Raw genomic sequence first — 71780 nt, 5'->3', positions numbered from 1 at the left:
TTTGTGCTGGTGCTGAGCCACACCCAAACCCCAGCATTTATTCTTAAATAATATTTATTTGTTTGTTTGGCATGGGGCACACATGGCACACCATGTGTGTGGAGGTCTGAAGACAACAAATGGGTGTCAGTTATCTCCTTCCGTAAGGTGGGTCCCAGGGATTGAATTTAGGTCATCAGGCTCAGCAGCAAGTGCCTTTACCTGCTGAGCCATCCTGTGGGCCACAGCATCTATTCTCATACAGTGTCTTCCACACCCTAGCCAAGGAGACTCCCTGAAAGCTCGAGGGGGAAAATCACACTAACTTGAATTCTGTGCCCTCCACTCGGGGATACAAGAAGCTGATTGCAAGACCCCTACAAGGTATGATGAATGAAATCAATGCTTCCAAATTCAAAACACAGATCAGAATAGAGAGATATGGAGTGCCCTGAGCTAAATTGGGTGCTGTTACCTGAAGCTGAGTGAGTGGATGCTTGGTGCTACCTCTTCCCCATAGGAGTATTTGCCTTGTCTCCTTTGCAAAACATTCTTCAACTTGTGTCTGTCAAGGGAACCAGGGATTCAGCATCAAACATTGCATTGACTACCAGGGCTGGCTTAGTTAATCTTGGACCCCCTTTCCTATAGCCAGCATCTCCTTGTATTACACTATTTTTTCTTACAGCAGGACAGCTACCCTTCTACAACAGTATTTAATGTTCAATTGAACTTGTGTTGGCAGAAATCCACCTCCCAGAACCTGTCATGGATCCAATCAAAAATGAAGTCACTCCATAATTCAGCCCACATACGTTCCTCTAGGGGAAAAAAGATATTCTAAACAAACAAAAACTAGCCAATATATCCATAGACATAAAGACCTGGCTGCAATCTGTGTGGGTGCCCTATGTCCTCAGAGCAACATGGCTATCAAAAAAAAAAAAAAAATAGAGGGAAACAGGTTTGCTCAAGCTGCCTTTAAGAACACAGTGTTCTTTGTTCACAGTGGTTTAAATCACAGTCTTAAAATTTATCAGGCTTGCTGGGCATGTTAGAGAAGTCGAGGCAAGAAGATCCGTAGTTCAAAGTCAGCATCAATGCATGGTGGTTTTGAGGCCGGCCTGGGCTATATGAGACCCTGTCTCAAAAAACAGTGATAATGACTAGAAGAAATGTCAGCCTAGGTGACTGGGGATATGGTCAAGTCAGAAAAGTGGCTGTCATGGACACATGAAGACTTGGGTTTGGATCCCTAGCATCTATGAAAGATATACACATGACAGTATACATCCGCAACTCCAGCACTGGAGAGGTGGACACAGGTGGGTGTCCTTGACTGTGTCTCTGGTGTATGATAAACACTATAATCAGAGCTGACTTGGAAAACAAAAGGGTTTATTACACCTTACAAGTTAGAGTCCATCATGGAGGGAAGCCAGAAAAGGAGCTCAAGCACCTGGATGCAGTAGCAGAAACAAGAGAGCACAGAGAACAATGTTTGTGATCTTGCTCTCCAGCTTCACATTCAGCCTGCATTCTTATACCGCCCAAGACCGCCTGCCTACAGTGGAATGGGCCCTCTCATATCCATTATTAAACAAGAAAGTATCCCTGTGGTTGTTTGAAAGAAAATGACCCCCATAAGAATGGCACTACTAGGAGGTGTGGCCTTGTTGGAGGAGGTGTGGCCTTGTTGGAGAAAATGTATCGCTTAGGCCCAGCTTTGAGGTCTCATGAAGCTCCAGCCAGGCTTAGAGGTTCAGTCTCTTCCTGCTACCTGTGCATCAAGATGTAGAACTCCCAGCTCCTTCTCTAGCACTGTGTCTGCCTGCACACTGCCATGCTTCCCACCATGGCAATAAAAGACTAATACCTCTAAACTGTAAGCCACCCTCAATTAAATTTTTTCTTTTATAAGCATGGCCATGGTGTCTATTCACAGCAACAAAACCCAAACTAAGACACCTCCACAGGCTTTCCTAGAGGCCAATCGGATGGAGGCATTTTCTCAATTGAGGTTCCCACTTCCCAGAAGACGCTAGCTTGCAACAGGTTGACAAAAAAAGAAACCAGCACAGTAGGGTGATGGGAGATGTCCTTCTGTATGCTGTGAATACATGTTTCTCTTATTGGTTGATAAATAAAGCCATTTCAGCCAATGGACAGGCAGAACATAGCCAGGCAGGAAGTATAGTTGGGGTTACCAGACTAGGAGAATGCTAGGAAGAAGAACACAGGGAGTGAGTCTCGAGAGAGACACCAAGTAGCTGCTAAGGAAGAAAGAAACCCAGGCTTCAACAGTAAGTCAAGGCCACATGGAGATACATAGATTAATAGAAATGGTTAATATTTAAGAGAGATATAGCCAATAAGAAGCCTGAGCCATCAGCCAAATAGTTTATAATTAATATAATAAACCTTTGTGTGTTTATTTGGTACTGAAGGGTTGTGGGACCAGGCTGGACAGAATCTTCTATCTACAATGGGGAATTCCTAAAGGTGGCTGACTAGCCAGTGAACTCAATCAGTAAACTCCAGGTTCAGTGAGAGACCTTGTTTCAAAAATAGGATGAAGAGTGATGTCAATCTCTGGCTTCCATACACATGTGTACACATGTGCACCTGCATGATCACAACACAGACACACACAGACTCACTTACACACACACACACACACACACACACACACACACACACACACACACCCCTGTCAATCTGCCATCATGTCACAAAAGAAGTGTCAGTTGTACAAAGATGATCACAGCAACCCAGGCCCACAGGGAGCTCATTCTATCAACATCTACAACATAGCCTGGCCAGAGGAGAAGTCCTCTCAATTAACACACGTTGGGTTGAACCATATGAAATGGCTATCAACCATTTTCCACCTGAAGGTGCTAAAACAGCAGTTTTCAAAGACCCTTTTGAAAGGAATAAAAAGTCAGAATTTACTTTCATAACAATACCAGAAAATTGTATGTCTTTTTCATCAAGTTAATAGTTGTATTCAAAGTGCAAAAGCAAGGGGCTGGAGAGATGGCTCAGTGGTTAAGAGCACTGGCTACTCTTCCAGTGGTCCTGAGTTCAATTCCCAGAAACTACATGGTGGCTCACAACCATCTGTAATGAGATCTGGTGCCCTCTCCTGGTGTGCAAGTATACAAGCAGGCAGAACATTGTATATATAATAAATAAATAAATAAATAAATCTTTAAAAACAAAAAAGTGCAAAAGCAGAGCTGGAAAGATGATTCAGTCAATGAAGACACTTGACACCAAGTCTAATAACTAGAGTTTGGTCCCCAGAACTCTCATGGTGGAAGGAGAGAACATTTTCCTGCAAGTTGTTCATGCATGCATATACACATAATACATACACACAATAAATCAAAGAACAACTACATAAATGAATAAATAAGTACAATTTTTAAACAAAGTACAAAAGCAATGGTAAGTTTCCTAGGTCATTTTCTGTCACTATTACACAGTTCTAGACCAGGCTCAAGGAGCTGCAACTGGCCTTCTTGCTGCTGGCTGAGTCCCAAGGTGATCCAGGGTGTTGCAGCAAAGAAAGAGACAGGCCCTGTGTGTCCAGATATTAAGGTCTCTCTCCTGTTTGTTTGCCTGCTTGCTCGTGAAACACTAATATCCCAGGCTGGCCTCAAACTCATGTTCTTTTTGCCTCAGCTCCTGGGTGTCAGGATCACAGGGATACGCCACCAAGTCCAGCCCTTTCTCCATCTCATGAAACCAGCAGTACTCAATCACAGGGCTCCACCCTGATGACTTAGTGCTAATCATCTCCCAAAGGCCCCACCTCTAAATGCCATGGGTTGGGTTAAGAAGTTGGAACAGCATCCTGCCCACATCTCACAATGAAAGTTCAATCCAGTGTGAGTTTCAGATGTGACAGGTCATCTTTTGTTTGTTTGTTTGTTTGAAAGAGGGTTTCACTCTGCAACAGCCTTGGCTATCCTGTAACTAGCTCTGTAGACCCACCTGGCCTGGAATTCACAGAGATCCGCCTGCCTCTGCCCTCCCCCCCACCCCCGCGTCGTCGTCGTCACCCCCCCCTCTCCCCCACCCCCCCCTTCCCCCCCCTCCGTGCTGGGATTAAAGGTGTGTGCCACTATGTCTGTCAGGACAGGCCATCTTTACAGCATGCCAAGCAGTCATGTTATTTGAAGCTGGGATTCCTTCATTGCCTTCCACTGAAACAACTTGGGGCAACAGACAGGATGAGGAAGCACACAGTCCAAGGTCCTGTTAGGAAGTCAGGCATCAAAGAGATTCAAAGAAGTGCTAACAGGTTTCTACAAGTTTTTGTTCCAGAAAGATGTGTTTTGCAAAAGCATTTTACTTATGTTGAGGCATAAGGGATTTATGACTGTGCAATGACTTTGGAAATATTTTATTCTGTAAGGGTTTGTGGTGTGTGTGTGTGTGTGTGTGTGTGTGTGTGTGTGTGTGTGTGTGTGTGCGTGTGCTCATGCTAGTGTGCTTGACTGGGTGTACATGTCTGGAAATCAGAAGTAGACTTCAGGTGTCTATTTCATGTATTTCCCTGTGTCATTCACCACCTCCTTTTTTGAGACAGGGTCTTTTATTGAATCGGGTACTTGGTGTTTTGTTTGGACTGGCTGGCCAGGGAATCCCCAGGATCCACCTGTCACCTGCCATGCCTCCCCAGTACAGAGATTACGGGCACATGCCACCATACCACTTACATGGGTGCTGGGTACCTGAACTCAGTTCCTCATGATTGCACACAAAGCACTTTACCCCCCCCCAGAGCCATATCACCTTTTTTGTTTGTTTGTTTGTTTGTTTGTTGTTTGTTTTGAAAAGGTCTTACTGTGCAGCTAAAGCGGGACTCATCCTCAACATGTAGCCCAGACTAACCTCAGACTCTGGGTCTACTGCATCTCCTCCCAAGTGCTAAGATTGCCATGTGCCATCAACCCTGTTGTGTGTTCTTTTTCATCTAGAAAGGAAAAAACAGCCATGGGTATAACCTTTTGTTCTGCTTAGTTTGTTGTCAACACAAGCTAGGGTCTTCTAGGAAGAGGGCATCTCAAACAAGAAAATGTCTCCATCAGATTGCCCTGTAGGCAAGTCTGTGGGCATTCTTGAGTAATAACTGCTGTGGGAGAACCCAGCCCACTGTGGGAGCTACCACTCCAGGCAGGTGGTCCTGGGTTATATAAGAGAGCAGGCTGAGCAAGCCATGGAGTACAAGCTAGTAAGCAATGTTTCTCCATGGTCTCTGCTTCAGTTCTTGCTTCCAGATTCCTGCCTTGGCTTCCTTTGTGATGGACTGGAATGTGTAAAACAAAATAAACCTTTCATTGCCCAAGTTGGTTTTGATGATGGTATTTATCACAGCAATAGAAAGCAAACTAAAACACCAGTGCAAATATAAACTCTGGGGTCTTAATAGTTTTTATAAGTACAATAGGTACCTGTGATGCAAGAACTCCTATATCAGGAGCATCGTTGGAAAGATACACAGGAAATTAAACAGTACAGTTTCTGGAGAGAAAGGAGCTGAACAGACACAAGGGTGACTTTGACCTGAGGAGAGGAGACGACAGAACAAAGGGAAGGCAGTGAAGAGGCCAGGAGACAGATGTCTTTAGTCCACTCGCTGTTGTAAATACCACAGTACCAGGGAAGTTTAAAAGAAAAGTTTGTTTTGGCTTCCAGCTCTGGACCAAGGTCACTAGGTCCTGCACCTGGTGATGTCCTCCTTGTTGGCAGAGTCTCAGAGCAGTGTTGGAAGTTGGGTGCTCCTGGGCGACCTGATCAAACTGGATACAAAGGTACACACAGTCCAGAGATGACCATTAGCCCATTGACCAAGTGGATGAGTCCATCTGTTAAGCGAGTAGATAGATGGGCTATCCCACTCCTCAGAACGGTCTCCAAATCGCCTCGTACAGTGCCACCTCTTTTACTCTCAAAATGGAGGTTCAACTTCAACTTGGAAGGGGCAAACCATTTTCAGTTTAGGAACTGGAGAAACAAGGACTACTTGAGGCTAGACTACAAACGAGGTGGGCTCTGGGAAGGAACCAGAGACCCAAACCTCCAGGTGGTCTGTCTGTCCCATCTACCACAGAGGTGGAGGCTATATCCCATGACCAGACAGGAACAAGAATGTTCTGGGAAAACCAACAGCGGGAGCTTTTCTGAAACCCCCGATTTGTGCAGGGAAATCTCAGCACCAGTAGAACAGGGCTGCATCAAATGACTTATCGCCATGGGTGTGACGCACTCCCCCTAGGTGAGTGCGACAGATCCAGGAGTAGGGCAGGATGGAGGGTGTGTGTGTGTGTGTGTGTGTGGCACATGCGGGTTACAGAACGGGAATACACGGAGGAAGGGATTTCTGCACCTGGGTAGAGTATGGTGTGTAGGAATGGGAGGTGAGAAGTGGCCTGTGGGGACTACTGGGGATGCGGGCCTGGAGCCTGTAAAGTGGACCGGGTGGCCCGGGAGCCTGACGGTGCAGCTGGCCAGGCTAACCCAGGTAGGCCGGCTCCACCCGCGGGCGCTCCCGAGCGGTCCCCGCCCTCCGCGCGCTCTCTCTCCGCCTACAGAGTCCGGGCTCTACAGGTGACCCAACGCCACAGCCACTCCGACGCCACCACCTTAGCTGCCACCACCGCAGACTCCAGCCGCAGCCTAAGCAGGTATGACAGCAACACCACCCCCATCCCCGCGCGCGCACCCGGGTAGGGACCGCCGTCCGGCCCCGACAGTGGCAGAGAACCTGCCATCCAGCCTCAGTTTCCCACCGGAGGGCGTTGGGGTGTCTGGCCGCCACCAAACTCGCCACTGAGGAGACGGTAGGACTGGACCCGCTGGGGATGCGAGGAGGATAGGAGGAAGATTCGCTCAGCGAATCGCAGAGAGAGGGTCGTGAGCTTGACACAGCTAAAAGGAAGGGCTGTGGTCAAGTCCTCACGCGGAATGGGCGGGGCGAGCTGTAGTTCAAGAGGTGACAACAGCAAAACTAGAGCGCATCACACATCGCTACCAAGCAACCCGGCCAGGTGGGCTCTCCTCTTTCACAAAGAGGAAACTGAGGTTGGGGAGGGGGAGAGGGGAGGGGACCGGGCGCGCTCTCCTACAAGGATCCTAGAGACAAGGTGCTGCATGCGGATCTGAGCCAGGCCACCCAACTTTTGGGGACACCGATGTAAGAGGCAGTGCTGGGGAGGAACCCAGATCCAGGTCACAACCTATGCTCTTTCCACCGTTCTGGGATTTTTAGCACAAAGTTAATGTCTAGAGAATGTCACATAGCATAGATGTGCCGAACACAGGACATGAAGGACAGAGAACATTCCAAAGAGGGGGAAACCGAGGCACAAGGTTTAGAGAGGAATCCGCAGTTGTTCCCACTCACAAGAAATCTTCCTCAGAGAGGGTCTTGGATGGCTCAGTCTGGTGTGATCCCTGAGTGAGGCTCTAAAGAGTTCCCTGATGGGACATCTGCCAGCAAGCCAATGGACAAGGGTCCATCCTCCTTCCTCTCAAACTTTCCAAGTCCTGCTCTCCCTGATCCCTAAAGGTAACCACTGTCTTCAAATGGAGTATTTCTTCTAGACCTTTCTCAATACCTACACAGTCATATATACAAGCCCATAGGAAATATGTAAAATAGTAAGGTTGGTGGGCATATATGTAATGTTAATTGTATAAAATCCATCCACACCATTGGGCAATGGTGACTTAATCTCAACCCCACATATTCCTTCTCGAATCATCTATGTTACTGCATAGACATGGAGCTAACATAAATTACCATTTGGGGGTCAAGTTTGTATTCTTGTTCTTTGTTCTCCACTAATTTCTTTTTTCCCAAGAGATTATTTTTTATTAGTTCAAATTATAAACAAGGCTGCTTCACGTGTCAATCCCTTCTCCCTCTCCCTCTCCCTCTCCCTCCCCTTCCCCCAAACCCCCATTAGTTCCCCACATCATGCCCCCCTGCTCCCCAGGGAGGGTAAGGCCCTCCATGGGGGTTCCCCCAAAGTCTGTCATATCATCCTGGGTGTTCTCCACTAATTTCACAGGGTATGAATTTGGGGGACAAGGTCCCTTCTTTTTTTTCCATTTCATACACAGAAGCCATGTTTGCATACATGTATGGACAGCCATGTGAATACAAGTACACATTGACATAAGACAGTCTCCAAAGCACACAGACATATGGACAGGCAAGCCCACCTCTGCTAGCTATCTGTGGTCAAGGACAAACCCATCTCCCCCTACCTGCAGCTTCCACTGAGTAAAGAGCCAGTCCTCAAGCTCTGCCTGTCTGGTGCCCTGTGGGCAGAGATGACACCATAGAGGGTCTCTCTCCAACTGCTGCCAGTGTCATTCTCACTCTCCAATAGGAGGCAAAATGATTAAAAACTGGGAGACTCAGCAGTTGGTAGTGTTTGCTGCTCTTCCAGAGGACCCAAGTTCAGTTCCCAGCACTGGTGTCAAGCAATTCACAACCGCATGTAGCTAGCTTTAAAACAATCTGCCACCCTCTGCCTGCCTCTGAGAATACTCAGACACAGGGCACAAACACAAAGAGACACATAAATTTAAGAACTATGAGTTCATAAGTCCAGTGCCCAGTCTGGTCCTGTGCCCCACACTTTCTGGATCTAGATAATAGCGTAAGAAAATTATGTCTATCCTCAAAGGTATGATAAAATCATCAAAAGATCAAAAGTTTGCTGGAGCATGGGGTGGTGGTACACACCAGTAATCCCAGTGCTTAAGAGGCGAAAGTGAACTGCAGGTTCAAGCCAGCCTTGGCTGCATAGCAAATGCTAAGTCAGCCAGGGTTTCATAGCATGATTGTCTCAAAAGACCAAAATAAATGAACAAGCAAACAAACAAGGAAACAAACAAACCATTTGTTAGAATGTTTGATATCAGCCAGGCTAGCAAAATCCTAAAAGCAGAAATACTTGAGTTTCAATTACAGCTTTGCTACTTCTCAGGTCAGGCAAGTCCAGTCCTGTCTCTGAGCCACAGTTTTAACATCTGTCAAATGGGCTTAATGATAATAGTCTTTCAACTGTTGAGTGTTCAGTAGAATGCAAATAAAATTCAGAAAGTCTTGTTTTGGGCAAGGGAGACCCTAAGATGGTCCTGTGTTGGAGGCAGCATTGAGCTACCACTTAGGATCTCTTCCACATCTCAAGGGCAGCCAGAGTCCTGAGCACTGGATAGGAGATAAGAGGGATATTCCTGTCAGTGAGTGCCAAGCCCAGCTCACGTCAGAGTGGTGGCTCACAACCATCAGTAACTCCAGTTCCAGGGGATCCAATGTCCTCTTCTGGTCTCTGTGGACACCAAGCACACATGCAGGCAAACACCCATACACATAAAATTAAATACACGAATCTTTTATTAAAAATTTTAAAAGAAAGTCTTTGGGCAGGCTTTATGAGGCACACACACCGACAAGCGTGTGTGTGTGTGTGTGTGTGTGTGTGTGTGTGTGTCTGTGTGTGTCTGTGTGTGTCTGTGTGTGTCTGTGTGTGTGTGTGTGTCTGTGTGTCTGTGTGTCTGTGTGTCTGTGTGTCTGTGTGTCTGTGTGTCTGTGTGTCTGTTCACTTGCTCCTGTGTGATCATGCAAGCCTATGTGTTTGTGCATGGAGTTAGTGCCTCAAATATGGTGTCTTCCTCCAGCCTGTCCACCTATTTTACTGAGGCAGGATCTCTCACTGAACCTCTCACTGTCGCTAATCCGGCCAGTCTAGATAATGAGCTTGCCCCAGGATTCTGCCCCTTCCCTTGAGCACTGGGGTGTCCCCCATACCCTCTATTATGCAGGCTCTGGGATTGTAACCTCTGGTCTACACAGCAAGCACTTTATCCACTGAGCCATCTTCCCATCCTTTTAAAGGTGTGAGTTAGCTTGGTCTGGAGCGATGGCTTTGCTATTAAGAGCATGTATTGCTGCTCTTGCCAAGGGCCTGACTTCGGTTGCCAGCACCATGTCAGGTGGCTCATACCACTTGTAGCTCCATCTCCAGGGCATCTGACACCTCCGGTCTCCTTGGGCACCAGTACTCACATGCACTCACCCACACACAGACACACATAATTTTAAAAAATAAATCTTCAAAATTGTAGGTTAGTCCTGAGATTTTAAGCAGTGAGAGCTAGTCCATTTCCCTTTAGACCAGGAGGAAACCTCTAAGATCCCACAGTCCCCTGGAGGCCACCCCCTATTCTCCAAGAATAGCACAATGAAAAGTAACAACAGGACTCCAAAGCCATTTCTGTCTCACAGGTGATTTAGATAAACTGTGTCACGTTAGGTCTCTAATTTGGCTCTTTTGTGACTATTTCCTTGTGGGGAAAACAGCAGTGATTAAGGGTTGTTTTAGGTATTACATGAATCAATATGCTTAAACCACTCCATTACTGCCTGGATTATGGTAAATACGACCTCGGTATCCTGATAATGGAGGTGTTAACTCTGTGACAACATTTCAAGGAAAAGAACAAAGAAGAGGGAAATATCTAAGGTGGGTTTTGAAGGATGTACGGGAGTTCTTTTGGGGACAGAGTGAGAAGGAAGTCCACACATAGGAAACAGACTTAGGCAGCAAGGCGGTGGTAGTGCACAGCTTTAATCTCAGCAGAGGCAGGTAGATCTCTGTGAGTCCCAGACCAGGCCATCTACAGAGCAAGTTCCAGGACAGCCAAAGCTGTTACACAGAGAAGAGCCCTGTCTGGAACACTCTTTAATTAAATCCTAGCACTCAGGAGGCAGAGGCAGGTGAATCTCTGAGTTGGAGGCCAGCCTGGCCTACAGAGTAAATTCCAGGACATCCAGGATTACACAGAGAAATCCTGTCTTGAAAAACCAAGAGCAAACAAGCAAACAATCAGCCAGGAGGCAAACATAGCTCATGCCTTTAACCCCAGCTCTCAGGAAACAGAGGCAGGAGGATCTCTGAGTTTGAGGCCAGCCTGGTCTAATTATTGAGCTCCAGGCCAGCTTTTCACATGGATGCTGGGAATCTGAACACAGATCCTCATGCTTGTGCAGGAAGCATTTAATCCACTGAGCCGCCTCCCCAGGCCCAAATATTAGCTCTTAAATGAGAATTTGATTTTTAAAGCAGAGGCCGTGATGACAAAAGAGCAAACACTATACAAGCCCGCATATACAAGGTCCTCAAGGAGAGGACCGGTGAGGGATGTGGGCTGTTTCTTGGTGCAGAGTCCCTCATGTTAGTGGTGATGAAGACTCTGGGAATGGACAGCAAGTGGCAGCAGCGCAATGGCAGAGTGTGCTTAGGCACACAAGCTGTGCACTTTAAAATGGTTTATGGTTTATATTTTATAACAAAAAAAGAAATGCACTTAGGGAAGGAACTGGCTATATGTAACCCCATGGTAGAACACTTGCCTCGAAAGTGCAAGACCCTAGGTTTGATCCTCAGACACACACACACACACACACACACACACACACACACACACACACACACACAGAAACAACAAAATAAGAGCATCAACTTCAGCTCTCCCGGGTTCCAGCCTTGGTTCTGTCACTTGTGGACCCAATTAAGTGACTCTCTCTCCACACTTCATTTTCCCACCTGCAAAATGGGGCAATCAAAGTGCTGGCCTCGTAGGCCCTGTACAAACATTAAGTCATTTTGTGTTCACACAGGACTCTGCTGCCTGGGGCCATCACAGGTTAGGCTCAGGGGAAGAGGGTGACTGAAACCAGCAAATGGAGTCGGATCCTAAGACTTCAGGTTTAAGTTCTACACAATGAAGAGAACCCATGTGAAAAAGATGAGGGTGGTGGCACACACTTGTAATCCAGCCCTGGGGAAGTCGAGACAGGATGATCCCTTGATCCCTTGAGCTCACTGACCAATGTATGAGCCTAATCAGCAATCCCCAACCAGAAACCCCATCTCAGAAAACAACAAAGTGGCCCACTCCGAAGAAATGCCACACAAACTTGACTCTGGCCTAGAAACACACACACACACACACACACACACACACACACACACACACACACACACACACACGAATCAGACATGGTGGAGGGAGGGATCGAGTATATTTTCTATTATCACTGACTTTAAACAGATTAGAAATTATGATTTTATATGCAAAGTACAAAATGTTGAGTCAGATAAGCTCTTGCTGGCTGGTAAGAAACACAAGTGGCTATGATTCTCGGCGTTGGCTTATTATTTTATCCTACAGATCGCAGAGATTTGAATCTATCGAATTTAGGGACTATGTAACCCAGGCAAACCCCATAACCTCTGTGTGCCTCAGGTTTCTCATCATGAACTGGAAATAAAGATTCTCCCTTCAAGATGGACACTCTGAGGGTTAAAGGGCGAAGCACTTACCACAGTGCTTGACCCACAGTAAATCCTGAATACATGGCTGCTAAGTAACTAGATTTGAAAAGACCTGAAAGCCTTACAAGTTGTGTTTTGAGAGATGTTAATGTTTGTTTCCAATTATTACAGTTATGTTTTTATTTTGTCAGTGTGTGTAGGTACAAACATGCCACCACAGGTTATGGAGGTCAGAGGACAACTTGTAGGAGTCAGTTCTCTCCTTCTGTTGTGTGTGAATCCTGGGGTTGGAACTCAGGATTTGGCAGCAAGCTCCTTTCCCACTGAGCCATCTTGCAGGCCCCTGTTTGTTTTAGTTTGTAAAGCAGGCTATGTTACTCAAGCTAGTCTGAGCCCTGAGATTAGAGGTGAAAGCTACCTCAAAGGGGTTATTTATTTATTTATTTATTTATTTATTTATTTATTTATTTATTTATTTATTTGACACTAAAGATCCTTATCCTAGCCATGGCTCTGAGTTGTCTAAAAGGTCATTTGTGACCGACAGTGTGCAGGACCTCAGAAGCTCTGAGAAGTTCCCAAACTGCCCAAGGCCACACAGTAAAAACAACCTCAGTTCAACTCTCTCCCTCCCTCACCCTAACACCCATTGACTGGGAGAATCTTAGGAGTGGAGAGGTGTGTTTGAAAACCCCTGGGCAAGCCTTGCTGTTCCCTTCCCTGCTGGCCTTGGGATGCAGACCTCAAGGACAAAGCCAAGCTGGGTTTCTTGCTTTCCCTCCATGTGTGGGGAGCTCATTTGCAGGTGAGGGCTGTGTCCTTTCTGGAACTACTGATCAGGTTCTTAGCACTTCCGGCAAAGATGGATGCTCTGCAAACAAGCTCTCATTGCTTGGGATTGCTGGCATTTCTAGACTGGTGAGTTTGTCGACACATATTTGTGCGTGTGTGTGTGTGTGTGTGTGTGTGTGTGTGTGTGTGTGTGAGAGAGAGAGAGAGAGAGAAAGAGAGAGAGAGAGAGAGAGAGAGAGCATTGTGTACGTGTGTGTGTGGTAAAGACTGTGTGTATGTGTGCTTGTGTGAGTGTGTGTGTACATGTGTGTAGGTTGTAGCTCTTCCTTCTTTGAATCCTGGTGACAACACCCTCACACACAGAGCGGATCACCTCTGCCCTCTACTCACACCACAGTGAGAGGCAGTTGACCTTGGCCTTGATGAATTGTGTTAGAGAAAGAAACTACAAAAACTGGTGTCGGAGGCCATGGGTTTAAGGACAACCTTTGAAGGACTGTTTAGAGAGTAGGGGGTAGCAAGTGTCAGATAGCAAAAGAGGGAAGGACAGAGAAGGCAAGCGATAAAGAGGAAGGGGAGGAGGCAGAGGGGAAGGGAGCCCTGAGCCCGCTGGAACAGAGAGACTCTCAATGTCTTTGGGCTACCTGCAGCCAAATGTAAGGTTTCAGCTTTCTGGTCAGCTGGGTGGATTAAGATCTTGGTCTCCCCTGACAAAAAGGCTGGCAAGTGTTAGCATGTGACCACCACTTTGGGCCCCTCTAATCTGGGGCACCAGCTCAGCCTCCAAACTCCAACAGTAGCAACTTCCTCTGACCTGACTGATGGATCCAAAGGGGGGGCAGGCAAAAAAGACTAACAACTGGGCCTTCCTCCCAAGGCTTCAGCCACTGGGACAGCCTGCCCCTGGAGCAAGGTGGAGAATGTATGGCCTGGACTTCATGCAGGGAAACGAGAAGCTGGACTTCAGTAGGAAGGCCACAGAGGGGGACAACAGTACTGACCTTTCTGTTTTTTCTGCAGTGCTAGGGCAGAACCCATGACTAAGCACATGCTAGGCAAGTACTGTGACATTGAGCCACACTCCCTTCTTCCTTCTTCCTCCTTCTGCCTCTGATCTCAGGTTGAAGAGGAAGGTGTCTAGTAAGCCCCTATGCAGTGGGGCCCACCCTGGAGGTTTTTATGGAGGAGCCTGTACTCTTACAGAGCAATGGCTGCAGAGCTGGTTGACAGTACACTTACAGAGCAATGGCTGCAGAGCTGGTTGACAGTACACTTACAGGGCAGTGGCTGCAGAGCTGGCCAACAGTGCCTTACAGAGCAATGGCTGCAGAGCTGGCCAACAGTGACTTACAGAGCAATGGCTGCAGAGCTGGTTGACAGTACACTTACAGAGCAATGGTTACAGAGCTGGCCAACAGTGCACTTACAGAGCAATGGCTGCAGAGCTGGTTGACAGTACACTTACAGAGCAATGGCTGCAGAGCTGTCCAACAGTGCACTTACAGAGCAATGGCTGCAGAGCTGGTTGACAGTATGCACTGTCTGCATTTACTCAGTCTGCTCGCAATAACACTACCAAGGAGACATGAGCCCCCAGCCCCCCAACATCATCATCATTACCCCTAAGCACCACTCCCATATCCATCATCATCTTCATCGTGTCCATCATCACCACCATCACCCCATCAGCAGCAGCAACATGACCCCATGACTTTTCAGACCTAAGGTCAAGGCCCAGTCTTCAGACAGACACACCCAAAAGATGTGCCGAAACTTCATTCCCTAGAAAAATAAGAAGGATTTGGGCCTCAAGAGAAAAAAAAAAAAAAAAAAGCCAATTCAATTCCTAGTTCTTCTACTTTCTAACTGTGTGGCTTCGGGGAATTGACCCAATCTCTCTGAGATCTGATCTATAAAATTGAATGGTTGCAATTCCTCCCTCTTGGGCTCCTGGGAAGGGACACTTAAGCTCATTCAGGTACAGTCCTGGCACAGGGCCTAGCTTGGATTGTAAAAGCAAAACAAATACAGGAAAACACACAGGCCAGGGGAACAGTAGTTAAGGGCATAGCTTGAGGCTCTGGCTGTGAGTCAGTTCCCATCAGCTCTGGATTTCCAGAGGCAGGTGGAGCCCAATGTAAGAACTATCCTGGAACAGGGTGGTTTGCAGGCTGCCCAGCAGAGACCACCTAAGGGCTGAGCATGGAGGGAGGGAGAAGAGGAGAGAGAGAGAGCTCCTGCCCAGATTGGGGCTGAGATTCCCACTGAAGTTGTATTCTGCCCAATTTGAGACAAGTCAGGAAGGACGCTTCTCCAGCTTGAGGCAGAAGTCCCAGGAAGAAGCAACTACTTTGTCTCCCAATCCAAGCAGTTCCCCAAAGCATCAGCACAGACCCCCTACCCCCATCATACATGGAAGCATTTCCTGCTGGGCTGTTCTCTTTTTGATGGTTTGTTTCTGAACAGCAATAAAGACAGCCCAGGGCAGCTCCTACGCCAGTGTGTCCTCAAAATCTTACCTCCAGCCTCCAGGGCTGCTGTGGAAAGCTACATGGGTTGTGTTCGATGTAGCTCCAGGATGTCATCCAACCAACTACATTATGAGTGGTCCCCCGCCCCGGAGTTATGAGGGACACAGCCTGCACAAACAGGGCAGGTCTGCTGGCCACCTCCTGAGCACTATAGAGTGATTTTATCAGTTCCCAATACAGGCTCAAAGTGGGCATTGTGACTGGGGATGGTGGCGGGTTCTAGATGGTCACTAAGATAGATGACGAGGAAGCAGTGAGGCAAAGTGATCACAAAAGCGGGCTCTGCAGTTAGCTGTGGGCTCAAGTCCCTGGGTTCAATCCCCAGCACTGCCAAAAGGAAAACTCCTCCTAGTCTGTGTGACTTGGGGCAAATCACTTGACCTCTTTGTGTCCCTTTTTCATCTAAAAATATAATATATAATAGTTCTCGTGGAGGAAAACTAGAGAATCAAAGGGGCTCATGTGGTGGTGAACCCCCCCACACACATGATCACTATGCTTGCTGTACAGAACATTCATTGCAAGGTTCAGTGATGTCCCAGACAGAAAGGCAGACTTTAGTCACCTATTGGAAGCAGGATGCTGAAGTCCTAACGGAGCAGAAGAATCAGGGCCCAGCCTTAGCACCTACGGCCCAGAACCAGCTGGAGTCAATCAATATTAGATTGTCTTTTCAACATGATTTTGTCATAATTCAGGGCAGTTATGGCAGCTGGTGTGAAATAGAGGGACCCTGTGCCAGGGAGAAGCCAGCCTGCAGGCTGGTCGGCCAGTTCCCCAGGACTGTAGCTCAGTGCCCAAGCCCGGGGATGTGTGAACAAGGGCTCTCCAGCCAAGCTGGAGCTACCCTCTAACTGTGTAACATGTGAGCTAAGCATGGCCATTACATGGTTGACATAGCATAAAGAACCTTACATGGTAGCCCATATCTGTCAGCTCAGCTCAGAAGGCTAATGCAGGAAGATGGAGTTCAAGGCCAGTTGGGCTACACAATGAGACCCAGTCTCAAAGTTTAAAAACAAAACAAAATGTTTTCAGTGCTTGCCTAGCAAAACACAAATTCCTAGGTTCAATACTTAGCATCATATACACATATAATTAACAATAATAGTAGTAGAAGTAATAATAAGAAATCTTACTGTCTGTGTTACAATTTAAAAAGCAGAGGGGGGAGAGAGAGACCATGAGACAGACCTCATGTGGAGGGGTTTTATATTAGAGGAAACAGAATGGAAAAAAGGGGGTGGGGGACTGGCCTCTGGGGCCAGGAGTAGCAGAAAAGAAATGAGAGGTGGGGGAGGAGACAGAGAGACAGACAGAGAAGCAGAGATAGAGAGAAAGGAGAGAGAGAGAGAGAGAGAGAGAGAGAGAGAGAGAGAGAGAGAGAGAGAGAGAGAGAGAGAGAGATGGAAGGTGGGCAGGGCCCTTTTAAAAGGGAACATGGTGAATGTGCACAGGTGGTGCTCTTAGTGGCTGCCGCTGAGGACGTATCTGTCAGAACTCCAAGGACAGGCCAGTACATATGCCTGAATACTAATAGTCTGGACCTTTACTAGAAGTGTGTCATCCTTATTTTAGTCCATTTTCCCAGACTTTGCTGCAGGTTACTGCTTTCTGGGGAATTCTGTCAACTCTAGGCTCACACCACACACCAGACCAAGCAAATCAGGACCTCTGAGGGCAGGGCTAGTGTCATTGTTGTTTAAGAACCTGCAGGAGACCCATCCAGGCAGATGTCTTGAGAGTTCTTTCCCTGGCTCTTTCCAGTTCTTTCTGTGTCTTTCTGCCCAGAAGCAATACCTGTTCCCACAATCAAAAGCTGTCTCAGGGCTGGGGAGGTAGCATGACCAGTGACTGTGCCTGCTGTGTAAGTGTGGGGACCTGAGTTCAATCCCCAAACCCCTGTAAGAATGCCAAGATATAGAAGGGCATGTTTGCAGTCCCAACCCTGGGGAGGCAAGGACAGAGTATTCCTAGAGGAACCCTCTAGTGGGAGAGCATATGCCTTGCATGCTCGAAGTCCTGGTTGCATCCCCAGCATGGCAGAGTTAAAAGGGTCTATAGCAATGGGTCACATCAGGTTTGGATTTTGTCTCTGTGGAGAGCTGTTAGTCATTGTCCAGGCACCACCACTGCCGTCCCTATTGTTTCTTGGGTTTCAGTTTTCTTTGTTTTTGTTTTCTAACTTGGAATCTCACTAGAATGGTTTCCGACTTACTTGAGGCCCAGGCTGGCCTTGACCTCTCCATTTCTCTGCCTCAGACTCTTTGGTGGCTGGGATTTATAGGCTCACAGTGCTACACTCTACGCTGGTGCCATCCTTTAAGTAGAGAGACTTTAAGTCAGTAGTTCTTAAGCTTGGGCATAACCTGGAACTCCAGAAGGTGGTTGAACTGGAGTTTCTGACTCAGGAGAACTAGGTAGGGCCTGAGGGTCTGCCTTGCCAACAGTGCTCCCAGGTGCTGCAGCTACAGTCAGGAGGACAACCAGACTTTGAAAAACATCTCTCTCTGTCATGCACCGGGCATTTAGCCCAGTGGTTCTCACCAAGCTGGGTTCCCCAGAGGCCCCCAGGAGACAGTGTTATTCAGTCTAAGGCACCCAGGTCTCACAGAAGCCTCAGATCTTGGTTTGCTTCTGCGGCCAAGCTGTGTATTTGACCAGACCTGAGCGGTTTCCTCAAGTTCAAAGCCACAATTTAAAGATATAATTGTTACTCAGAAACATAGTTTTTGTGGTCATACAGTCTTCTTCCCCATTCCATGGCTTTTGCTGTGTGCAGCTCACCACAGAGGGGTCTTGGAGGATAACACAATTGAGCCTGTCAAGTGCACTTTAGCTTCACCTCAGTGGGCCTCAGCTTCATGCCTGGAGCCATGGGAGGGAGGGGACAGGTGCCACCCCCTCAGAAAGCTGGAACCACCACAGCTTTGGAGACAGACTGGGCCCAGTGCCACCCTCCACAACTGCCTTGATCAAGAATGACCACCCAGCCCCCAACTGGTTTTCTAAGGCCTTGAACTTGAGAGGGTTGGCAGGTAGGCCCAAATGAGGGAGTGAGCTATTGGAAGTCAGAGAGTAGAACTAATGGTTTTTCTTCCTGGATGGGGGCACTGACTACAAGCACCAGCCCTTGGGGTGGGGGGGGTCAGGTGTATTGGAACCTTTCACTAGGTTTCTTTCATCACAGTTGGGTGGCCCTGAGTGACCTTCTGTGTAGGAGAGGTGACAGGATTAAATGAGAAGGTGTCATGTGATAGTTCCTGGTGTGTACTAGGTGCTCAGCAAATGTTGTTGCTATCACCACAGAAGGACAGATAGGAACTGTGATTTCATTCTGCAAACAGCCCGAACACCACTTCCCTACCCCTCCTCCCTACACCTTGACCTCACACCCCCACCCTGGCCCTCTTCATGCCTCTGTGGTCTTCTGTTCACAAGAGTTGGCTTATAATCAAAAAGCACCGACTTGTTCCCCAAAATACTCACTGCAATAGCCAACCCATATTTAAGCACTTAACCCATTGTTCACGCTCAATGCTGTCCTATATTAATATGATACAATGCACAAACATGAAACATAGAAGCAATTAAGCCTTCTGTAATGCTGAGGATGGAGCCCAAGACCTGGCACACACTAACCAAGTGCATTCCCAATGCCAGGCCTTGATTTTTGAGACATGGTCTAGCTATGGAGCCCTGGCTGGCTATGAACTCATGATCCTCCTGCCTCAGCCTACCAAGTGCTGGGATTAAAGGCATATGTCATCACACCCAGAAATATATTTTCAGTTGTGATTTAAAAAAAAAAAAACTGTAACATACAAATGGTCACCTCTTTTACTTTTGTTTCCGGGAGTGGAACCCAGGGCCTCCAGCATGCACAACACGGTTCCACATAATACTAACCCACCACCTTAAATCACTTAAATCTTAAAAAAAGAAATTGAGACGGGTCTCACTGTGTACCCCCTGGCTGGCCTCAAACTCTCAGAAGTCTACCTGCCTCTGTCTCCCGAGTACTATAATTAAAGGCATTTCCACCACACCCAGCAAACCACTTTTTAAAATTAATTTCCAAATTATGTGTTTCATTTTGAGGTGGGCCACAGAGTGTATCAGAGGACAACTCTGGAGAGCCATCCCTGTCCTTCTACCATTCTGGATCCGACAGCTTGCAAGACTTGGCAGCAAGTGCGCGTCCCTGCTGAGCCATCTTGCCTGCCCACTTTAACTCACTTTTAAGCAAACAGTTCAGTAACATGAAGTAGGCTCACACTGGTGTCCAGAACTCCTGGCGTCTTGTCTTCCATTTTCACATCATGCCTTTGGAGACCAGACTGTGTCTTATACCTGTGGCTTATCTCAGTTCCACAAGGGGCATTACCCATGCCCATTAGCTGCTGTTTGATCTGGGCTACCCAAATGGCTTGAAAGGCCCTGCTCATGGAGTGGGACTGGGAAGAAGCTGAGCGCTGTCTGCTGACCACCTTGGGAAGGTAGGCTCCAGTGGATTGAAATAGGCAATAAGGAAGCAGATCAGAGTCAGGGAGACTTGTCTGAGAAGAAGCCTTGGCGCAGAGCCCTGGGATACTGTAGGGGGATGGATTCTTCCTCCATCTTGTATTGCTGGTGGCTTTGGCAAAATCTCATTACCTCTCTGAGCCTCAGTAGATCCTTCTGCAAACGGGGCAGCAATAGGCTCTCTCTGTTTTCTTGCCTTTATTTTCACAAGGTAATGCATGCAGAGAGCCCTTGGCACTGTGCTGAGCAAATGTTGGCTTTTGCAATTACTGGAGGGAAAGGAAGACAAAAAACATGCAGCAACTGCTAAGTTTACATTCTTACCTGCAAGGTTTTATTAGAAAGGACGGCTATTGGAGACACAGATTCTCCCAGCTCTAGAAAAAAAATGGTTGGATGCTGGGTTCACTTCCCTGAGGCTAGGCTGTCAATGAATGTGCCTCTTCCTCCACATATACCCCCCAAAGCTTCCTACAGCTCCCATTGGCTGTGGAGCAAAGGCCAAACCCTTACAGGCCTTCCAGCAAATGCATGTCTTCTGTCCCATTCACTCCTCTTCAGAACTCGGGTTCAAATCCCAGCTCACCACTTGCTGGTCACCACCTTGTATAGTTTGCTTATCCTCTCTGTGCCTAGTCTTCCCACCCATAAAATGGGGTAGAAATACTGCCTTTGCCATTGAGTTTGTAGGAAAATTAGCTTCTACATGTGATGAAACACAGCATGGTATGTGGCAGAGAGGGGAGAGAGAGTGAAAGCATACTAGGGAGCTCTGAGACCCCTTGCTTGCTTCTTTCCTGGAGTGCTTCCCCTGGAAAATTCTTGACATCTGCCCAGACCATCTAACCATGCTAGTTCTTCCAGAAAGTCCCTCACAGATGACCGTTACCTTCCTTCTTCAGTGCCCATAGCCTTTCTGAGGATCAGCCTCTCCTCTTGTCACTTTATCAATCTGTCTCATAGCATGGCTATCTGGCTGCCCCATCTCTATCCTACTGGGAGAGAAGTGCTAGACTGTATACAGTAGGTATTCAGTACATGCTTGTGGGGTTCAGGGCTGGGGGACAGGTTGGCACACAGGTTTTAAGGAATATTTAGAGGTAAAGGGGTATTGTGTGATTGTGTGATTGTGTGTGTGTGTGTGTGTGTGTGTGTGTGTGTGTGTTCTTGTGCCTATGCCACATCTGAACATCAGAAGACAACTTGTGGGAGTTGGTTCTCTCCTTCCATTATGTGAGTCCCAGAGACCATACTAGATCATCAGGTTTGGTGACAAATGCTTTTAACTGCTGACCCATCTTGTTGTTCTCCCTCTCCCTTTCTCCTTTCCTCCCTTCTTCCCCTCCCTTCTATGTTTTCTTGAGACAGGATCTCTTGTAGCCCAGGTTACTTTCAAACTCACTATGTACCTGAGGATGACCTTGAACTTCTGATCTCATGCTTCCACCTCCAGAGCGCTGGGGTCACGGGTGTACACATAGCTTGAGAGGTGCCTTTTCTCTCAACATCTGCAAGTCCCCTGCACTGTGTGGGGGTGTGAGGTAACAAAGGGGATGAGACAACTATTTTTCCTCCAGCCACCTGCCACTTGAAACTGTGCTATGGGGTGAATTATGTCCCTACAATTTCCTCAGTTGAACCTCTAGTCCCCAAGATGTCTATATTTGCAATAGCACCTTTAAAATGGTGATTAAATATTAAAAAGAAGTAGTTAGAGAGCTTTCCTCCACATGAATGGTATCATTGTAAGAAGAGGAAGCATGGATACAGAACAGGGCTATCCCTCACACAGGCAGAGGACTGGCTGGAACAAAACAGTCACTTGCCAGCTGAGGAGCATACCCTCAGTAGAACAAACCTGACACCAGTGCCTTGATCTAAAACTTCGAGCCTCCAGACAATGAGGAAATGCATTCTGCTGTATGAGCCATGCAGCTTGATGCCTTGTTAGAGCAGCTCTGGCTGACTGAAGGAGGTGAGGGAGAGGGGACCAGCAGGCAGAGAGGTGTAGTGAAGGTAGGCAGAGAGAGAGCCAAAGAGCCCTCCTGACTCTGGATTAGGAAGAGAACAGAGAACCAATCCTTCATACCCAGTGGGAATGCCTTCTGCTTGGGACTGATATATTATTTTATTCCAAACAAAGGCTTCCAGAACTTTCTACAGATGCACTTTCACAGTAAGCCACCTACTTTAGGAGTCCTTTCCCGTTTCATATTTAAAGGCAAAACAGGGGTGGCCAGATGGCTCAGTGGTGCTTGCTGCCAAGACTGATGTCCTGACCTCCATCCCTGGAACCTGCACAGTGGAAAGAGAGAACCAGTTCCTGCAAGTTGTCCTCTTGTGGCATGTATACATTCCTCCCCCTCCATACAATAGTTAATTAATTAATTTTAAGAAAGTTTAAAGGAAAAATGTAGTTGGGAATGGTGGTGCACACCTATGAAGCCAGTGCTTGAAAGAAGGCAGAATCAAAAAAACTGCTATGAGTTTGAAATCCAGTCTGTACCACCCAATGAGCCCAGAGCCAGGTAGAGCTACACAGTGAAGTCTAATCTCAAAAAACCAACTGGGGCTGGTAGGATGCCTCAGTGGGTAAAGGCACTAGCTGCTAAGCCTGATGACCTGAGCTGGATCCCCTGGGCCCACATGGTGGAAGGAGAAAACCAACTCCTGCAAGTTGTCCTCTGACCTCCACAAGCATGTTATAGCATCACACACACACACACACACACACACACACACACACACACACACACACACACACACACCTTTTCCAGGCTTAGCTGATCTTATCCTCTGCACTTGCCTCCAGCCTGGACAGGGAGGGGAGGCAGCAAGCAGATAAAAGCAGCCACATTTTTCCTTTCCAGCCTGCCATAAGCACACAACACTCCTCCCACCCTGGGCAGGTGGCCACTTGAATGAGTGAGGGCAGGGCCAAGGACTTGGGTGCTTGCCATGGTGCCCCCAAGTCATCTGTCCATTGAGACAAGATGACAGGGCTCCTGGCTCTGAGCCTGGTGAAGGAGGTATTCTCCCACAGACTGGGGATTGCACAGGATAGGGTGTCTGGTGATAGGAAGAACAAACAGCTCGGAGATGAAGGACATCAGTGTGGAAGGGCCGACACAGTCACCTCCTCTGAAATCCATCTTTGGCTCACCCTGTCCTTAAGAGGCAAGGCCAGGGTCACCTCCAGAGACTGTGGGAACAAAGGTGAGCTTGCTGGAGGCCCTGTGTAGGCTCTACTAGTTGACCGAACATCGCTTCTGGTTGGTTTCTCTTTGAATTGAAAATAAATTATAAAGTTAAAAAAAACTGTAGTAAACAGGGACAAATATTAGAACATAAATTGAAGTGTATGCCCAGTCTTATGTTCTTTTGTAGACTCGTTTGGCCAAGTAATAGAAACTTGATCCCAAGAAACCCAGGTGCTCACTAGACCACTCCCCGAGCCTCTCAATTCTAGGAAGCCAACATAAAAAATAAGAGCTTTCTGGGCTTGGTAGAAGATTCCAGTAATTCTGGCAGCACTCAGGAGGCAGAAGGATTGCCTTCAGATTGAGCTAGCCTGGGCTACATAATGAGTTCCAGAACAGTCTGGGATATGTAACTAGATTTTTTTTTTAGCTTAAAAACATCATCAGCAACAATCAAACTATATTTCCTGATATCCTCCACCATTTTTCCCTAACAACGAATTTTTTTTTCAGGAACAGTTTTCTTTCCAAACACACAGGGGACTACATCCAGGACCTACATCCTCACTGTTCATTCTCTCATATAAAGTGATTCCGGGGTTCACTACTATCTCTGTACAACCCCTGCAGACCTGGTCTTCTCTAGATTACTGATCATGCCGACTGCAAAGTAGGTGTTTGCTGTATTTTGTAGGGAGTGATAATGAGAAGGTCATCCATGCCTTTTAAGGATAGATACTACTTTAAAAAATCTGATATGGCATTGCTTTGGTCCACAGATGAGTACAAGAAACCAATTGTATTTTGATTTATATTGGAGAGAGGAGGGGAAGAAGAGAGGGAAAGAGTGAGGGCCATAACATGTTCATGGTAGTCAGAGAGCAGCCTCTGGGAGCCTGTTCTCTCCTCTACTTTCTCTGAGAAAGACCTTGTACATTCTAGGCTAGGTGGCCCAAGATTCCAGGGAATTCGTTTGTCTCTGTACCTTCCATCTTGCAGTGAGGGTGCTGGGATTATGGGCTCATGTCGCACCCCTGACTATTTTCACATAGGTTCTGATCGTCAGGTTTGGGCAAGGATTTTTTTTTTATTCTTTTATTAGTTCAAATTAGGAAAAAGCTTGCTTCACATGTCAATCCCTTCTCCCACTCCCTCTCCTCCCCCCCCCAACATCCCACCTGCCCCTAGCCATCCCCCCTCCACTCCCCAGACAGGGTAAGGCCCTAAAAAGGGGCTCCCCAAAGTCTACCACATCATCCTGGGCCAGGCCTAGGCCTGGGCAAAGGGTTTTTACTCCTGAGCCATCTTGCTGGCCCTAACTTTCATAGCCCCAATTTCCCAAGTAGTAATGCTGCCTGGAGTCTTTTCCCACACTGCCACAAAACTAAGAATGTGCTTGCTTATTATATTTTTATGATATAAGCCATATATGTTCATCATGGGAAAGTTGTAAAACACAGATAAACTAAAAATACTATCCTTTAGTAACCAAAGCTCTTGCTTCTAAGAGGTAGTCACAATAAACACTCTGCTTAATACCATTCCAGATGACTTTTTTTCTATGCACGTAGATATATAATCCTACAGGTTGTTTTAATCTGGGGATGAAGGGGACTGGGTCTTAGAACTAACCAGGTGAGCTTAGAACTCTCCATCAGACTCCTGAGAACTAGGATTACAAATGCATGTCACCATGGCCTACTCTACAGGTGCGTGAGTAAGTGAGGAGTGAGGGTGTGTGTGTGTGTGTGTGTGTGTGTGTGTGTGTGTGTGTGTGTGTGTGTGCTTACATGTGTAAAACATGAATGTAGTAATAATAGGACAACCTTGACTATCATTCCTCAGGTTCCTCTACCTTTTGGTTTGAGGTGGAGTCTCTCATTGGCCTGGAGCTTTGCCAAGTAGACTTGACTAGCTGGCTATAGTGTCTAGCAATCCACCTCCCATTGCAACATCACAACTGAGATGACAAGCATCCACTGCCATGCCTGGCTTTTTATGTGAATTTGGGGATCGAGTCTGGGTCCTCACACTTACAAGGAAAGTGCTTTACCAACTAAGCCATCTTCCCAGTCCCCAGAGATTATTTTAAACAGTAATACTGAGTCATCCTTCTTAATGGCCTCCAGTGTGTCTGGACTGTGTATAGCATGCCAGACTACCTCGTGCCTATCACACATTTAACTTTTCTCTCCACGATCATCTGTATTGTTGTACAAGGTCTTGACAGAGAGGATGAACTGCCATGGGTGTGGTTACCTTTCTAGACCCAGTTGCAGAACTTAATCACCAGGTGCCCAAGGAAATGACAGATGTCTCCTTAAAAGACCATTCAAGGAAGGGCTGGGACGCTGCTCAGTGATAGAGTGCTTCCACAGCACACTGAAGTCCTTGAGTTGCCTCACAGCACCTCCAGAAAACTAAACATTTTCTAAGCTTGATACGATGACATGTGACCATAATCCTTGTACTTCAGAGTCTGAGGCACAGGAAGATGGCATATGCTAGGCCAGTGTGGGGAGGGGGGCAGGAAAAAAAGGTAATTCGAGGGCTAGGGTTACATCTCAGTGGTAAAACACACTTGTCTAGCATGACACAAGACCCTGGGTTCAAGCTTCAGCCCTGGTGGAGGCAGAGCAACCAATTAAGTCTTTCTGACAACTGTGGCCATCTAAGGTCTGGGTTGGCTGGGCACCTGTCAAACTGTTCCTGGAATTGAGGCCTATGTAATAGAGACCTAGGCTAGGTGGTAGAGAAACCTACAAAACAGGTCAGGCTAAGATCCACCAGGCATGACCACTCGGGGGGCGGGGTCAGCACATCAGGCATCTTATCTAATCTAGTGAGTTAGAGAAGTGAAGGCTCCCTGCTGAATGTGTCTGCCTGAGAGAGGGTACAGGTGGCTTTCAGAGAGTACACATGGCACTGTTTCTCATCTCATTCATAATTATTTATGTTGAGGTAGATTAGAACACATATATAATTAGTGACATCCAACCTGTGATTTAGTGAATATTGTTGCTTAGAACAAAGCTGAAGTGGGTATTTAAGCCAAACCAGGAGTGAGTCAACTGAGGGAAAGATATTAAGTAAATAACAGTATAATTGGCTCCCAAAGGCAGCCCATATCGTATCATGATGACCGGGCTCAAAGGCGTCCTTGTACATCAAGCAACCAGTCTCTAGGAACAGGAAGGCAGGATGCTGTCATTGTCAATGACACTTTGGACCACTTCTGACTACAGAGATAACCTTACGGAATTCTTCAACTGTTCTGTGAACCGAACTACAGAAGCCAGAAGATTCTAGAAATGAGCAGCCAGCACAGATGTGCTGCCCAAGCTGGTCTAGTTTTGTGAATGCAGAACTCCAGCCTCACAACATGGGGCAGATGCCTCTGAGCTGTAAGCTGAGCTTTCCCTTCGCATAGTCTGGCTCTAGTAGTTTTTTATTTGGTTGGGCTGCGGGGAGTTGTTTTTTAGAATAAGGTCTTACTATGTAGCCCAGGCTGGCTTCAGATTCAGTTCTTCTGCCTCGGCCTCCAAAGTGCTAGAATTGTAGACATATGCTGGCACCACATCCATGTTTGAAGTTAGGACTTTGGTTTGGTTTGTTTGAACTCACTATGTAGCCAAGCCTTGTGCTCCTGTCTCCATTCCCAAGTGCTGGAATCACAAGCCTTCACCTCCACATCTGTCCTTGAGGTGAGAGTTTCAAGTGGATCTACATAGTTAACATTTTTCTTTAGACTTGAACGGTCCTATGCTAATGTTCCTGGGCCTTTTTCAATAACCTTTTGGCTAGAAATGGGGAAAGTGACTCAGAAAACAGAGGGTACATGGTCACCAAAAAGGAGGGTCACTAGACCTGGGCCCCCAGGATGTCCTTACATCTGTGGAAAGTGCAGCTTGTCACTCCTGATCACTTCTCTTGTCACAACTTTCACTGTTAAGCAAAGCAAGCTTCCATTATAATTACTCTCTAATAACACTGTAATTAGGAAGGCAGCTGGCTGACACTTGTAGTGATAACCAGGGAAGGACACAGTAAAATAACATGGTGGGAGGAAATTGCTTTAAAGGGGAGGGAAGGAAGAAGAGGGGAGAGAAAGAGGAAAAAGGAAAAACAGGAAGGTAGAGCATGAGAGGGAGAAAAGGATTAGATTTGGGGATCGGACACATAGGTGTGGTGCGTGTGCATGACTTGGTAATACTTTCCCAAGAAAAGCTTAATAGATTTAAAATTTTCAGAGTCAAAAATTCAGTTTCAATCTGGTCCATGGATGAAAAATATTTATAAGAGACTGTATCAAACTTTGAAATCAGGAAAAACAACATGACTGCATTCATACCCTGTCCTTGCAGTGACTAGGACCTTGGCACAGAGGGCTGCTCCAGGCAACACTTGGACCTGGACTGTGGCTTGCACCTGTAGGTCATGCCCCACATCCTGTCAAATGCTGAAATTCCCTCTTGTCCTTAATTCAACATCATTTATCTATCACCTCTACAGAGTTACATTCCATCTGTCTCATTGCTGTGATGCTAGACATCCCCTTAACCATTGCCCATTTTTAAAATTTGTCTGTTTAGTTTGGTATTTTTGTTTTGCTTTGTTTGGGGGTTCTTTTGTTTTAGACAAAAGCTAAGTAGTAGCTCAGGCTGGTCTTCAAGTTGTCTCTAGATGAGAATGATCTTGAACCCCTGATAGTCAGCTTCCACCTAAGTGGTGGGGTTATCAGCGCAAGCCATCACACCTGGCTCCTGTGTCCACTTCAAATACTGCCCTTTTCCTTTTGTGTTTGGAAGGCAGTGGAGCCTTTCACTTGCCTAAGGCCTTGAGAGGATAAAAGCTGGTAGGAGCCGGTATGCATAGGAAGCTCTGAGTCACAAACAGATTTAAACACTTTTGGATGAAGGCCTAATATTGTCTCCACACCTCAGATAGGGAATAGAGGTACAGGGGCACCATGTAGCTTCCCAGGGTTGCACAACTTCCCTGGATTCACAACCAAAGCTTGATGGGACTCTGGAAAAGCTTTTCCTGCAAGTTCTCTTTGTCGTATTATTCTTCCTCCTGGAAATAAGGGATGAGAAGCTTTCCCATTTTAAAAATAAGGCCCCACTCATCCAGAAAGAGATGACTGTGGTTCTTGGCAGAAGCCAGCATTAGGCAGCAACATCCAGGTTCTACACGGTACCTTAGAGCAGGCATGAAAAAGTCACCCTTTTGGTGGGTGCCAGAGCTGAGGACAAACAACAGGGCCAGAAGGGTTTGTGCTGCACTTGAGATACCATCTCCTCTCTCCCCATCTTGCATCAGCATGCATCCTGTGTGGGATGGTTAGGGAGGGAAACAGGTGTAAGCACCCATCTCTGAGGGGTTAGAGCCTGTGTTCTCCTCATTCCCAGGAACATCTGTATGTATGGTGTTGACCAAGCCTTGCATAGAGAGGTGCAGGACTTTGTGGGAGCTGGAAGGAGGCCAGATGTGAAGCAATTAGACCCTGTGGCTTCTGCTTTCTGTATGGCCCTGAGTGTGAGCATGCATGTGGATCCCAGAGGTTGTCATCTGTGTGGGGCCTGAGTGTGAGCATGCATGTGATGGCCAGAGGCTGTCATCTATGTGGGGCCTGAGTGTGAGCATGTGTGTGATGGCCAGAGGTTGTTGACAGGGATTTTTGTGTGGGGCCTGAGTGTGAGCATGCTTATGGCTGCCAGAGGTTTTCACCAGGGATCATCCTCCATCAGTCTTCCATCTTATTCAATGAGGTGGAGTCTCTCAGTCAAGCCCAGAGCTCACTGATATAGTTACTCTCCGTGAACACCTTGCTCTAGGGATCTCCTGTTTCTGCCTTTCGGGCTAGAATTACACGTGGACTGCCATGCTCACTTGGCTTTTCCATAGGTTCTAGAAATCTGAACTCCAGTCCTCAAATTTACACAACTGTCACTTAAGCAGTGAGCCATCTCCCCAGACCAAGGAAGACAGTTTTGGTTTGACTGGAATGAAGGGAAAGTGCTAAGCCCTGAGTCATCTACAGGATGTTCCAGGGTTTTGAAGGGGTGCATAGAGAAGAGGGTTCAGGGTTCAGTTCCCTGACCCTCAACACATTGCAACCAGCCTTTTACAGAAACTCATAACACTGCTTTGCCAGCTGCCCTACTCTGCTGGGGCTGCTGAAGTAAATGCCACCATTTGGTGGCATATGAAGAGCAGAAGTTTACTACATTTCTGGAGTTTGGAAATCTAAGATCAACATGCTGGCACATTCTATCCGGTGAGAGTCTGCTCCGGGGTTCAGGAGCCTTCTTTTCCCCCTACTATTCTCCCATGAATGCCTTCTTCCACACCCCAGGACAAACAGCAACCACCATTCTAAATAATTCTGTTCCTAGTGTGAAATGATAATGATAATATTAATTACCACCCCTGACATCTGCCTGTCAAAGACACTGTATACACCAAGTCCCCGTGTATCAGCCCACTGAATCCTCACAACCCAGAAGGCAGAGAGACCATTATTCCCACTTGCAAAGAAAATTAAGATCAAAAGTCTGTGCTAGTACTCAGCCACTGATAAAATCCCTGAGACAATTAACAAAGGAAGAGTCTTGTTGGGCTCACTGCTTCACAGTATTCAGTCATGGTTGCTTGACCCTGCTGTTTTCTGCCTGCTATAGTCTGGTATGACAGAAAGGTATGATAGAGGAGGCCTGTTCAGTGGCCAGGAACAAAAAGAGGAAAAAAGAGGGGCTGGAGTCCTAGTATCTCTTTAATGTGACCCCAATGGCCTAACTCCCCCACACTGAAGCCCCATCTCCTCAAAGTGCTACCATTTCTCAATATGTGGCTTTGGGAGGGAGCACTCAGTAGCTAAACCCGTTTTTAGCATGGACTGTGCCCTTCTCTAATGATACAGCAGAATCACCCACAAATGTACCACCTGTGTCTGGATAGGAACAGTGGTCACAAGGTGGGATGTACATATGGTGTGGATGGAAATCTCTGGTGTCCTCTGAGGGTGCCCTCTGTCATGAAGAATGAGAGGGTGACTCTGCATTGCTGGATGAGACCATACAGCACCAATGACATGCCCCTCAGGTACAATACCACCCAGAGGCCGCCCCAAAAGACATTTTCATACCATTCCTGAGTATAGCCATTACTTCAGTACTTCCAGAGAGGAGAATGACCTGTCCATGACCTGCCACAGAGGACAAAGAAATGACATCAGTGTTAGCATTCCAGAGCTAGGATAAATATCAGTTAAATTGTTTCTGTGCCAACACTTTCTGGGCTTCTCCTCCATCACAGTATACAGAAAATGAGGTAGCAGCATCATGAGCCATAGTAACTACACCAGAAAAGTTAGGAGCAGGGCTCAGAGATACATAGCTTGCCTACCATGCCCAAGGCTCAGGGTTCCATGCCCTGTACCACAGTGAGAAAGTGAGAGTGGGAACCAAAAGAGGCAATGTATGTTGTTGGATTGAGTCCTGGGCAAAATATAAGTAAGGATAGACATAAAACATAAATAAATAAATAAATAAATAAATAAATAAATAAATAAATAAATAAAGCACAAGCCAGTAGAGGCAAGGATCAGCACCCAAAGCATCAACATGTCCTTGACTTACCTGAAGCCCAGAAGCACACTCAAAGCTCAGACAAGTGATTTCTTTTTCTTGCTTTGCTTCAAGGACCCCCTTCCTTTCCCCTCTTCCCCTTCAGGAACCATCTTGGGCGGTATGTGGATTAGTTTTAACTGTCACTAGAATCACCAGAGAAGAGAATCCTAATGAGAGATTGTCTAGGTCAGGTTGGCCTGTGGGCATGTCTTTGGGGATTGTCTTAATTGTTAATGCAAGAAGACCCAGTCCATTGTGGGCAGCACCATCCCCTAGGCAAGGTGTCCTGAGCAGTATAAGAGAGGAGAAAGCTAGCTGAGAGGAATCAAGCAAGCATGCATTTGTGGAGAGCTGCACTTTGTCGGCTCAAAAGATGGCGCCGGCCTCTGCCTCCCACCATCCCGAGGGTGAGAGGTCTTTGTCCTAGACAATTTCTTATCTGGCTAAAGCTGGGCTTCAGGCCTGCTTCCGTGTATGTGGACCCTTCTGCTTTCGCCACGTGGCAGTCTGGGGTGGGCTACCAAGGGCCTTTTAAGCAGAGGGTCGGGTTTCCTCGGGGCCCCCAGAAGAAGATTGTACAAGGCTCCTGAAATAAACTGCAGGAAGAAGAGTTCCCGGGTTGTGTCTTTCTTGCTGGTCAAGACAGGCGCAGCATGCATTGTTTATCCTCTCTCTGCTTTTTACTGGGGATGTCAAAAGCCTCGACTTCCCTGAAGTAACGGACTGTAACTAGGAATTGTGAACCAAATAAGTCCCTTTCTCCCCTAAGCTGCTTTTCATCAGGGTATTTTACCACAGAAACAAAAATGAAAGTAGCACAGGTGGTTCCAGTCAGAGGGCATCCTGTGTCACACTTAGCAATCATACACTGTGAGTACACACACATACTTGTGCACAGATCCACTTGCACACAGAGAAGTGCAAATACCTGAGTATGTATCATCTGAAAATAATGAGACTCTAGATTGTGTCGGTGTAAACCCCATTGTCATGTAAAGGAGTTCTTTTCCCTGGAGCTCAGCCAATAGTTGGTGTTATGAAACATTTTCATGACTTATGCATGGCTTCTCTGACCTAACAATGATGAGTGTAAGTTTTAAACTTTAATTACTCTTTTTCATACTTTTTGTCGCCTACGGGCACACACATGACAGAAAGACAGAGATCTGTTACTTGGTTTGAGCCCTAAGGAGTGAGTTTCCAGGGCCTAGAATAGTATTCAAGAAATAGTTGCTGAACAAAGTGCAAGAATTGATTCTGAAACGATGGGGGAGGTCCTTATGTGTATATGTTTGTCTTATTGGTTGATAAAGTACTGTTGACCAATAGGGAAACAAGATAGGTGGGACTAGAAGTTGAGGAGAATTCTGGGAAATATAAGAAAGAGAAGTCTTGTGATCCAGGCAGGAAGTGACATAGCAGGCAGACTCAGAATATAAGCATGGAAAGCAGGAAGTCATGCTCTTCCTCTTCCTCCTCCTCACTTCTCTGTGGAGCTGCCATGTGATTCCAGAAAGAGGACGCATTCAGCCATTATCCTCAATAAGATAAGTCTTATAGATTAAGAAATCCTAGTCAGCAGCACTGTAACTAATATGTCTGTGTGTTACTTGGGGCCCTAACATGGTGGAAGGTGGGGCTCGGGCAGCTTGGCGGAAAGACTTATCCTTACATGATATTCCCAAACTTTGAGAAAGGCAAAAGGAATGACTTGGGTTTTTAGTCTTTTCTCTAGGTAGTTCCCTTCCTTGAAGGTGAGTCATATTACCCCTTTCTTTTTTAACAATTTTAAAGATTTTGTTTATTTATTTTATGTATAGGAGTGCTCGATCTGCATGCATGCCTTTATTCCAGAACAGGGTACAGATCCCACTGTAGATGGTTGTGAGCCACCATGTGGTTGCAGGGAATCGAACTTAGGACCTCTGGAAAAGAAGCCAGTGCTCTTAACTGCTGAGCCATCTCATCAGACCTCCATTTTCTTAAGTAACCCCTTAAAGATAGACCACACACACTTAAACACCCCTGCTTCCTGTCCCTCCTAAATGCTGCTCTCTGTCTCTGTCTGTTGTCTTCCTAACTCTGTCTCTCACCGTCTTTGTCTCTGTCTCTCTGCACCCCCACACACACACATCAAATCCAAGGCCTCATCCATGCTAGGCAAGTACTCTGCAACTGGCCTCAAACTGGCAATCCTCCTGCCTCTGTTTATGGAACACCGGGATTACAGGTGTGCCGCTGCTGGCTGACATGCTGGCTCTCTGTATCAGTCTGTCCTTTCTTCCTCTCCCTTAACTGTACACTATACATCAGCTCAGCTGTGGCCAATGAGTCTCCCCTTCCAGAAAGCAGTGCAGGAAGCCACCTTTGCTGCTATTTCCAACTGTCAGTGCCAAGCTTGGCATATTGGGAGAACACCTAGACATTGGCACACACGGCCTTGGGTGAAGGAGGCACATACGTGCCCACAGAGGCAGCCACCCCATTGCTACATTTGTTACTTCCCCGACACCCACGGAAACAGGTGCAGGAGGTCAGGTGCCCTTCAAGCATGTCAGTGAGCGATAGCTAGTTTCTATTTCCAGATCTGCTCTGACTCACTGTGACTATGCACACACCCCTCGGCCTTCTCACTACCTTCTCTGAGAAATGGTCATAATTATGTCTGTGCTGGCATTCTTAAAATGATGGCAGAGAGACACATGAGAAAAATGCCTTGGAGGGGATCTTGTGTCCTTGGACTAGCAGATGCTTCAGCCAATGGGAAACAAGTAACTGAGGGCTGCTGGGAAGATGAGCTTAACATAGGGTCCTGGGAATTAAACCCAGAGCCTCACACATACTAGACAGGTATTCCACCACTGATCCACATGCCCAGCCCCTGTCTTTTTATTTTTTTATTTTGAGACATGTTCTTACTAAGTTGCCCAGCCTGCCCTATGTAGACCTAGGACTCACAGAGACCCACCCACCTCTGCCTCCCAGGTGCAGATATTAAAAGCATACACACAACCATGTCTAGCCAAAAGGATTTGGGGAGGTTCACAGAACGACCTCTTTTTGAATGGTTTTGAAAAGATACTCTTGGGGGATCTTGGTGCTTCAAACTTGCTATTTCACACATGTATATCCACTTAGTGTTCACAGCACCTCTCAGGCTGAGGTTGCATTGATCTCAGTGACAAAGCCCAGTTGATCTACTACTTCCTCTTTCTCAAATAATCTCACAAATGCTTCAGGGACTTAGCAGACATCATGGTGACCTATGAACGACAAATGACCCAGAAGCCATCGAACCATTTGGGGAGATAAAATCAAACTTAAAACACAGGAAACCCTTCTCTTAAAGGTTCCTTTTTATTTTCTGCAAACATGTATATATGACAACAGTGTTCTGGTGTGACTCTGAAATGTCCCACAGGCTCATGCTCTAAACACTTGCCCCCCCTGCTGAAGACACTATCTGGCAGGGGTGGAACCTTAATGAGGTAGGACCTAGTAGCACAAGCAACTCTCTGGGTTGGGTTTCAGCCAGCTGTCCCTGGTCCCAGCCTTTCTCTCTCTGCTCCTTGTTCCACCATGGTGTGAGGAACCTGAGCTACACACTCCAGCTGCCCTGTCTTAACCACCATGTTGGACTGGAACCCTCTGAAACCGTGAGCTCAAATAAATTTTTCCTTCCCAAAGGTTTAGCTGTTGTGTAACTAAAACACAGAGGAAGTGATGGCAATTTTTTATATAAAGTGTCAAATAGTTAAACTTCGAGTTTTCTGAACTATATACACCTCTATCATATATTCTTTTGCTTGTAAGATTGTAAAATTTGGATCACGCTTCGCATTGTGGTACATGCCTTTAAATCCCAGCACTGTGGGACAGAGGCAGATGGATCTCTGTGTGTTCCAGGCCAGCCAGGGCTACACAGTGATATCTTGCCTCAAAATAGAAGTGCTGGCCAGAAAAAAACATGAAGACCTGAGTTTTGATTCCCAGAGCCCATGGAAAAGCTGACCAGGGTGGTACATAGCTACAACCCCAGCTCTTAGGGGTACAGAAACATGTTGAAAGGCTCTGGGGACCTGTTGGCCAGCCAATCTAGCCCCAAACAACAAGCTTTAGGTTCAGTGAAAAAACCCTGTCTCAAAAAGCATGGTGGAAAACAATGGGGGAGGATATAGGATGTCATCTTCTGGTCTCCACAGGCACACATACGGGTGCTTGCAACCATGCACATACACCACACACACATACAAGAGTGTGGAATTCACTCTTAGCTCAAGGACATCACAAAAATAGGCCACAAAAGTAGGTTTTAAGCTGCAATTTACAGACTCTCACTGTAAGTGGGGAGTTTATGCAGTGCATTATTTACTAATGGTGTCCCCTTGACCCCATGGAATTTTAATATACAATATGTCTTGATTCAGTTCTAGTCTTTTGTTTTACATTGTAAAGGTGCCTAAGTGCCCCACCATTTCCAGGGAGAACCTTTTCCAGGCATTTTTCTGACAAACTCAGCAGACTTTGATGTTTCCCTTTCTCTCTAGTGTGATGGTAGCTCAAGACCACCTCGTATTTCCTACAACAAAGCCAGTGTCAATTGTTTGTCTAGGAAGCCCTGGTTGCTTCAGTCAGTTGTGATATAGAGACATGAAGATTCAGGCGCTAGGGTGCACACAATACTTGGACTGAAAATTCAAAGTGATGTGCCCAAAAGAGCCTGACCCCTCCCTTTAAACTCTCCTTTAAGTCAATTGTGGTGGTGCACACCTATAATCACAGCACTCAGGTGACTGGGGTGGGGAGATCCCTTGAACCCAGGAGTTCCAGACCCACCTGGGGAGCGTAATGAGATTTCACCGCTTACAAACAAAGGCCTGCCTTCAGCTTCTCTTGATTAGCATAGTCAACCCCACCCCTCATCCTGACACTGGCTGGTTCTTGAGAACAAAGCCTCAGTCATGTTCTATGGCTCCCCAGCACAGACATGACCATGGAAACTTTCTCAATAACCAGAGTCCTGTCTGTGCTCAGGTTAACCTTCAATTAAGTATCCAACTCAAGCTGCTCATACCTAGTTCCTCAAATCATCTGAGATTTTGCTACAAAAATAAATATAGGGGATTTAGATGAAAGAATTTCTGCAATTTACAGTGATCACAAAATCAGATGTTAGTGTATGCAAAGCAGCTAGTAAGGAAGATGGTACAGAGGGCTGGGTATAAAACATCCACAAATGGGGTGAGTTAAGGAGCTATTGCCATGCTGGGACAATTGCTGATTTTTTTCAAAGTTAAAAAAAATCTAGATTTTTTTTTACTTACTGCAGAATCTCATACTTGTGAAATGGCAATAGATAACATTTTGTCCAAAGTTTACTGAGCTATAGTTTAAATAAAATAAAAATACAATCTTTAGGAGCTGAAGAAATGTCTCAGAGATTAAGAGCACTTGCTGATCTTCCAGGAGACCTGGGTGCAGTCCCAGTACCCACATGGTAGCTCACAATGGTCAGTAATGCCAGTTCCAGGGGATCCAATATCTATACTCACACAGACATTCACATACACATAAATAAAATATTTTTAAATTAAAAAAACAATCTCCAGAAATATGTAGATTAATGCATCCAATTTAATCACCATCCCAGGGTCAATCTAGAACAAGTCCATCATCTCCAGAACATTGTTTTTGAAACTTTCTAGCCAGCCTTTTCAATAAGACACAGTAGTCTCTAATCTGCTTACTGCCTCAGTAAGTTAGTTCTGCTTGGCCGGGACTCTCTAAGAGGGAATCTTACAGGGTGTTCTCTTTTGTGCCGGCCTCATTTTCCTCAGCATAATGAACGTGCATAGCCATCCATGTTGTTCTGTGTGTTAATCGTTTCCTATTTATGACTGAATAGTATTCCACTGTGGATGTGAATGGCTAGAAATCTTGGCAGTTTCCCCTTTGAGACCATTGTGAATAAGGCTGCTATGAAGAGGCATGGATGCCTTTGTGCATGCACACGCTTAGGTTCTCTCAGATAAATAAAAGTGGAATTTCTGAATCACGTGAGATGTCATTCAACTTAATTTTTTAAAGGGAATTATTTATTTTAATTTTTACTGCCTTTTTAATTTTTGTTTTGGGGGCACCATGGTGTGTATGTGGGTGTCACAGGACAACTTGAAAGAGTGGGCTCTCTCCTTCTACCATGTGGGTTCTGGGGAGCAAACTCAGGTTTTCGGGTTTCACAACGGGTACCTTTATCCTCTGAACCATCTTACCGGTCCATTCTGTGCTGGCTAGTTTTATGAAAATCTGACACAAGCTAGAGTCCTCTGAGAATAAGGAATCTGAATACGGAAACGCCTCCATAAAATCTGGCCGCAGGCAAGCCCATAGGGCATTTTTTAAATTAGTGACTGATGTGGGGAGACCCAGTTGATTATGGATGTGGCCATCCCTGGACTGGTGGTCCTGAGTTCTATAGGATAACAAACTGAGCAAGCCATGAGAAAGCCAGGAAACAGCACCCCTCCATGACCTCTGCATCAGCTCCTGCCTCCAGGATTCCTGCCCTGAGTAAGTTCCTGTCCTAACTTCCTTCAGTGATGAACAGTGATGTGGAAGTGTAAGCCAAATAAACCCTTTCCTTCCCAAGTTGCTTTGGTCATGGTGTTTCATCACAGCAATAGAAACCCTGACTAAGACAGGGGACAAATGTATTCCAAAGTCACTCCATCACAGCTCCCACCCTGAATGTTGCTTCACACCCTTACCAGCCCAGAGCAATTGGTCCTCCCATGGGTGGGAAGTGGTGTCCCATTGCAGTTTGATTTGGTTTTCCCAATGAGTAAAGACACCGAGACTTTTTTCTTGTGTTCATAATCTTCTTTTATGATGTGTTTTTTTCCCCAGATCTTTTGGCATTTATGCTATATTAGTGTGTGTGTGTGTGTGTGTGTGTGTGTGTGTGTGTGTGTGTGTGTGTGTGTGTTTCTAGTGTACTTATGTATGCAGTATGTCCCTTTGTGGTCACCCATGAGGAGACCAGAGGAGGATGTCAGATGTCCTCCTATATGCCTCCTTACCTTACCTTATCCTCCTGAGTCAGGGTCTCTCACTGACTCTGGAGCTAAGGCTGGCAGACAGCAAGTGCCACCAAACCTCCTGTCTCTACCTGGCACTACACTGGATTACAAGCACCCGTGTGGTCACATCCAGCTTTTTACACAGATGCAGGGAAAAGTTCTTACACACTGAGCCATGGCCAGCCTCCTTTCCCCATTTTAAAGAGGGACATTCACGTGTGAGGACACAGGTTCAATCCCAAGAACCACCAGTCAAAGAGAGGTGGCTCTGAGGATGGTTTTTATTCTGTTCAAATAATAAAGTGAAACTGGTAGTAGTTGTGGTAAATCAGTGGTACCAACCTCATACTGGTGAATTTTGGTGTGCTGGCATTTTTAAATGTTAACTGATACAGTCACAGGCATTTTTGTGAGTGTATGAGTTTTTCATCCATGAACACAACAGATAATGATCAGATCAGGGTGACTGATGTTCCTGTCACCTCAAACATTTATCATTTCTGCTGTAACAGTCACAATCCTCTCTATGCCTATTCTGAGTATTCAATTAGTTGTTATCAACTAGTAGCCATTGTACTATAGAAAGTGAAAGTCATTCCTCCTGGTCCCTGCTAGCAGCCCCTCCTTCTCACTCTCTCCGTCATCACTGCCCTTCCCAGCCATGGGCTTTGTGTATGGGTGCTTTGTCTGGACGAACACCTGTGTGTCATGTGCATGCAGTGCCTATGGAGGCCAGAAGAGGGCATAAAATCCCTTGGAACTGGAGTTACAGGTAGATGTATGTGGGTACTGGGAACCAAATCCAGGCCCCTTGCAAAGCAGCAAGCGCTCTAAACTGCTAAGCTGGCTCTCCAACCCAGTTTACATTTTTTTTGGATGAATAATGTTCCATTGATTTTTATTTTTCCTTTTTGGTTGGAGTTTTACTTGTTTATATTTTGCTTGGTTTTGTTTTGAGGTTCACTCTTACTATGTTAGCCTTGAATTTGCAATCCTTCTGCCTTAGCCTCTCAAATCCAGGGACTACACATGTTCACTATCATGGCAGGCTACCACATTTTCTTTATCCATTCACCTGTGGTTGGCTATCTGAGCTGACTCCATGTTCTTGATTACCTTCTGATTTGTATGAGTCCCTACGTATCTGGCATCCAAGTTCTATGTCAAACTTGTATGTCACTGGTGTCTTCTCTTGCTCCTTCATTTTCTTAAAGGTGCCATTTTGCATGGGAGGGGCTGTAGTGCTGAGGATGGAAATACTAGATAAGTGACATAGTAGTAAGCTACATCTTCAATCGTTGCTTGATTGGTCCATTGATTAATGGAAATCGGGTCTTACTACATTTCCCAGGCTAGCCTTGAGCTAGTAATGTAGTCCAGACTGGCCTAAAGCTTCAGAGCCTCCTTCTTCAGCCTCAGGAACAGCTGGGATTACAGATGTGAGCCAGCACATGTCTTTTAAAAAGCAAAGACGTGTCAGGATGCTCAGCTGGCAACGCACTTGCTGCACAAGGACCAGAGTTCAGTCCCATGAACCCACATGAAAAACCATGGGTGGCAGCTCCTGTGTGTGTAATCCCAGTACCAGGGAGGCAGAGACTGCTGATGCTTGGGGCCAGAGAGGACAGCCAGCTTAGTCTGTTCAGAGAGCTCTAGGTATGGAAGCTCCTGTCTCAAAAAAACAGCATGGACAGTGCCAGAGGAACAATACACAAGGTTGCCATCAGGCTTACAGACACACACGCGTGTGCACACACACACACACACACACACACACACACACACACACACATAAATAAATAAATAAATAAATAAATAAATGTGACTTAAAAGCCAAAAGCAAGTCCAATGAGCAGTGTGTTGTCTGCATGCCTATTAATAAGTAATAATAATGAGATGGGGCTGCAGCTCAATGACAAAACACTTGCCTAGTGTGCTCTAGGTTTGATTCCCCAGCTTCATAAAAAATTTATATTAAATTAAACATAAATTACAACACAGGTATGGTGGCATACACCTGGAATCCCAGCACTACAGGAGGTTGAAGCAGAGGGATCAGGAGTTCAAGGCAATTCTCCAGTAACTAAGGTGCTCGAGGCTGGTATGACTGACAAGGTTGTCTCAGAACTTGTCTCAGAACGTAAATAAACAAACCCCTCAGTGAAAACACAAATGTTGCCTATTCTAACCGGGTGCTATGTCTAACTGTATTCTGAGCCCGAGGCCCCACTGTTGAGCTAGGAGATTATCGAGGATCAGAGGCCTGTACAGAGCTTCGACTTTCTCCTTGACTGAACCAGAAGGATTAAATGAGAATGGAAAAGATTAGGACCAGAGAAATGCCCTTTGTTTGTTTCTTTCTGCCAAAGCAGTTCATTGGAACCTAATACGCTGATTTCTGGGAGGCCTCTGGGTGCTGGAGTGTTCCAGACAGGATAGACTCATTCTCTTTCCACTCACCAGTCATAAGAATAATGGACTAGAGGAAAGTGACATCTGAAACAGTGTGTTGACACTCTTGCAGCTGCTACTGCACAAGCTAGAAGAGCAGAGGACAGGCCCACCGAGGGACACTGGTGCTGGAAAAGTCTGTGCATGCTCACCTTACAGCCACAATGGCTTGGGAGGCTGTGGAATTTGATTCCCACAGAGAACAAAGACCTTAGAGATGGCAAGGTTTGTTCCTGGTGCTCTGGTCCCTTCCTGTTACAGGAAGAAAGATGAGGATGCCACTGTATCCAGACTGGGTGTGGACACACTTGGACAGTGCAGAAAGGGAAGCCTGGAGTGCTATAGCTGGCTGCTCAGTGGAGAGCTGGGTGTAACCTGAGGAAAGCTTCTGCCTTTCCTCATCTCCTAGGGAGCTTGAGAGTTTAAGGAAGGAGCCATCCAAGTAAACAACTGTAACACGGGGTAAAGAGAGATGAATTCCTCCTAACCTTCTAAGAGCTGCAAATGACAGGCCCAATTTGAATCAGTATGCATAATTTAAAAAAAAATCAACCTCTTGGGTCCCACAGCCCTCTAATGAATGACTGGGTGGCTTCAGGCACAGCTAGATCCAGCAGCTGATTTGGGTTACTGGCCTGAGGCTCTCCTCTCCCCATATTGATTTTATCCTATTGTGTGGTGACAAAAAAAATACCATGTCAGAAGTCCTGGCTAAAAGGGAAGGTCTCTTCCTCTGTTGTTCTAGGCTACAATGGCAGGATTGAGTTTCTGTGGTGTACATGACAATGGCTACATGACAATGGCTACATTCCCTAGGGTTAAGGGTAGGGGCCAGCCTGGCCACTCTTGTCAAATCAGACTAGGAGTGGCCAGGGTTCCCCTGAACTGCTGGAGAAGGAGGAGGGATGTGGAATGGATCAGAAGGTACCAAATGTCCCACCACAGTGTCCCCAGTAGGGAGTGGCTCTCACAGGAGAGTGAGTGTCATGCCAGCTCAGAGTCCGGATAGCAGGAGATGAATAGCCTCTGCCGCTTAGAGGTGGACTCAGCTGAGACAGCAGGAACCCAGGGCTAGGGTGACTGCTGGAGGGTGAGGGGTCCCTGAGGCTCACTCATGCCAAATGTAGTGACAATTATTAGTATTCTCTGCAAGATCCCTGCCTCCTATGTCCCAGATCTAGAATGGTCTAAGAATCTTCCCTGATCCTCAGCTACCAGGCAATGCTCTAAGACCACCCCCCCATTCCAACCTGACCTATGGAGCTGCTGGAGAATTCTTTCCAAATCCAAGACTTAATGCCTCCCACCCATGCAGCCAGGCACTGAGCTTGTCCCTCTGGACTCAGTGATTAGCAAAATCAACCATCTTTCTTGCCCTCCTGGGAATTCCCAACTTATGGGAAAGTTGCATAGATAGAAAATGGGGGTGACAATCAAATCTCACTATTTTTGTTTTTTGAGACAGGGTTTCAGATAGTCAAGCTGGCTTTGAACTCCCTATGTAGCTGGAAATGACTTTGGTCCTTCTGCTGGGGTTGTAAGTGTGTATCACGCACCCAGTTTGTGTGGCGCTGGGTCTCAAACCCAGGGCTTTGTACGTGCTATGCAAGCACTCTGCCAACCAAGCTACATTTTCTTTCTTTTTTCCCCTGTTTTGTAGTGTTGGGGATGGGACCTCAAGATCCCATATTCATGTTCTCTCTCTCTCCCTCCCTCACCCTCCCTCTGCTCTCCCTCTTTCTGGCTATGGAGACTCCCACAGGCTAGATAAGTGCTTCAGTATACACTCGACCTCAAACCCTTGCTTTTTATAAGCAGGGTCTCACTCTGTAGCCCAAGCTGGCCTGGAACACAGGGCAATCCTTCTGCCTCCGCTTCCCAAATGATGGGACTACAAGAAGGCACCACAATGCCTATGCAGACAACTCGTTTTTTAACCATCACCCTCTCATGCCTTTAGGAACTCAAGGGTGTACAGTCCCAGTCTCTGTGCTGGCCCCAGTTGGAAGCTCAGCATTTCTGCCTGGTTATCTTATCAGCACCAGTCCCCCTTCATTGAGTCAGAATGCCATCAGCTAACGCCTCACTTAGGGTGGTCGAGCTTTGGACATAGCACATTTTTTAAAGATTTTATTCATTTATTATGTATACAGTGTTCTCCCTAAATGCTAGAAGAGGGCACCAGATTTCATTACAGATGGTGTGAGCCACCATGTGGTTGCTGGGATTTGAACTCAGGACCTCTGGAAGAGCAGCCGGTGCTCTTAACCTCTGAGCCATTTCTCCAGCACCCCCATTACACATTTTTTCACCTTCTCAGCAATTCTGTAAATTAGCTGTGACAGGGCTTGGTGTGGAGGTCAGTGACACAGTATTTGCTTAGCATGCACAGGGCTCCAAATTCAACTCCTCTGAAGAAAGGGAGGGAGGGAGGGAGGGAGGGAGGGAGGGAGGGAGGGAGGGAGGGACAACTTTCAGCATGTAAGGCACTTGCTACTGAACCTGATGGCCTGACTTCAACCTCCAGGACTGACATGGTAGAAGAAGAGAACAGACTCCTGAAGGTTGTCACCAGCATGCATTAGCACACTCAAACACACAAATAAAAATTCTCAGAGTTAATTTTTTAGCGAGATGAAAGAATTAGATATGTTAACATGTTATACATGGGAAACCTGAGCTGAGAAATTTAGCAACTGGTCCATTTTGCTGGGCATTCCCTGGGGCTGAAAACCCTCAGTCACTGGGATGGACATGGTGGTCCATGCCTGTAATCCCACAGTGAGCAGGTGGCAGAGACAGAGGGATAGAGGTAAGTTCAAGGCTAGCATGGGCTTGGGGGGGAGGGGGAGGGGGCAAGGCATAGACACCTTGTCTGATTTGCTCATCCCTGAATCCACAGACATTAGTTCAGTTATGCTGTAGTCACTCAATAAGCACTATCTGTTGAATGAATAGATGGGTGGAAGGATAGATGGCGGGTGACAAAAGGAAGGAAGGAGAGAAGACTGGTCTATGCAACCAGTCTCTCTGCCTGTGACCTCCTCAACAGTGCCCTGTCTGATGGCATCCCTTGTCCCAGCAGGTGCCACCATGCCAGTGAAGAAGTACCTGCTGAAGTGCCTGCACCGGTTGCAGAAGGGCCCAGGCTACACCTATAAGGAGCTGCTTGTGTGGTATTGCAACAACACCAACACGCACGGCCCCAAACGCATCATCTGCGAGGGGCCCAAAAAGAAGGCCATGTGGTTCCTGCTCACATTGCTCTTCGCCTGCCTGGTATGCTGGCAATGGGGCGTCTTCATCCAGACCTACCTGAGCTGGGAGGTCAGCGTCTCGCTCTCCATGGGCTTCAAGACCATGAACTTCCCGGCCGTCACCGTCTGCAATTCCAGCCCCTTCCAGTAGGTGGTCCCCGGAGCAAAGCCGGCTCTTCTCTTCCTCTTTTCCTTCCTTTGCTTTCCTCCCTACTTTCCCGTTTCTCCATAGTCCTTCTGTTTTGTTCCTTCGCTTTTCTTTCTTTTATTTCTCTTTTTGCTTTCACTTTTTGCAACATACAAGATTTTTAAAAGTCCCAAGCTTCCTCGGCTTAAAGAGAGCCACAATACATCTAGAACTAAGTAACTTTGGAGTGGAACAAAGGTCAACCTCCAGTGTTGTGCCTCAGGCGCTGTCCATCTTCTTTTGAAAAAGCAGTTTATTTAATATCCATAGATGTATATAATGTATTTGGATAAAATCCATCCCCCCAGTCCCTCCCCTCCAGCTCCTCCCTTATCTCCTCCACCTCTTTTTCCTCCCAACTTCTCTCTCTCTCTCTCTCTCTCTCTCTCTCTCTCTCTCTCTCTCTCTCTCATCTCTTCTCTATCTCTCTTTCAAGCCCACTGAGTCCAGTTAGTGGTGCCTGTGTATGCATGGGTACAGGACCATCTACTGCAGCAGAGTTAGCATCTATAACCCCAGCATTCAGAGGCTGAGGCAGGATGATGAATTCCAGGCCAGCCTGGACTGTACAACCAGAACCTGTCTCAAGAACAAGGCCACATATCCTGTATAAATGGCACTTCCTGCTCTCAGCAATGCTGCATCTGTATACTGCATTTGTGTTTATTGAGCCTCCACTGTGTGCCACTGTTCCACATGCAGGAAATATTAGCAACAAACAGACAAGTCCCTCCCCTCTGTATAACCTGTCAGAGGAAACAACCATTAGGATTTTTATCCATATTGGTGTTGGAGAAATGGCTCCAGCTACTTTTCCAGAAGACTCGGGTTCAAAACCAAGCAGCCAAATGACAGCTCACAATAGCCTATAATTCCAGCTCCAGGGATCCAATGCCCTCTTCTGGCCTCTTCAGGCACTAGGAATGCACATGGTGCACAGTCATAAAATGCCCATAGACACAAAGCGATTAAAAAAGGGGGAAAGATACATTGGAGGCTGGAGAAACAGCTCAGGAGTTAAAAGCACTCGTTGCTTTTCCAGAGGAACCAGGTTCATTTCCCAGCACCCACATGTAGCTCACAACAATCTATAACTCCAGTTTCAGAGACTATGACACCCTCTTCTGACTTCATGGGCACTAGCAAGTGTGCAGTGTACATACATACATGCAGGAAAAATAATTTGGACCCAGGCCTGGTCTAACACCAAAAGGCCCACTTTTTAATCAGTCTGCCATGCTGTCTCTTGCACAACCGGAAGGCTTCAGGGTGTGACTACAAATAGACCCCCCATCTAATCAGGATTGTGGGAACAGGTAGGTGGCCAGTCAGTAAAAACTGTCTCAAGGCGTGAGTAGAAGTTAGCCAGGAGGGATGGAGACAATGCTCAAGTTGTGGACGCAGTGTGTGCAAAGTCCCAGCCTGGAAAATCCAAGAATGGAGTGACAGAGGATATTCTTGTCCAAAGAAAAGTTCTAAAAGGGAGTTCACAACTTGTGGTCACCTTCCCAATCCTCAAAAGTTCCTTTGACTTTTGTATTTGTGTGTGCATCCATTCTTGTGTGTGGATCAGGGGTCAGTCTTGGGGCCATTTCTCAGGGAGCAGCACACGTTGTGTTTTAAGGCAGGGTTTTTCAGTGGGTATGGAACCCCTTGCTGGCCAGCAAGCTCCAGGGAATCTGCCTGTCTCCTTGTCCCCAACATTAGATCTAAATGCAATCCACTGTGCCCATCTATTTACATAGGTGCTGGGATCTATCTCAGGTCCTTGTGCTAAGCATTTTAACCACTGAGCAGTTGCCCCAGGCCCTAGAAGGCCCTTTTTTTCAGATTTTTTATTTGAATTAGAAACAAGATTGTTTTATATGACAATCCCAGTTCCCTTCTCCCTCCTGTCCTCCCCTACCACCCCGCCCCAACTAAAACCCTACCTACACATATCCTTTCTGCTCCCCTGGATGGTGAGGCCTTCCATAGGGTGTCATCAGTGTCTATCATATCCTTTGGGATAGGGCCTAGGCCCACCCCTGTGTGTCTTGGCTCAGGGAGTATTCCTCTATGTGGAATGGCTCCCAGAGTCCACACCTATACTAGGGATAAGTACTGAACTACTACAGGAGGTCCTGTAGATTTCCGAGGTTTCCTCAATGAAATCCATGTTCCTGGGGTATGGATCAGTCCCATGCTGGTATCCCAGCTATCAGTCTGGGGAGCAAGAGTTCCCAGATGTTCAGGTCTTGTTTCTGTGGGTTTCACCAGCCTGGTCTAGACCCCTTTGCTCTTCACTCATCCTTCTCTGCATCTTGATTCCAGTTCAGTTTAGTGATAAGTTGTGGGTGTCTACTTCTACTTCCACCAGTGGCTGGATGAGGGCTATCGGGTGGCATATAAGTCAGTCATCAATCTCATTATCAGGGGAGGGCATTTAAGGTAGCCTCTCCTCTATTGCTTAGATTGTTAGCTGGTATCATCTTTGTAGATCTCCAGACATTTCCCTAGTGCCTGATTTCTCTGTAAACCTAAAATGTCTCCCTCTATTATGGTATCTCCATTCTTGTGATTTTCTATTTTTCGCCTGACTCAACTTTTCTGCTCCCTCATGTCCTCTGCATCCCTACTCTTCTCCCCTTCTCATTCTCCTAGCTCCCTTCCCCCTCTTCCCGTGCTCTCAATTTGCTCATGGGATCTTGACCCTTTCCCCTTCTCCAGGGGAACATGTATGTCTCTCTTAGGGTCCTCCTTGTTTACTAGCTTCTCTAGCAGTGTGGATTGTAGGCTGGTAATCCTTTACTCTATGTCTAAAATCCGAATATGAGTGAGTACATACCATGTTTGTCTTTTTGCAATTGGGTTACCTCACTCAGAATGGTTTCTTCTAGTTCCATCCATTTTCCTGCAAATTCCAAGATTCCATTGGTTTTTTTTTTTTCTGCTGAGTAGTGCTCCATTGTGTAAATGTACCACATTTTCTCTAACTATTCTTCAGTTGAGGGGCATCTAGGTTGCTTCCAGGTTCTGGCTATTATAAATAATACTGCTATGAAGATAATTGAACAGATGCCCTTGTTGTATGAATGTGCTTCTTTTGGGTATATGCCTAAGAGTGGAATTGCTGGATCTTGTGGTAGACTGATTCCCTTTTTTTTTTTTTTTTTGAGGAGTCTCCATACTGATTTCCAAAGTGGCTGTACAAGTTGGCACTCCCACCAGCAGTGGAGGAGTGTTTCTCTTTCTCCACATCCTCTCCAGCATAAACTGTCATTGGTGTTTTTGATTTTGGCCATTCTGACAGGAGTAAGATGGTATCTCAGTTGTTTCAATTTGCATTTCCCTGATGGCTAAGGATGTTGAACACTTTCTAATGTGTCTTTCAGCCATTTTAGATTCCTCTATTGAGAATTGTCTATTTAGTTCTGTACCCCACTTTTTAATTGGATTGTTTGGTGTTTTGGAGACTAGCTTCTTGAGTTCTTTGTATATTTTGGAGATCAGCCCTCTGTCAGATGTGGGGTTGGTGAATATCTTTTCCCAGTCTGTGGGCTGCCGTTTTGTCTTGCTGACTGTGTCCTTTGCCTTACAGAAGCTTCTCAGTTTCAGGAGGTCCCATTTATCAATTGTTGATCTCGGTGTCTGTGCTACTGGTGTAATGTTCAGGAAGCAGTCTCCTGTACCAATTAATTCAAGGGTATTTCCCACTTTGTCTTCTAATAGGATTAGTGTGGCTGGGTTTATGTTGAGGTCTTTGGTCCATTTTGACTTAAGTTTTGTGCATGGCAATAGGCTTGAGTCTATCTGTAGTCTTCTACATGTCCGCATCCAGTTATGCCAGCACTGTTTGTTGAAGATGTTCTCTTTGTTCCATTGTATAAATTTGGATTGTTTGTCAAAAATCAGGTGTTTGTAGATGTGTGGGTTAATATCAGGGTTTTCAACTCTATCCCATTGGTCTACCTGTCTATTTTTGTGCCAATACCAAGCTGTTTTCAGGACTATAGCTCTGTAATACAGCTTGAAGTCAGGGATGGTGATGCCTCCAGAAGTTCCTCTATTGTACAGGGTTGTTTTGTCTATCCTGGGTCTTTTGTTTCTCCATATAAAGTTGAGAATTTTTTTCAAGGTCTGTGAAGAATTGTGTTGGGTTTTTATGGGGATTGCATTGAATCTGTAGATTGCTTTTGCCAAGATTGCCATTTTTACTATGATCCTACCTGTCCAAGAGCATGGGAGATCTTTCCATTTTCTGGTATATTCTTTAATTTCTTTCTTTAGAGAGTCAAAATTCTTACAGTACAGGTCTTTCACTTTTTTGGTTAGTGTTGCCCCAAGGTATTTTATGTTATTTGTGGCAATTGTAAAGGGTGATGTTTCTCTGATTTCTTTCTCCACCAATGTGTCATCGGTATATAGTAGGGCTACAGATTTTTTTTTAGTTAATATTGTATCCTGGAAGGCCCAATTTTTAATAGGATTTTCCTCTGTTGAGGAGCCCTTGGGACAGCTTACAAGAAACCCTGTCATTAACCACCTGGCCCTAGCAGCACACCTGCAGTCCCAGCATCTAGGAAGCTGAGGCAGGAAGATCTTGAGGTCAAAGCAAGGATGGACTACAAGTGAGACCTTGTCTAAAAAAAACAGCAGAATCTGGGGAGATGACTCAGTGAATGATTAAGAAAGCTTCCAGTGGACCCAAATTCTGTTCCCAGCACCCACAGTGGGTGCTCACAACTGATATAATTCCAGTCCCAGGGAATCCAATGCCCACTTCTGGCCTCCATGGACACACCCTACATGTAGTATATACACACACATACAGAGAGGGGGAAGGGAGAGATTATTAGAATAATAATATTAGTAGCCACAGAAACTCTCTCTGAGGGACACTTTCTTACCCCTTCCTCTATTTTCTAAATAAGAAAACTGAGCCTCAGAAGGCTAAGCTGTCCAAGGCCATACAGATTTTAAGTGATATGACAGGATTTGAACCCAGAGCTCATGCAGATACTTGCTGTGAGAGGCAGCTCTGGACATCTGCCCTGGATAATACCACCAGCCTCCCCTCCCATCCTTTGCTGTGCATACCTGAACAGCTTAGTGTTGCGGACAGAGAGGGGCTAGCCCTGGCTGTTCTTTGGCTCATCTTGGGTTTAATCCCCCACCTGGGGGGAAGCCCTTTTGCCAAGGCTGTCCCATCCAGCCCTGATGTATTATGCACTAGGCATGGGTAACCAAGTGGTGCACTCTGTCCTATGGAGCCATCCCTTCTACAGGGCCTGATCATACTTCCAACATGGAGCCCCTGGGGAGGAGAGAAAACAGAAGACACCCTCACAGACCCAACACCTCTCCATCCTGTAATTGGTCCTGGTCCTCAGGATCTGTCTCCCATCTCCACCCTCTACCTCTACTGAGAAGGGGGTTCCAGGAGAACCCCTGAGCACAACCTATCTCCTGCTGCTGGAGCCCACCAAATCTGAATTCCAAATTCAGTCCTGCCCCTGGGGCCATCCAAGAAATCAAAGTGGCTTCCAAGAGTCATTCCCTGTCTGCAGATGGGGATGATGACAAATTGTGACAAAGATCAAAACAAGAGAAAGAGGCCCTCACATCTGACTCATGACACACAACCAACAGCCAGTTCTTTGCTACAAGGGGAATTTCGTGGCTGTCCCTGCCACCATCACCTGGCACATAGATGTTGAACGTGTATTTGGTGAATTAATGAACTGAATGGACAACGGGAGAGACATGGAGATGCAATGGGAGAGAGGTGGGGATGCAATGGGAGAGAGGTGGCATCTGAGTTGAACCCAGTGCATCACATACGCTGGCTAGCACTCTAACACTAGGATACATCTCTAGCCCTTTAAGAAGTAAACAATGAGGCAGGATCTTACTACATTGCCCATACAGGGCTTAAATTTAAGCTCCTCTTGCCTCAGCCTCCAGAAAAACCAGGATTACAGCTGTACATCACCAGACCCTGCTTTTGGTGGCAAGTTCTTAAATGTTGATGTGCAAGAAGACCCCAGGCTCTGCATGCTCTTTCTTTGGTGGCCCCTTGCCCACCTGACCCCTCCTCTCCCCACTTAGGTACTCCAAGGTCAAGCACTTGCTGAAAGACCTGGATGAGCTGATGGAGGCTGTCTTGGACAAGATTCTGGCTCCGGAGTTTGGACACACCAACACTACCAGTACCCTAAACTTTACCATCTGGAACCACACACCTCTGGTTCTTATTGATGAACGGAATCCTGACCACCCAGTGATCCTCGAGTTGTTTGGGGATAGCCAAAACAGCAGCAGTCCAGCCCCAGGAAGCACCTGCAATGCCCAGGGGTGCAAGGTGGCCATGAAGCTGGTAAGTTCCCTAAGCACAGGCCATTGGTCATCCAGAGAGGCTGGTGGCAATCTATTTTCATTAGTAACCTAAGATTTGCAGAGAGGACCTAGTGCCTGTTTCATACATCTGCAAAGGGCGGAAGGTGTGTTCAGGTGTATTTTCACATGTAACTGTCAGGGGTGGGTCAGAGGAAAACTCCAGATGTCATTTCTCCTTAGGCAAGGTTGACTGACCAACAAGCCTGGGAAATCTGCCTGTCCCCACCTCCCAAGCTCTGAGATTACAAACACATACCATTTCACCCTATTTTTTAACTATTTTTCTATTTATTTTATTTTATGTGTATGAGTGTTTTGCTTGCATGTATGTCTACGCACCATGTATTTGCCTGGTGCCTGTGGATATCTGAAGAGGGTATTGGATCCCCAGGAACTGGAGGTATAGATGATTGTGAGCTGCCGTGTGGGTGCTGGGAATCAAACCTGGGTCCTCTGGAAGAGCAGCCAGCCCTCTTAACCTCTGAGCCATCTCTCCAGCCCTTACTTGGGTTTTCTATGTGAGTTCTGAGAATCCAGCTAATGTCCTCCTACTAGTGCTACAAACACTTTACCAACTGGATGTTTCCCTGAGCCCCGCAAACACTTTTTTAAAAGTAGAAATGGCTGGTATGTTGGTCGACACCTTTGGATGAGAATGACCCCGTTCATACTAGTTTATGCAAAGCAGAGAGCCACTGGCACATGTAACAAAGATGTCCAGAGTTCATCTGTGTTCAGGCATGCGTGATCCAGGCACTCAGGTGCTTTCATGAGGATTCATCACCCTCCGTCTTAGCTCAGGCCTCCCTTCCCCCGCTGAATCTCAGCAATCTCTCCCCACAGTTCCTTTCTCAGTAGAGCCAATCAAACTCCCATTAACTCCCCTCATCACATCTCACCCTTAAAATAATCCCAGTGGGCTACATGACAGCCTCTAGTGATTATCCAGTCCTGGGTCACATGCTCTGGACCTGGCAGTGCTGTCAGTTTCACCAGGACTTGAGCAGAGGGGATGCAGTCAAAGGCCAAGAAACCACTGCCCACACTGAGGCTGAGGTGCTGCTGGCTCCTATAGCTCCAATGGGAGAAAGCCTCATCTGGTATCTCCCAGAGCTCCTTCACAAGCCAGACCATGATCCAGGCGTCATGCCTGGAGAGCCCAAGGATGCCGAGAGCTCAGGGTCCAGAGGCCTGCATTGTCAGCAGCTTCCCTGCTTACTCTGAGGGTCAGCCTCGACAGTCACAAGGATCAGGTGTGAAACCTCCAGAGGGGCAACTGTCTGCCTTGCATTGACACTTGGTCACAGTCTCCAAAGCCCCCACTCAAACCAGCTGATGCCTGGAGCCCAGGAGTAGATGCCACACTTAGGGTGGAGCCACAGGTTACCTATCTGAAAATTTCAGCCCAAGCCTGTGTGTCCACTAACTCTGAGGATGAGCCCTATATCCATGTGTGTCCCTGTGTGCCTGTGTGCCTGTGTGTCTGAGAGTATGTCTCTGTGTGTTTGTGTGTCATGTGTGTGTACTCATTTGTGTTCTAGTGTGTCGTCTGTGCATATGTATATGTACCCATGTATGTTTGTCTGTTACCCAAGTGTGTTTGTGTATCTGAATGTGTGTGTTTGTGTGTGTTTGTGCATCTGAGTGTGTGTTTGTGTGCCCATATGTGTTTGTATCCATGTGTTTAGGTATGTATGTGTGTCTGAGTGTGTGTCTTCTGTGTGTCTTTGTATGCCTCTGTATGTGTAATATGTCTGTATGTATGTCGGGGAGGAGCTATGTATCTGTACATGTGTCCTGTGTTCATACCTAAGAGTACCAGTGGGGGCTGTGTATGACCAGCCTGGAGTGGCTTGGGGTAGTGGCCCCTGAGTATGCATGAGTTAGGATTCTAACACATTTCCCACCACCAGGTTGAAGTCATGGAACAGCTAATACGGTGCTACCCTTCCCTCCTGGGTTCCTCAGAGCAGTAGCCTTTGTGTCTTCAGGAACCCCTCTTCCCTTCCACAGTGCAGTGCCAATGGGACTGTGTGTACCTTCCGGAACTTCACCAGTGCCACCCAGGCTGTGACTGAGTGGTATATCCTTCAGGCCACCAACATCTTCTCACAAGTGCTTCCAGAGGACCTGGTGGGGATGGGCTATGCCCCTGACCGCATAATCCTAGCCTGCCTGTTTGGGACAGAACCCTGCAGCCATCGGTAAGAGCAACTCCTGTCCTGTGTTCTAACAGACAGAATGAGTTAGGAGACTGGCCTGCTAGGGTTCAGACCCACCCAGCTCTGGATGGCTGTCTGTAGCATACAGGCTAGTCTGTGCCTCTGTGTCTTGTTGAGGCTTGCTGGAGGCATGTCTCAAACAGGCTCGTGACACTGGAGGGAATCACTTTGGGAGAAGTCAGCAAGTCAAGTAGATAAAGAAGGAAGATAAGATTGGGAAAGGGCCGGGCATTGGTGGCGCATGCCTTTAATCCCAGCACTCGGGAGGCAGAGGCAGGTGGATCTCTGTGAGTTTGAGACCAGCCTGGTCTACAAGAGCTAGTTCCAGGACAGCCTCCAAAGCCACAGAGAAACCCTGTCTCGAAAAAAAAAATTGGGAAAGGATGCGATGACTGTGGGTGAACCCTGGGCTTGGCCTGATTCATGGGAAGATCTGCTATGGTGCAGAGCAGTCCTCCCTTGATAGAGGGGCCAGGCCTTTTATAATGCCCCCAGTTTGGCTGTTGGCCACCCCAGGCACAGGGCAGCCTTGGGTTATTAGCCTGCAACTCCCAACCACCTGATGGCATATCTGGGTGGGCACCTGGTATTTTCTGTTTTTTGTTGTCTTTTCTCTAACCCAGTAAAATCATTTTACCCACCTCTTCCAGTTACTATGAAGGGCATATAGTTAGGTCCACACTGGCACGCAGAGCAAGGCTTATGAGGGCTCAAGATCCCCGCTTCCCTATAAAAGCCCCTTCATGGTGAGAGAGTGGCAGAGTGGCAGGGGTTGGCAGTGACCCAGAAAGTCCAGGCTATCCCAGAATCCCGTTTCCTTCACCTGGACATGGAGACTTGTGCCCTCCTGATCTGAACTCTCACACTTCAGTTCTCAATTCTGCTGCTACTCAGGAGCTCCTTCCTAAATCTCATGCTTGGGCATGTGAATGCTTCCAGGTTCATCTTCTAGGAACTGTAGCCTCAGCCCTGAACATTCCACGAGCTCAGTGAAGAATCGGCTGAGAGCTGCAGATTCTCTACCCTCCTCTATGCACAGGTATCCTGGGCAGGCATTTTGCACATAGTGTCAAGGAGTTGCTAATCAAACCCTCAAGAGACAGAGACAGGAGGACCAAGAATTCCTTGGCTACACACACACACACACACACACACACACACACGCACACACACGCACACACACACACACACACACACACACACACACACCATGCAATATAGTACCAATATATCCCATAATGCAAATCAGAAAAATGGCAGTGTGTATATAAAATCTTTTTCATTTTACATACCAATCCTAGTTCCCCCGTCCTTCCCCCAACTCCATCCCATCTACTCATCAGAGAGGGTGAGGCCTCCCATGGGGAGTCAACAAAGTCTGTCACATCACTTTGAGGCAGGACCAAGGCCCTCCTCCCTATATCTGGGCTGAACAAGGTATCTCTCCATAGGGAATGGGCTCCAAAAAGCCAGTTCATGCACTAGGGATAAATCCTGGTCCCACTGCCAGTGGCCCCATAAACTGCCCAAGCCCCGCATTCAGAGGGTCTAGTTTGGCCCTATGCAGGTTCCCCAGCTATCAGTCCAGAGTCAGTGAGCTCTCACTTGCTCAGGTCATCTGTGTCTGTGGGTTTCCCCATAATGATCTTGACCCCTTTGCTCATATTATCACTCCTCCATCCTTCAACTGGACTCCAGGAGCTCAGCCCAGTGGTTAATTGTGGATCTCTGCATCTGCTTCCATCTGTTACTGGATAAAGGCTCTATGATGACAATCTGACTACAGGGGAAGGCCAGTTCAGGCACCCTCTCCACTATTCCTTAGCTGGGATCATCCTTGTGAATTCCTGGGAATTTCCCTAGTGCCAGGTTTCTCCCTAACCCCATAATGACTCCCTCTATCAAGATCTCCCTTTCCTTGCTCTCCCTCTCTGCCCTTCCCCAAAATGACCATCCTGTTCCCTCATGTTCTCCTCCTCCTCCCCTCCCCCCTTCTCCCTCCTTTTTACCCCACATTCCGGATTTACTAAGGAGATCTTGTCTTTTTTCCCCTTCCCAGGTGGATCCATGTATGTCTCTCTTAGGATCCTCTTTGTTGCTTAGGTTCTCTGGGGTTGTGGATTGTAGGCTGGTAATCCTTTGCTTTATGTCTAATATCTTCTTATGAGTGAGTACATATTATATTTGTCTTTCTATGTCTGGGTTACCTCACTCAGGATAGTTTTTTCTAGTTCATTCCATTTGCTGAGGCAAGTTGGATTTCAACTAGTTATTCATATTACTAAACCCACATTTGATAAGAAATTCAAATTTAGTCATTTAGTCATGATACAAGGTTTATTGGACCTTCTTATGGGCCAAACTCTATTCTGAACACTTCTTATATACGAAACTGTAATTCACTCTGGCAACACTCCCACAAAGGGTACTATTTTCCCTGCTTCCCTAGAGACATTAAGTCACACCCAGGTGAGTAGCAGAGCCAGGGGCCTCTATTATTAGTAGAAGATGGAGCTCAAACAGCCAAGCATGGTGGCAGATGCCTGTGGTCCCAGGTGGAGCAGGAGTTGAAGGTTGTGCTGAGACCCTGGAGAGAAAGAGAGAAATGGGGTGGGGATGGAAGGACAGGGGAGGGGAAAGAGAAAGAAAGAAAACAAAGGTGTCTGACATCACCCTCCCTACCCACTTCTTTCAAATCTCCCAAGCCAAACCTCTGAGCAAAAGGAACCACCCAGCCACCTTGTCACGAAACCATAGCCAACCTGCATCTGGGCTTACTCCACAGCTGTTGACCACAGCTTCTTGAGTGGAAACTGATGGGACTGTGCCCTTGCCTTCCACCATCATGGGCTTCCAACACTCCCATCCCTTGCCTCCTTATTCTCTGGTCCTGTCCCCTCTCTTGGCCATATGAATGTTCCTCAAAGGAGAGATTCAGTGTTAGGAGTATCCTCAGAGCTGCACGGAGCCAAAGCTGCCTAGATTTGAACATCAGGTAGCACTGCGTGTGTTCAGTTCCCCACACACTTAGCTTGTGTGTGTGTGTGTGTGTGTGTGTGTGTGTGTGTGTGTGTGTGTGTGTGTGTAGGTGTGTGTGTGTGTTCCTGTCCTTTTACTAATTCATATGTAATTGCCAGTCAGACAACACTTGCCATAGTAATATCTAAGTGGCTACCTGTGAAAGTGCCACAGTCATCTCAACCAAGGTGACTGATTTTTCTATTGTCACTGTATAGTGTTTCAGGACAGCAAGTTTAACCTTGTTTCTCTTAAGCTTGTTTTTGTGAGTAATATAAGATACCCTTCCTTTTCTTAGCCCCACCTCTAGGTCTTAACACAAGCTGAAGGGTGGACTCCTTTAGAATGCTGTAGTCAGACAAGATACAGCCACCATCCATTCCTTCTCCCAAATCCTGGCCTTAGCATTCACTTTAATGCCTGAGGGCTTAGCCTCCAGTGCCACCGGCTTTCCTGTAAGGGTCTGCTGTGATCTTGCATGACTTCAAGGACTGACCTAACTGGGGAAGTGAGGAAATGAAGAGAGAACAGACACAGAAACGCTGTTATTGTTTGGTGTGGGCTCTCAAATGAAAAAGCTACAGCACCCTGGAAGCCCAGCATCTTCAGTGTGTACAGTTGAGTGGGGAGGTGGGGTTATTACATACAGCAGACCAGGAGGTAGGGTTATTACACACAGATAGACAAGGAGGCCTGGTTTATGACATACAGCTGGATCAAGAAGATGGGTTTAGCTGATCTTGGTAGGAGCAGTCTCTGTTGGGGAGAAGTCTTCAGGCCTGCCTTTCAGGGAGAGAAAGCTATGGTGGACATTTTCTGCATGCTGTCAATATTTGTACTCCGACCTGAGGAAGGCTTTCCATCCTTCTGGGCTTCACCCAGGGAAGGCTTTGCCACTCCCAGGGGTCTGAGTTACTGGGGTACTTGACATAGCCATGCCCATATCAACAGTACACATTGACTCAAGACTTCACTCACTCTCTACAAGGTTCTTTACAAAAAATATCTGCATCTTGGCAGTGATTCTACCACAAATAGAGGATCAGAAAGTTACATAGCTTCTCTATGCCTCTGTTTCCTTATCTAAAAAGTAGAGTCAGTGAAATGACCTCATAGAGCTCCTGTGAGGACTGAATGGGTTGGTCTAGGTAAAAATGCTAAGAGCTGTGCCCTGTTCCCAGGACATTCTCATCACACTTTAAAAAAAAATAAGCTGATTGTAGAATTCTTTCATATTTGTTGAGAAGTGGCACAGACAGAGGAGATGGCTCAGAAGCTAACATCGCGTCCTATACAAGCAAGAGAACCTGAGTTTGAACCCCTGGAATCTATATACAAAGCTGGGCATTGCTGCACATTCCTGTAGCCCCAGCACTAGGAACAGAGATAGGAAGATCACTGGGGCTTGCTAGCTAACAGCCTGACTCCAAGTTTAGTGAGAAACTATATCCAGAGAGTAATGTAGAAAGTGATAGAGGAACACACCCAACATCTTCCTCTGGCCTCCTCTTGTGAGCAGGAGTACACAAGCACACACACATACCATACACACATACACATATGTGCACACGTACAATACACACACACACACACATACATACACAACACACATATTCACCACACATAAACCACACACACGTACACACACATATAAATCACACACATACAACACATATGTGGTGTGCATACACACATATTCTATACATACATACACATAACACACATATACGCCACACATATAAACCACAAGCACACACACACACTGCCAAAACCAGCACATAGGACTCTCTTTGACCCCTTGACCAGTGATTTCTTTCCTTAACATCCTGCCTCTCAACTATAATCTGTCAAAACTAAGAAGAGGAGTGTGATATAGGTCGGGGCAGAGCACTTGCCTAGTGTCTAAGGGTTCTGGGTCAGATACCCAGCACCACAAAAGCAAACAGCAAAGAATGCAAACCTGCATCTCTAGGAAGAAAACAACATGCTTTGTTCTGATTTCATCCATTTTCCCACATGACATTTTCCTGTCAAGATCTCTACCCAGGAAGACAGGTGGCTTTGAACATGGAGCTTTGGTAGGACCATGTCTCAGACTTCTTTGTTGGAGATGAGCTTGAATGTTTCGGAGCACTGGTTGGATGTCTCATGGGAAGCCCTTGATGTGGGTGGACCTTTTTGATCTTAGCAGGGGTGATGGGCTCAGAGAAGCCTGCCCCAGAGGTCACCTGACACCTGTAAAGGAATCACAACTGGTGGAACATGGTGGCCAGGTTATAGCACACATGACATCATCTTCCTCACTTGAGTATTGCCTTCCCTTACTCTTGAGGTGAGTCACATGATTTGATGGCGTAGGCAAGTGGTCACATGATGTGGAGGGGTGGGAAAGTAGACTTGTGGATGCTGGGAATCTAAACTCAGGTCCTCAGGCTTTGGCAGTTAGCACCTTATCAACTAAGCCATTTTCCCTGCCTCTGCCTCCCCCCTTCCCTTCCCTTCCCTTTCCTCTTCTAGATATGTTTTCTAGTCTGGTGTGGAACTCCCAAGTTCAAGCCTCCAGAGTATCTCCCACCACAAGTGACCATGAGTGTCCCTAGCCATCTCCCAGTTATTTCTGAAGGCTTGCTTGCTGGCCTCTGCATTCACAGCCCCAATCTCAGAAAACGTTTATAGAGAGGACCCTTGCTCTAGAACTAGAGGTTACTAAAGCTGTACACAGCCTCTCTAGGGGACAGGCATTACCAACAAATGATGACGACCCAGAGTTCAGTCTGCAAGAGGGGACTGGCCACATCCTGGCAGCCTGCTGCTCCCTTCTGGACTCCATCTGCCCAATACTTGGGAACACTATGTCCTCACAGCCTGGGGTGAGGTCTCTCCCTTCTGAGCAGGGCTTGGCTGCAGCCTGTTTGTTCTGCTCTTTGCCTGTAGTCTTAGCTCTGACCCACACAGTATATAGATAGACCTTGTGGTGCCTGCTCAGAGCTCCTATTCCCCTCCAAGCCTTTGCTGGTTCTATGCTCCCCACCAGGACATACCCTTCCCTTTCCTACCCACTAGACTCCACCACCTCTTCCTCATCATTTGAGTTTCCTCAGGCCCCACCCTGGTCGAGATACCTTCCCTGACCCAAGTCTACCCCCACCATTTATCTCTCCCAATGTCCTTATCACATATTACAGTTTATTCAACAAATATTTACCAAATGTCTGTGTGCTGCTGCATTGTGCGCCAGGCCCCGGAAACAGAGGTGTGAACAGTACCAGCCAAGGTGCTTTGCATGTCACAGTATGCTAGGCATCTACCTGTCCCTCAGCTCAGTTCTGGAAGGCAGTAGCTGCTGCTATTGTCCCTGGGATATACAAATAGATGGTGAAAACAAAACTGAGACATTAAGTACACCGTCAAGTTCCCTGGGCTAGAAAAGAACAAAGCCAGAAGTCAGTTCAAGGCAGACTACTCTGAGCCACCTCTGGGCTGTCATCCTACAGATCCAAGGTCATGGCTCTCCTTAGGCTCGGGATCCACACAGGGACAGCAAATAGGTAAGCAACTAAATCTGTATGATTTTCCAGTCTTGAACTGAATCAAAGGTAATAAAGAGGTGAAATGTGCAGGGAGGGGGGGCTGTTATAGACAGCTAAGTTCTGTCACTTCTAGAGGCAGACTGGGAGACTCAGAAGTCTCGTGAGATGACAAAGGTAAAGGTGCTTGCCACCAAGCCTGATAACCCAAGATCAATTTCTAGGACCCACATGGTGGAAGGTAATTGACTTCTATAAGGTGCCATCTGGACCTTCCATGCACAAGTCCCCAAATAAACAAGTGAATGTAATGTTTTAAAAAGTGGATAGACTATAGCCATGTTTGAGGACAGATGTGACATGGAGCTATCCCTTGCCTGTGCTGCAGTGCAAACTGCACTCAGCAGCTCTATCCTGTTTTCCTTGCTGCTCCAGTCCACAGCCCACCTCTAGAAATGTTGGAAGGGCCAAGGAAAATCACTTAGCCTATAAAAGAACAGTGTAGATACATAGGCATCTGCTTGAGAGTTCTTTTTTGGTTTTATTTTGAAAAATACTTTTAAAACATTTGTTTGTTTATTCATGATAGTCTCATACCTCAGCCCACATTCGAGCAGTTTGTGGGAGCCAGATCTCCCAACCCCCCCCCCAACCTAGTGTGGGTCCTGAGGATTGAACTTGGGAGGTCAGGCTTGTCAGCAGCACATTTACTGGATGAGCCATCCTACCGTGCTTTGAAAAATACTTTCAGTGCTACTCCTAAGAGACACGAGAATGTCCATGTCACAGAGAAGAGGTGGAGGAACAATTCAACCCCGTGCTAGGATTACAGGCATGCACCACTATACCAAGCTTGTGATTTTCCTTCTAATCAAATAATCTTCTTATGAATAGGATTGTTCACACATACACACTGTGTGTATTTCTGTATATCCACACATACTGCATATGTGGGGACAGCATGACCATACGCCACTTCTATGGAGGCACACAGTAACCAAATTAAGGCATCTCCACCTTCCAAAATACTTATCCTTCCTTCACTGGGAAACCTCACTTTTAGTTTTTGTTGTTAGACTGGTTTTTCTGTTGATTTGTTTTGTTTTTAAAACAAGGCCTCACTACATAGCCCAGGCTTGTCTCAAACTCAAGATTCTCCTTCCTCGGCCTCCTGAGTGGTTGGATGACAGGCATGGACCACCACACCAGCCCTCCTTTCTAGTTTGATGTAAAATAAATAATACACTGTCATGAGCTGCCATTGCCCTACTTTGCCATGCAACATCAGACCTCTCTCTTCCTTAGGAATGATGTTGCTATTACTCATCTCATTCTGCACTTCCCGGCCTCCCGGGACTTGTTACCCACCCTCCCTCTGCATCCATTCCCAGCCCTTAGCAACTACTATTCATTCCTCCTTTTAAGTCCTACACCATCTATGAAATCTACTTTTCAGCTTGCACACATGAGGTGAGTGTACAGAGAGTGATCTCAGACACTGTGAATTTTGAGTTTCTGCCTATAGGTGATTTCCTTTTCTCTTACACAATTTATTTACTGAAGGAACTGGGTTACTAACTAATACCATCGAGTTTCTCACTGTCTGCATTTTTTTATTGCTGTCTGTGCTATTGTTTAACATATCCTCCAGACTCCAGTTCTTGCTAACAGTAGAGTCTCTGTCCTGTGTGATCTCATTTTTGGACAAGGTTACATCATCTTCAATTGTTATCTGGATCAAACTGAAACTTTTCATTTTGTTAACACTTTCGTGTGTGTGCACACATGCATGCATGACTGCCACGGTGTATCCATGGAGGTCACAGGACAACTCTTGGCACTTGGTTTTCTCCTTTCCACTCTGAGCCCTGAGAATAGGTCTCAGGTTGTTGGGTTTGCATGGCGTGGGTTTTTCCTATCAGCCCAAGAGACACAGTCAAAAGATATTAACAGGGCTTAGTAATCAGTTACAATTAAACCACCCATTAAAATGATTCAGGTCTTGGTTTAAATAAAGAAATTGTAAAAAAAAAAAATCTTTGTGAGACAAATGGAAATTGAAACTGCATATTTAATCAATAGCACTGAGAGATTTTGCTGGTTGTTTTGAACATGGCATCAGCATTATTTTAGAAAGCTCTTACCTTTAGAGAGATACAAGAAGCTGTCACAAAGCCACACAGAGTGATACACACATAGAACCCCAGTAATTGGAGAGGCAGAGGTGAGGATCCTCTTCCCCAGGCCAACCTGGGCTACACAGTGAGATGGTCTCAAAGCCAAAAGCAGAAGGGGTCAGGACAAGCCACGTCCTTTTGAAGGTGTAGTGACCGAGGCTAGCATCTGAGAACTTCTTCACAAGCCACAAAGGCTACACCAGCCCCAGCCAGGAAAAACTTCCTCCTTTCTACCTCACAGCCTTCCAGGAGTCTGGCTTTCACAGGAGGTGAACTGGAAGGAAAGAGCTAGTCTAGCCTCTCCCTCCTGCTCCCTCTCTGAAGTGTTTGAAGTGGGCAGCAGCAGCCCACTCCCCTCTTCAGCAGAGCGGCTCCCTTGGAGCAGCCCTCTGCCCAGGGGAAGTTCCCGCCCTCTAGCCTATCCTGTTTATTTCAGGAACTTCACACCTATCTTCTACCCTGATTATGGCAACTGCTACATCTTCAACTGGGGCATGACGGAGACAGTGCTTCCTTCCGCCAACCCTGGGACTGAATTTGGTGAGTTTGGGTTTGCAAGGAGATGCTATGAGATGCTACCTCTCTGAAGTGTTTGAACGGTGGCAGCTACCCACTCCCCTCTTCAGCAGACCAGGGCAGAGCCTTGGGGGAGCCCTCTGCCCAGGGTAAGGGTTAGGGTTAGGGTTAGGTTAGGGGTTAGAGTTAGAGAGTTAGGTAAGGGGTTAGGGTTAGAGTTGGGTTAGGGGTTAGGGTTAAGGTCAGGTTAGGGTTAAAGTTAGGGTTAGATTAAGGTTAGGTTAGGGTTAAGGTTAGGGTGATGGTTAGATTAAGGTTAGGGTGAGGCTGGGGGTGTCTAGGCTGGCATTCCCATTTTGTTGTTGAATACTTTGATGTTTCAGAAGCAACACAGCTCATGGCTATGATAGGTTCTCAAAGCCTCAGTTTGTTCTTGAAGAGCACAGTACACGATAGCTAAGAATGGCCCACAGCAATATTCAGCTCCTGAGTCACAGAAACTTTGTGTTAAGAAGCCACCTCATCTGATCGGTAAATCAAGCCTGTTCAGCATATTTGAGGCACGCTGAGAAGTTTTTACACAATTGGTCCAAGGTCACCTATGACAGAGCAACCAGTATCCCAACAGCCCAAAAGAGTGAAGACTAGAGAGGAAGTGGAACATGGCTAATGGCAGGTCCCCATTCCATTGTCCTGTCCTCTACAGGAAAGCTGGTGGACTCTGACTGTTGTGACATACACCTGTAATCCCAACCCTTGAGCAGCTGAAATGAGAGATCACAAGTTTAAGACCAACCTCAGCTACAAAGGGAAACCTTGGAGAGTCACTGACAAATGCCCAAACACCCACATTTGGGGCATAGCACACAGCCTCAGTCTGTGACACTTCTAACCATCAAGAGGCAGGTAGCCTTCCTTGACCATCAGAGTTACTGGCCAGGAGGAGGCCATGGAGTTGACCACCTTAACCCTGCCCTTGTTAGCAAAAATAGTCAACAGACTGCTAGACACATAATTACAGTAAGGAGCCAATAGGCCTCCTCAGAACCCAGAAAATCCACTTCCTCCCAGTGTAACCTTAGAGGGGTCCCTTTACCTATTTGTGCATCAGTTTGCTTACCCGTAAAATGGTAATAACTCGTACCTCATGGGATTTTTGTGAAGATCCAAAAGGATATTTTATAAGCAAGCACCTTATAGCCAGTCATAATGACGTAAGCCTGTGATCTCAGCAATCAAGAGGCTGAGACAGGAAGATCACCAGTTTGAGGCCAGCCGGGGCTACATAGCCAGATTCTCTTAAGTGAGCACCTCGATAGCACATAATATATAACAAGTGCCAAGTGAGGGGTGGCTCTGGTCATCTCAGGCCGAGATGGCCACCCCAGTGCCCCAAGCTCAGGGCTGGGAACAAGTCCTTGCCTCTAAACCAGGCAGCTCAGCTGGGAAGAAGACTTACAACGAGAATACGAGTGAGGCAGACCCTGGGAGGGAACGTTCCAGAGCTAGGAGGGGGCATGTGGATGACTTTGACCACGCAGGAAAACTGCTGGAGGAAGTGATACTACTACAGCCTGGAGAAAGAGTGGGATGATCCAGAAGAAAGGAGAGGGCGGGGAACGGCATTCCAGAGTGAGGGAAAGGCATCTTCAGAGGTGCAACAGGAAGAAGCTATGCCACTGGAAAGGACTGAATAGGAAGAATGAGGTCACATGTCGTGTGGGATGAAATGGGCTGGGCACCGTTGGTGGGCAGGGCATGCTGTGTAGACACGAGATTACAGGTGAGGAATACGAGCCCAGGAGGATATTATGAGCACCTTGGCTGAATGAGGCTGGAACACTTGGGTGGCAGGTCCCCCTTCCATCTGGGGGATGCCCAAGCTCAACTGCCCTCACTATCCTTCCCCCATAGGTCTCAAGTTGATCCTGGACATCGGCCAAGAGGACTATGTCCCCTTCCTTGCGTCCACAGCAGGAGCCAGGCTGATGCTCCATGAGCAGAGGACGTATCCCTTCATCAGAGAAGAGGGCATCTATGCCATGGCGGGAACTGAGACGTCCATCGGGGTGCTGGTGGTACAGCCGGGGCCCCAGGGCAGCCTGTGTGGAGAGGGCTGAGGGGAGAAGTGCCCCTGTCCAGGCTGCACCCCCATGGCCTAAAAGTAGCAATCACGAACCCAGCCTCAGTGTAAACCTCAGTATCTGACAATACTCTTAAGACACGCTGAGTCTTCTGGCGCCTCCTCTGGCACCTTCTGGGACCTGCAACTCCCCATCCCTTTGCAGATCCAGTTGACTCCTGGGAAAATACAAACAGAAGAGGCTACCAGGGGGTCTCCATGAGTCATCTCTCTCCACAGGACAAGCTGCAGCGCAAAGGGGAGCCCTACAGCCCTTGCACGATGAATGGCTCCGATGTTGCCATTCAGAACCTCTACAGTGACTACAACACCACGTACTCAATCCAGGTGGGAAGACTGTGTAGGCTTGGCGACCATAGGGACCTTAGCTTTCTGAGAGAGCTAGGCTGGCTCTGCCAAATCTTTATTTCTCACTTACTTACTTATTTGAGACAGGGTTACCCTGTGTAGCCCAGGCTGGCCTGAAATTCACAATCCTCCTTCCTCAGCCTTTTCAGTAGTGGGATTACAGGAACACAGCACCAGGCAGACCTGGCTAGATCTTTGTAAGTAGCACAGGGGACCATGGTGCTACAAAGACAAGGACTCTGGCTTCCGACCCAGGACCCAGAGCTAGCCACTCTTATATCTCCTTAGCAGGTGCCCCTGGGAGAACTGTCATTGTGTGTGAGATTCAATGCTAGGGATATACATGCATTTCCTCATTTGATCTCTTTAGCCCCTCTATGATCTCAATATGCCAACAGCAGTGGCATTTATGGATGTATTAACTGCAGCAGGTTGGCCAGGTGCTCGGCAATTCACATGTGTTACATCCCAGAGGCACCCCTAGGATACACATGTAGGAATGAGGAAAACTGGGTTTGACAGACCCTGAACTGAATGCCTCACCAATTAACCTGAGAAAGCCCCTCTTAGGTAGCTGCCCTCAAGCTTCCTTGCTGTAGCTGGGAGCTTTCCTCTTATCCTGATCTCTGAGGTCAACCTGCAACCTTCCCTCTGTAGCCTTGAGAGGAGAGAACACGTCTTGCATAAAGAACAAAATGATAGCTTGATGACTCCCCCCTGCCCCAGCTCAACCTGCCTGGGGAGATGAGGAAACACGGGCAAGCAAAGGGTGCTTGCCTCCATGTCTGGGAGCCCTGAGTTTAGCATTACACTCCCCACAAGGGCTGGCTTGGCCACTTCCTGTCTGATGGGCTTCTGTCTGCCATGAAGAACTCTGGCATCTCTGGAGCTTCCAGAGGGATGGACAGACAGACAGTGCAGCACAGGGAGGCAGGGCATATGGAAAAGGAGGACTAGCTACATTCCTGGGAAATGTCAGTGCCTGCTCCTTCCAGGGCAAGAGCAGAAATCTAGACCCTGTCAGAAGTTCTGCCTCCTGCCTACTTCCTACCAGAGCTGCCTGGAAAAAAGGACACCTCTTTTCCAGATGAGGGACTGAGGTCTGTGTGAGACACTCACTAGAGCCACTCTAAGCTCCTCTGACCCCTGCTGTCTTCTCTTGACCACACCCTGAATGGGATAGCCAGCCCCATCTCCTGCCAGTGGGAATCTCAGTGGTCCCTCTGGGAGAAGTCAGATGCATTGATCTGGAGGAGAGGGGGCAGGCCAGGAGGGAAGTAGGGAGTTGGCAGAGGCATGAGGAATGGGTTGGAGGTAGGAGGCTGTAGTAGCCAACACTCAGGGCAGGCACAGGAGGGCAGGAGCGGGCATAATAACTGCTTACCAAGCGCCTGATGCCCTGCTGAGTCCTCCAACCTTGGAAGGTAGGTGTGACTAGTTTCCTGTTCCTCTATGAGTAAACTGAGGCTTGCAAGTTAATCACTTGCTTCAGGACACATAGCTGGTCTGTGAGTAGACTGGAACCAGGTCAGAATGACCTAAACACCATGGACACTGAGGCCTTGAAAGTGTCCTCACTACATCCAGTTATCAGGGCTGGGGACTCTTGTGTCCCCTCTACTCCACCTCCCTTCAGCTCTGATCCATTAAAGATCACCCCTATGCCTCCCTAGGTCATCCTACTCTCACTGCCCACCCCCATAAGAAAGCAGATCTGAGCCAGCTTGCCTGCTGTCTTTCTGGGTGTCTGTGTGTATGGACCTCAGAAGGGTGTTGGCACTTCACTGGAGGAGCTATTAGCATGTTTATTTGAGGCAGGCCACCCCTGCCCATACCATCTACAGGACTAGCTTTGGGTGGAGAGACTGGAGCTCCTGGGTCGGAGTCCCTGTGCCAGCCCAATAAGCTGCTGTGGGGTCCAATGTGCAAGAACAACTGTGACCCTGACTGCAGACACTGTAGCTGTGGCTTTGCCTATTCACCAACAGGCTCTTAACCAAAAGACCACACCTCCTGATCCCCAGTAGTCCCTAGTACCCTGGCAGTAACTTCTCTGGGCTCCTTTCTGGTACTGGAGTGATACCATCCTACCATGCCTGAGATCTGTTCTGCACCCTCCAGGCCTGTCTTCATTCCTGTTTCCAAGACCACATGATCCATAACTGCAGCTGCGGCCACTATTTGTACCCACTGCCTGCTGGGGAGAAATACTGCAACAACAGGGACTTCCCGGACTGGGGTGAGTGTAGCATAGGAAAACTGACAACCGTGAGGAGAAGCCCATCACTAACTAGGGCTCGCCCAGCCCACAACATCTCCCAGACCCCCTTCCAGAAGAACCGTCCTTCTCCCCATCTCGATTCTGTAAAGTACATGCTTGAGACACATAGGTGTAGGATGAACTGTCCCTCCAGGCACGTGTGTGCTGTGTACATCCCTGTACACACATGAGCCCGGGAATGCGGCTGCTGGAGAGTGTGCAGTATGTATATATTCATTTTCAGATGCATATAGGAAAGGCATGCAAAGAACACTGTGTCACTGCAGGACCTGTGTGTGCTCATGAGCAGGCACCTTGCTTCCAGTGTTTGCATGTGTGTATGTACACATGAAGCCATGAAGCCATCCTCTCAGCATGTGCATCCATGCATGAAGGGGGCTGGGATGGAGGGGGACACTTAAGAAGTTGCTGTTGTGATGCTGGCTTCCAAGGGTTTGGAAGCCAGCATCACAGAACAAATCCTCAGTGGGTTCCCACATGAATGGAGCCTGAGACTGAGGACCCTGGGGGATTGGAGTCAGTCCAGGGATGCAATTAGTAGTCACGGGTCCTACCACCATTACAATATACAAATGAGGAAAACATACATCTGTCTGTTTGTTTGGTTGGTTGGTTTTGGTTGCTCATCCTTCTGTACAGGACCCCAGAAGCCATCTTCTAGGTAAGGATGAGGAGGGACACAGAAGACACTCAGACCTGCTGAGCTGCATCTAGGATATTTAGGGACAGGACCCCAGGCTGGGCTGGGACAAGAGGGCCAGGGTGTGGGATGGGTGTGGGGCAATGATCTTAGTGATGGGGACTTGGATGGAGTCTCCCTTAGGTGATCTAGGAGGAGAGCAGAGGCTCGCTGGGGGAGGGAGGACCCCCGGAAGCAGCCCTCATGGCTCCTGACCACCTCCCTCTCTCCCATAAAGCCTACTGCTACCTAAACCTACAGATGAGTGTGGCCCAGAGGGAGACCTGCCTCAGCATGTGCAAGGAGTCCTGCAAGTGAGTGTGACACAGGGGACCTGCAGGTGCTGGTGAGGAGGGCACAGGGCTGTCGGGAGAGCAACAGAGTTGGCTTCTCTATTCCAGTGACACCCAGTATAAGATGACCATCTCCATGGCTGACTGGCCTTCTGAGGCCTCTGAGGTAAGACGGCGGAAAGTCAAGCTCCTGTTCTCCTCTGTCTCTGGGTTGAGAACAAGTCTGGGACTTTAGAGTCTTCCCTCTCTCCTCCTCCACCTTTCTTTCCCTCCCCCTCTATCAATTTTCTACATCCCTTCCTCCCTCTCTGTCCCCCTTTCTTCTCATCCTTCTCTCCCTTCCTTCTTCCCACTCCACCCATACTCTCCCAGGCACTATGCCAGGGACAGGCATAGTCTTCCATTTACCAAGTCTGCAGCCCAGTCAGAGAGACATACACATAGAAAGATCATTTCAAAGTCATGGCTGTGAGGGACAGAGACAAGGGAAGTGAACAGCAAGGGAAAGCGCTTAGACGGCAGGTCAGGGAAGGCCTCTCTATGGAGGTGCATGAGAGCCATAGCCAGGGGCAGAGCTGGCCCATGCAGGGCAGGGAGGATTCTGAGCAGAAAGGACAGCAAGTGCTATGGCCAGAGATGGGAATGAGGCTGAGACAATACCCGCCTGGGAACAAGACATCTAGAGAGTTGAGCTCCTCCCTCTGACAACTGCCAGGCTTCTGTGAGAGTTCCTCTGTTCCCAACCCAAGGCTCAGACTTCTGGAAGGTGCAGGGGTGCTGTCTGCCCAGATCCTGGGCAACAGGGTCTATGTCTCGTGTGTGTGTGTGTGTGTGTGTGTGTGTGTGTGTGTGTCTGTGTGTGTGTGTGTGTCTGTGTGTCTGTGTGTGTGTGTGTGTCTCTCTGTGTGTCTGTGTGTGTGTGTGTGTGTCTGTCTGTCTGTCTGTCTGTCTGTGTGCACATGAGTGCATGCGTGTGTGCATGCACAGCCCTTTCTTTCAACTGCGTCTTGGGTTCTAGGATTGGATCTTCCATGTCCTGTCTCAGGAACGGGACCAGAGCGCAAATATCACCCTGAGCAGGTAAGGATGGAATGTGGCCAGGGCTGGCAAAGGCAGAAAAGGGAGGAACCAGTGCCCGGGGCAGGGTTTACACATGGAACAGCTGCCCAAATTCCTTTTGCTGTTAAAATCCAGTGCAAGACTAGAGGAGGAAGAGGGGAAGAAGAAAGGCAGCTGAGGGCTCGGTGTCTAATGGAGGAAGAGCCGATTTTCCACCCCGGCACTTCTCCATTACCACATCTTCCATTCTTTAAAAAAGTTATCCAGTGTGTGGTATGTATGTATGTATTATGTATGTATGTATGTATGTATGTATGTATGTATGTATGTATGTATGTATGTATGCATGCATGTATGTATATAGCACACACATGCCCTGGTGTGCATGTGAAGGTCAGAGGACATCTTTGTGGAGTCACCTCTCTCCTTCCACCCTTATGTGAGCTCCTGAGATTGACTCAAGCCATGAGGCTAGTGTGGCAAGCCGTTTACATGCCGAGCTGCCTCGCCAATGTCGTCCTTCTGTTTTTTCCTCATCTATCCACCCACCTTCCCTCCTCCATCCATGTCTCCATCCACCCAACACAAACAGGCAAGTGCAGGACAGGCAAGGTCTACACCACCAGGGACCTTGAGCTGAAACGCAAGAAAGGCTTCCAGCCAGGAGTGTCTTGCATGAGCCCCCATCTCCTTTAGGAACAGGGAGAAGCCTCAGTGTGCCTGGGAGACAGGGATGTCTGTGACAGGTGACATTTGAGAAGTAGGAGTCACTCCCAGTCAAGAAGAGGCCGAGATACCCAGGCGGGAATGGAGTTTGGGAAAGGTCTGGAGAAATGAGACAGCCCAGCCTTTCCAGAGACTCCCAATGTAATGGGGAACCACTCCCGTCACCCTCTCAGCCCCTGGTCACCCTTCTGGAGGCTGCCACGCTTCTTAGCATATGGACCAGGCTACCCTATGCCCAGAGAGGAGCTTCAGAGTGACCTTTAGGACCATCTCAGACCAGAGGCCTTTAGGAAAATGGAAGATATGGGATGAGAAAGAAGTCCACAAGACCGGTGCTGGGCACCAATGTCCTTTGTGGCTCTGAGGTCCGATTTAAGTGGGAAGGGACAGTACTTCCAGGTCTCGCTTGGATCTCCCCACTTCTAAGAGCAACTCAGGCTGGAGGTAGGCAGGGTGCCTTGGAGTGCTCTTCCCATGGGACACATGCACACACCCATCCTGCGAGGGAGGGCAGGCCATGGTCCCAGCCTGCTGCCTTACTGCCTCCTGTAGGAAGGGTGTTGTCAAGCTCAACATCTACTTCCAAGAGTTCAACTACCGCACCATTGAGGAGTCGCCAGCCAACAATGTGAGTGTGTGGGTGTCTGTCTCATGGATCCCTGAGTCCCTAGGTGGGTGTTAGGGCCCCCAAAGCTGGGCAGATCAGGGCCCTCATTTTCTTGTTTCTTACAGATCGTGTGGCTGCTCTCTAATCTGGGGGGCCAGTTTGGCTTCTGGATGGGGGGCTCAGTGCTGTGCCTCATTGAGTTTGGGGAGATCATTATTGACTTCATTTGGATTACCATCATCAAGCTGGTGGTCTCCTGCAAAGGCCTTCGAAGGAAGCGGCCACAGGCACCATACACTGGCCCACCACCCACCGTGGCTGAGTTGGTGGAGGCCCACACCAACTTTGGCTTCCAGCCTGACACAACCAACCACAGTCCCCATGCCGAGGTCTACCCTGACCAGCAGACTCTACCCATCCCGGGCACCCCACCCCCCAACTATGACTCACTAAGGCTGCAGCCACTGGACACCTTGGAGTCTGACAGTGAAGTCGAGGCCATCTAGACCCTACCCCACCTAGCAGCTGGTGAACTCGAAACTTCGAAGTTACAAGCGTTTCCAGTGCCTCATTTTACTAGGCTTCATCCAAAGAGCCAGGAACCCCCACACCAGAGCCCATGACCCTTTAGAGAAGCCAGAAATAACTAACTGGTCAGCCCCAGGCTGAGGGGCCCATAGAGTCAAGATGCTGGTATCAGTATACTGAAGTTGTAACATTGCCTGGCTGCTGGTACACACTTCCCACACTCTTTGCTCTGTGTTGTCTTTTGGCCTAGCAATCAGGCTCCAGAGACCCCTGGGGTCCCTCTCCTGGTGGTAGGTCACTTCCCTTTATGTGTGTCACCATCTCAGTCCTCCAGAATCAGTGACTTTGCCCTAGTCAGCCTTGGTCGACCTGTTAACAGCCTGGGGGGCGGGTGCAGGTCATGGGGAGGGAGCATCAGGTAAGAAGGCTTGTCATGGGAGCACATGCTTTGTTTAGAAAATAAAGAGGGAAAACACTGAATGGAGATTGGTTCTTTATTCCAGTAGGTAGCTGGGGTGTCCTGGAACATGTCTGCAGTGTAGAAAGGGCAAGCATGTTGCCCTGGGAGCCAAGAGCTTTTAGGCAGGCCAGGAGCAGCACTAGCTTGGGTATCATGCACTTAGTTCCAAGTTGTCCCCAAAGCATTGTCTCAAGGACCTTCACAGTACCACCCAATCTATTTCTTTAGGTTTCACAGATAGGTAGAAAATATTCAAACCAATTTAAGCAAAACCAGTCATGGGGATAGAGGGCAGATACCTGTAATCCCAGCACTTGGAAGGCCAAAGCAGGAACTTGAACTCAGGTCTGAGTTCAAGACCAGCTTGGACTACATAGTGAGAGTGTCTCAAGAAACCAAAAAATACAAACCACACAAAACAAATAAATGCTCTCAAGCATCCCCAATAATTCAGCCTGCTTCTGGGGGCCTCCTGAGATCTCTCTGAATACCTGCTCCAGGCTGACATTCACTGGTCCCTGACGGGGTCATATGCCTATCTCTGAGCCAATCAGCATAATTAAGGAGCTGGCTAAACTGCTCAGATCAGCAGACCTGAAGCCACCATCGCACCCAGAAAATCACAATGAGGGGAGTGAGGCCTGGTGCCTAGGGGGTGCCAGCCAAAATTCAGATCCCTTAGTTAAACCAATTTCAGGGAGACAACAAATTAGTTTTGTAGTGTAATTATGCCCATGAAATAGTTGAGCTGTATTATATGAATAAGTCATTTATTTCTTTCACATTCAAACTTAAGTGAATGGCCTGGATCCTTGCTGT

General features: G+C 47.3%; 1 protein-coding gene and 1 pseudogene across 1 annotated transcript; one reads left to right on the top strand and one right to left on the bottom strand.

Moving 5' to 3' along the window:
* The first annotated feature begins 43648 nt into the window (after nucleotides 1-43648).
* Scnn1b (sodium channel epithelial 1 subunit beta) lies at nucleotides 43649-70908 on the top strand. Its single transcript, XM_027410247.2, has 12 exons — nucleotides 43649-43959; nucleotides 50090-50357; nucleotides 52391-52581; nucleotides 61758-61861; nucleotides 63752-63915; nucleotides 64200-64307; nucleotides 66450-66567; nucleotides 67527-67602; nucleotides 67690-67747; nucleotides 68600-68661; nucleotides 69919-69994; nucleotides 70099-70908. The coding sequence occupies exons 1-12, from the start codon at nucleotides 43649-43651 to the stop codon at nucleotides 70477-70479; spliced, it is 1917 nt and encodes a 638-aa protein (XP_027266048.2). The 3' UTR covers nucleotides 70480-70908.
* On the bottom strand, nucleotides 55720-56629 carry LOC118238631 (annotated as a pseudogene).
* Nucleotides 70909-71780: the final 872 nt, after the last annotated feature.

The sequence above is a fragment of the Cricetulus griseus genome, chromosome 3 (assembly GCF_003668045.3).
Source record: "Cricetulus griseus strain 17A/GY chromosome 3, alternate assembly CriGri-PICRH-1.0, whole genome shotgun sequence".
In the NCBI taxonomy this organism is placed as follows: domain Eukaryota; kingdom Metazoa; phylum Chordata; class Mammalia; order Rodentia; family Cricetidae; genus Cricetulus; species Cricetulus griseus.
The sequence above is the reverse complement of the archived record's forward strand: the minus strand, read 5'-3'. Positions and strand labels throughout refer to the sequence as shown.

Excerpts from the sequence above, each read along its gene's own strand:
- Scnn1b (XM_027410247.2), top strand. The coding sequence starts at position 43,649 with ATGCCAGTGAAGAAGTACCTGCTGAAGTGCCTGCACCGGTTGCAGAAG. Across the intron at positions 67,603-67,689 it reads ATGTGCAAGGAGTCCTGCAA|TGACACCCAGTATAAGATGA; the intron begins GTGAGTGTGACA and ends TCTCTATTCCAG. Across the intron at positions 68,662-69,918 it reads GCAAATATCACCCTGAGCAG|GAAGGGTGTTGTCAAGCTCA; the intron begins GTAAGGATGGAA and ends TGCCTCCTGTAG.